The sequence below is a fragment of the Anguilla anguilla genome, chromosome 14, assembly GCF_013347855.1.
Source record: "Anguilla anguilla isolate fAngAng1 chromosome 14, fAngAng1.pri, whole genome shotgun sequence".
Taxonomy (NCBI): Eukaryota; Metazoa; Chordata; class Actinopteri; order Anguilliformes; family Anguillidae; genus Anguilla; species Anguilla anguilla.
Genome location: NC_049214.1, coordinates 23157135 through 23227883, shown reverse-complemented (window position 1 = coordinate 23227883; position 70749 = coordinate 23157135). Strand labels below are relative to the sequence as shown.

General features: G+C 49.0%; 4 protein-coding genes across 7 annotated transcripts in view; 3 read left to right on the top strand and 1 right to left on the bottom strand.

Moving 5' to 3' along the window:
- LOC118212591 (zinc finger and SCAN domain-containing protein 2) overlaps positions 1 to 3687 on the top strand; it is a 4384-nt gene extending 697 nt beyond the window's left edge. The window contains exon 2 of the mRNA XM_035390624.1: positions 510 to 3687. Within this exon, the coding sequence (XP_035246515.1) occupies positions 510 to 2248 (1739 nt within the window). The 3' untranslated portion in view covers positions 2249 to 3687. The remainder of the gene's footprint in view (positions 1 to 509) is intronic.
- A 10107-nt stretch (positions 3688 to 13794) lies between these two features.
- On the bottom strand, positions 13795 to 50102 carry prrc2b (proline-rich coiled-coil 2B). The gene is given in 32 exon segments (XM_035390419.1): positions 13795 to 14390; positions 16120 to 16289; positions 16291 to 16332; positions 17385 to 17472; positions 17940 to 18019; positions 18594 to 18758; positions 19237 to 19477; positions 20695 to 20822; positions 21183 to 21280; positions 21740 to 21932; positions 22436 to 22537; positions 22683 to 22964; positions 26136 to 26212; positions 26353 to 26497; positions 27253 to 27368; positions 27845 to 28032; positions 29236 to 31254; positions 31772 to 31991; positions 32364 to 32568; positions 33235 to 33401; positions 34219 to 34579; positions 35506 to 35671; positions 36213 to 36300; positions 37348 to 37511; positions 37890 to 38017; positions 38777 to 39093; positions 40935 to 41078; positions 41883 to 41946; positions 43292 to 43394; positions 44732 to 44909; positions 45552 to 45729; positions 49861 to 50102. Coding segments are annotated over 31 exon segments (6957 nt in total). The 5' UTR covers positions 45667 to 45729; positions 49861 to 50102; the 3' UTR covers positions 13795 to 13987.
- Positions 50103 to 59221: 9119 nt separating this feature from the next.
- Positions 59222 to 68007, top strand: rabepk (Rab9 effector protein with kelch motifs). Of its 2 annotated transcripts, none has more exons than XM_035389703.1 (8): positions 59222 to 59269; positions 61883 to 61941; positions 62193 to 62347; positions 63637 to 63792; positions 65481 to 65642; positions 66369 to 66518; positions 66908 to 67057; positions 67750 to 68007. In XM_035389703.1, exons 2-8 carry the CDS (start codon positions 61889 to 61891, stop codon positions 67965 to 67967), a joined length of 1044 nt encoding a protein of 347 aa, XP_035245594.1. In that variant the 5' UTR covers positions 59222 to 59269; positions 61883 to 61888; the 3' UTR covers positions 67968 to 68007. The 2 variants fall into 2 exon arrangements, with proteins under 2 accessions (XP_035245594.1, XP_035245593.1); XM_035389702.1 differs by lacking the exon at positions 59222 to 59269 and adding an exon at positions 59276 to 59415.
- Positions 68008 to 69987: 1980 nt separating this feature from the next.
- haus4 (HAUS augmin-like complex, subunit 4) overlaps positions 69988 to 70749 on the top strand; it is a 5738-nt gene continuing 4976 nt past the window's right edge. Inside the window, exons 1-2 of one of the 3 annotated variants that reach the window (XM_035390059.1) lie at positions 69988 to 70079; positions 70364 to 70442. In XM_035390059.1, coding sequence (XP_035245950.1) covers positions 70373 to 70442 — 70 coding nt within the window. In that variant the 5' untranslated portion in view covers positions 69988 to 70079; positions 70364 to 70372. The other 2 variants (XM_035390061.1, XM_035390060.1) reach the window with 2 other exon arrangements.

Here is a 70749-nt window from a genome sequence, read left to right as displayed (position 1 = left end):
AACACCAGGCTGTTTTAACATGGACAGTTAGAAAGACATGCGGTTAGTATGTGTCAGAACTGTCCCGTGCCGATTTGACGCACAAAATTCTGAGTTATTTCATTGGTTGTAATGAATAAGAATTCAGTCATGTCACTGATCAAGGAAGAATACCTTTCTGACTATTGTGATCTCACTTCCTCTAGAGTAATGTTATTTAACTTGTTATTGACTACTTTCACTTAAACAAACTTGCTAACCATTCGTTTTTTTTGTTGTTTTTTTTACTTTAACCTGTGAATTTAACGTATTATTCAATAATTCTGTATATTTATGTAGTCTTTAATATGCATGTAGACTGTGTCCCAGTGTTGGCCTTTTGTAGAAAAGTCTATTCAGAAACAAGTTAGATTTAAAATTATTTCAGAAACGTCAAGCTGTTGAATTATTGCAATTTTAGGAATAATTGATCAATCCTATTCAGTCGGTTCAAATGCCTGGTTTAAAGCAGCCTTCTTTTTCCTTACCAGAAGCTGAATTAAAGTCCAGCGCCCTCCACGTGCCTGAATCTCCAAGAGCGGATTTCCCTCACGAGTCCAGCACCAAACCTGCTGCCGTGTCGATTCAGAAACAGGTGATCCAGTCCACCCTAAACGATGGCAAACTGGGCCCGGTGGAGCGGCGCAGGTACAAGCCGAGGTCGCGCGATGGCGTTCTCTACAAGGCGGAGCCGCAGTCTGGCCGCAGTCCTCACGCGCAGCGCCTTCCTCGGTCGGAATGCGCGAAGAAAGCCGCGGGAGCGACCGCGTCGGTGCTCAAGTACGAATACGTGAAGAACGAGCTCGATTTGGAGAACAGCTGCGCGATGGACCTCTCCAGGGCGCAGTCCCCGCTTAACCTGGCCACCAGGCCAATCAAAACGGAGAGCGGAGAGCCAGACTGCGCCGGCACGGAACACTTCGCCGACCTGCTGCACTCGCCGCACCGCACGGACCCAGACGCGCCGGACAGCGACTGCGACGTCAGGGTGACGATCGTGTCGGACAGTCACATGACTGCGGAAGACGACGTCGAAGGTTTGGGACAGTCCGAACCGGAGGAGCACGAGGGAAGACAGAGCGAGGCCGAGTGCGATGCCATAAGTCCGGGGTTCTGTGAACCCGAGTTCGTTCCCAAGGACCTCTTCCTCCAGGGCTATCCCGGGATGGGTCCTGCCGGGGACGAAGACGGGCCCGGGAGCTCATCCGCCGACGGCAGGCGGCCGGGCGGTCTCCCCTACGCCACGGACGCCTCCGACCCCGCCCCGAACCTGGACCCGTCGGAGTTCGGCAGGACGCCCGAGGGCCTGTACCACTGCAGCCTGTGCGAGAAGACCTTCACCCGCCTGGGCTCGCTCAACATCCACCTGCGGAGCCACAGCGGGGAGAAGGCGCACTGCTGCGGCCACTGCGGCAAGCGCTTCGGCCGCGCCGACCTGCTCAAGTCGCACAAGCGCACGCACACGGGCGAGCGGCCCTACAGCTGCAACCTGTGCGGCAAGAGCTACGGCCACACGGGCCAGCTGCGCATCCACAAGCGCGTGCACACGGGCGAGCGGCCCTACAGCTGCCCGCACTGCAGCAAGCGCTTCAGCGAGCACAACCAGCTCAAGGTGCACCTGCGCACGCACACGGGCGAGCGCCCGTACAGCTGCGCCGTCTGCGGCAAGACTTTCAGCAACGCCGGCAACCTGCGGATCCACCAGCGGATCCACACGGGGGAGAAGCCCTACTGCTGCGGCCAGTGCGGCAAGCGGTTCAACGGGATGGGGGACCTGAAGACGCACTACCGGGTGCACACGGGCGAGAGGCCCTACCACTGCGACCTGTGCGAGAAGACCTTCAGCCAGGCGGGGCACCTGACCATCCACAAGCGGATGCACACGGGCGAGAAGCCCTACAGCTGCGCCGAGTGCGGCAAGAAGTTCAGCGTGGCCAGCAGCCTGAAGCTGCACCTGCGCACGCACACGGGCGAGAAGCTCTACGGCTGCTCCTTCTGCGGCAAGAGCTTCAGCCGGGCGGGGCACCTCAAGAGGCACGAGCAGGTGCACACCAAGGAGAAGCTGTACGCCTGCGCCCGGTGCGGGAAGAGCTACAGCGACCAGTCCACGCTCAAGAAGCACCTGAAGGTGCACGCGGGGGACGAGCCCTTCACGCAGAGCGAGGAGAGCACCAGCGGGACGGACGCCCCCGGCGGCGGCCAGCGGCACGCGCAGCCGGAGCAGCTGTAGCGACGGCGGCGCGGCGTCGGCGCGCGTTCCGTAGGGGGGGTTTCCTCAATAAAACGTGTCGAGCTCACACCGAAAGTGGTGCCGGACAGGGTGCAGTCCGAGTTTTGAATCGAGACCCCGTTTCGCTCCTGGTCGTTAGTGGGGAGGATCCCCCAATCGAACGCGGTGCGCGTTCTTCAGGTTTTTCATTCCGTGAACCGAATTTCATTTCCCGAATCGAAATGGAAGAGACTCCCAGCCCCGACGTGGTCCGCTTAACTCAAGAGGCTGACCTCCGTTAATTACGCCACCACTCACACAGCCATCCTGAATGTATTTCTGAACCACTCTGTGAAAGTCAGCAACTTGAACCCTTGAATACTGTACATGTACTGTAGATAGGAGATAGCCTTTAATAATCGTAATACTTGAGATCTGTAGCAGTACTGCAACGTCGTCATGAGATTTTAAGTGTAATTACGTGAATTTTACGACCGTGTCGACCTCGTGCGTAGCGAGGCCCGCTGTCTCAACACCCGACCTTTACTGTTCCACGCTAAATATGCAATGACTTCGCGGTTATGACGTCAGAGGGTCCGTGCAGATTATTCTGCAGCCTCGCGGGGCTCTCTCACCGATTCCCGCGCTCCACGCGTTCTGTTAACGTTCTGTGTAGAGGCCGCACGGTGCGCGAGGGAAGCGGCGCGGTGCTGTGGCGCGGTGCGTTGTCCGGTTCTGTATTTGCGCAGGATACGCTCTTTCCCTCGTCCTAGTGCAAACGAATGTGTCCGGCACGGCTTGCCTGGCCCTGAAAAAAAAAAAAGAAAACCCGGATCGGACTTTCAACCCAGGGGTTGCGGATGAAATGCGAATCGAGATTCAGCCACTTTGCCTCAAACGTATTCAGAAAATATATTTTAGTGAGCCGTTTAACGGGGTAAGAGAAAGTCTTATCGACGGTCCGCCATATTGTTCTGGTTCTGTAAGCGGGGGAGCCGAGACCGACCTGTCCAGTCGGGTGCCGGCAGTGCTGGGCTACGTCGCTTGTTCGTATTCCGCCCGTCGAACGGACGGTTTGGGGGGGTCCGGCATGTCCCCGTGCGTCCCCGCTGGAATAAGAGCGAGAGCACAGCTTCAGTGTCTTCGGTCCAGGTAGCATCTCAGTGTCGTTGAATGGGAGTGGTTTCATAGTCGTTGATTGTGTAGGGTTCCTAGCCCTTTAGCCCTTTATTGTGAACGTGAGAGGATTACAGTGCACATTACCAAAACCAGTGAACCTGAACACAGTGTGCTGAGACTGACGCGTCTCCGCATTATCACACACAACGGAAGGGATCTGCAGCTGTACATAAATGGAACGTGTTCTGTGCTACACTAGAGGTGCACATGTGAATGACTTTGCAAAACTGCAAAATATATTTGTACTCTTAAGCCAAATTAAAATAATATATAAACCTAAACGGGATGATGCTTGATGTGCAAGATGTCGTTGATTTTTTGTTTTTTTAAACCCCCCCCACCCCCCATACAATTTGGATTCCCCAGATCCCTGTTGGTTCACATCCCCCATAAATCTGGGAGGTTCACAGACTTTTGTTTTGTTTCTGACCCGTTACAACTCATAGGCCTACTTATAACTTTTCAGAAATACATTTTTTTTCATATTTCAGAGCTTTGCTGTTAAACTCTTAAGGTGTAAATCGGTAAAGCCTTTTTGAATAGGGAGGACAGTGTCCTGGAGAGACCTTAGAACAGGATCTGAGGAGAGGCCAACTGAGTAAAGAACTGTATGGTGAGCATACATGAAATTGGAGGACTGATCTTTGAGAACGTGTTACATTATTTACGTAAACAGAGAAGAGTGGGACCTAAGATTCAGCCTTGAGGTACACCCTTAGTTTTGTTTTTAGTTTTTTATTTACACACTGCACCCTATTGGAAAGATAGTTTAAGAACCAGACTATAACAGCAATAACAACATTTTTTAGCCTTTTTAGCCTTTCAAACAGGATAGAGTGGTCAACAGGATCAAAGTCTTTTGCAAAGTTAATGAAAACTGTGGCACAACGTTGTTGTCCAGAGCAGATGATATGTCATTGCGGACCTTCAATGTGACAGCGACACAACCATAACCTGTGTGGAAACCAGATTGCATGCAAGATAGCATTCCGTACACTTAAATCCATAAATTGCTTGTTTACAAGCTTCTCTAGAACTTTTGACATACACGGCAAGATGGAACCCGGTTGATAATTCAGCCGGGTCCAGCCAGGGACTAAAAATATTTTTGATCCTAACCTTCTTCAAACAGGCAGGTTTATTGACAATGTCACTATAAAAAATTTTGTAACTGACAAAGCAGTGGGGATCAAGCTGATTCTATAACCATTCCTCTGCGAATAAGTCATGCAAAAAAGCTTGCTAATTAAAGTGCCTTTGAAATTGGTAGCATTTTTCAGAGAAATACTGTAAAGCCAGCCGCCTGCACCACCTGAAAGGATTAGAAATTACATGATCTAAGGTGTAAATCGGAAATGAGAAAATTCCAGATACCTGTTTATCCTGGATGTTGTCTCAAAGCAGGAGAACACAATGAAGCGTTTATCATCCATTTTATTCTCCCATTTCCTTCAGGAAGTTCCACAGATGATAAGATCACATATTTGAAAAAGATATACCGCAGTAACAGGAGAGCGACTGCAGCCTGCCTCTTGAAGGGGAGACCTGACCCGACAGCGTACTAAAAAATATGTATTGCGCATAAAAATATTGTGTAAATGTTTCTGTTCTCATTTTGCATAATCTCATCCTGTGCTTTTCCCCTCTTCCTCAAATTTCTCCCTTCCTTCTGTCCGCTTTGCTCACTCTTTCTGGGTTGTTTTTCTCTTCTTTTTAGTCCTGCTGCTGACAGCACATCAGTGGCCAGCACCACGCTTTCATCCTCTTCATTCCTCTCCCAGCTGCCGCTCCTCCGTCCCTCTCTCCCTCCATCAGCTCCTTCGTCTTCCTCAGCTCCTCCTCCATGCGCTGCCTCTCCAGCGCCGCCGCCTCCACCCTCTTCCCGGCGAGCTCCATCTGCTGGCTGGCCAGCTCCATCTGCCTCCGGGCGGCCTCCCGCTGCTTCTTCAACTTCCTGATCTCGCCCTCCATCCGGCCCATCTCCCAGAACATCGCCTTCTCCGCCCGCTGCCTCTCCCGGTCCATCAGCTCCACCTCCCCCCAGATCTCCAGCTTCAGCCACTCTTTCTCCAGCGGCCCCGCCCCTGGCCCCGCCCCGTCTCTGCTCGCCAGCGTGGCAAACTCCTCCCACATGTTGGCCACCATCCTCTCCTTCTCCTGCAGGGCGTCCCGGACTCTCCTCCGCTGCCTCTCCACCTGCTCGCTCTTCCACAGGATGACCTCCTTCAGGTTCTCCCTCTCCTTCTCCCACACCTTGCTCTCCAGGGTGCGCCTGTCCTCCATGCCCGCCCGGGCCCGGTCCGCGTGCTCCCTCTCCTGCTCCTTCTGCCGCCTCTCCCCCCTCGCCTCCTCCCGCCGCCCCTCCCTCTCTCGCTCCAGGGCGCCCTCCACGTGCGTCCACCTCCCCTCCATCTGCTTCCCCGCCCACCTGGCCTCCCCCCTCAGGCTGCCCGCCACCTTCCCCCACAGCTCCCTGACCCCCGCCAGTGCCTCCTCTAGCTCCTGCGCCTCCCTCGCCGTCTCCGCCCTCTTCTCGCGAAGCCACGCCTCCGTCCTCTCTCTCTCCTTCTCCCACTGCTCCTTCTCCGCTTTCATCGCCGCCTCCATGTTCTTCACCTTCTCCACCTTCTCTTTCTGCCGTGGAAATGAGGGAGGGATTAAACGCACAGGAGAAACTCAGCTTTCTAAAACGCTTTACTTTATGGTATCGAACCCCCTTTCCTTCTGAGCGCTCTTGTTGTCAGTCCTAGGCTGCCACGCTTTAAGTTGTCAGTCCTAGGCTGCCCGTTCACGCAAATGCGAAAATTACAGAACGACTGGTCGAGTACAGGTGCCCGTGCTAGCAGGCTGGTGATGGTGAACGGTTTTTGTGGGCTTCCGACTGGCTCAGTTGGTAGAACAGGCCGCATCCTTATCGCAGACAGGCCCCGTAGATGTCCCAAACGCCAGCCCGCGCTGCACTGTTCGGGTGTCTCGAGGAAAAGTTTATTATAGCGCGCATGCTCGGGCGCAGGCAACAGGGCAGCGGTATCTGAGGCACAACCGCACTCTGATAGACGCACTCAAAGGAAGAGTTTACTTGACAGACATGGGAATAAATCCCTGGTCGCACTATACTTAAAGCAGTGCCACCGATCACCCACAGGTAAAACGCCGGACCCTTTGACAAGACTCGAGCGTCTCGCTACATGGAGCATTCTAAGCGAAGTCACTCCGACAGGTGACCTGTTCACTGGTTACATAGGCTACTGCTGGCCGCTAAAGACCTACAAAAGACCGACCGCCAGTAGAGGGAGAAGGATCATTACTTGTATACCAAATGGAAAAATCGGTTGTGCAATTTGAGAGCATAACGTAACCAATGATTAAAGGACAGATTTAAATATTTTCCCCTGATATTAACAGCAATTTTTGCAAAGCAAGAAACTGTGAAACGTACCCTGAAACGATAATTCTGGCGAAGGCGCTCCATTTCACCAGCTCGTGCAGTCGGCTCTGAGATAGCTACTTCCCGAGTTAGGCCTACTTCCTTGCGGTTGCAAGCTAAATAAGAGCGTCTGGTTAAATTCGTTGTGAGGTAACAATGTGAATTTTGTGACATCATGAGATTAGAATCGTTCGGCTTCCTTTAAAGTACTATGGTGGCTATGAACTAAGTGCAGCATAAATACAAAAAGGAAACTGAAAAACTTGCGGCACTGAAATGCAGGTTTATCATAGGCCAAACAAGCTAGCGGATCTTACTTGCAACCAACATCCGAAAACTACCCGCCCTGAGGCGCAGATGCAACATGTTAAAAAGATGTTCCTGCCCTTGCAATAAGATGATTGAATGATAATGATTAGGCTAAATAAATCTAATTTCACTACACGGTGCGTTGCTAACTATGTTCGGTCGACTAGGCTATACGTTTTGTCTCTAGTTAATTAGCAAATTTTAAAACCCTCCACAACTTTGTTTTTGAGATCAAATAAGTTGTATCAAATGATTTTCGGTTTTATCATCGACTGAACATTATACATTATACCACCATAGTACTTTAAAGGAAGCCGAACGATTCTAATCTCATGATGTCACAAAATTCACATTGTTACCTCACAACGAATTTAACATGACTAGTGCTCTGTTACCACAACTGAGATGAATTGTATCTCGAATTTACGGATCATGCATCGATGTTAGGAGTTCACTATTTAAATCAGGCATGCCAAATGGGCGAGCAAATGGGGGGGAAATGGGATAAACAGATATTTTAAAATAATACGAAGGAAAGGTTGCCTATAGCCTATTGGACATTTGGTGGACGAAAAGTGTGTCCCTTAAAAGCAGCGAAAGAAACAAAAGGAGTCATTTAGAACACACACGAAGGGCTGTGAATTGTTTATTTCCAAAGACAAACAACATTATGTTCATTACTACAGAACTAGATGTATAATGTACGCTGCACTCTAGAACCAATGCAGGACCACAGCAGAAGCTGTTTTGATTCTGAAGGGATCTAGAGCACGGTCCAATTACCAAAACTACAACAAAACCAAAAACTCACCCATATCAGTTGTCGTAGCAATTTATCTTTCTATTATTTACGGTTTATGACGGTTTATTCACCGGCCAATAAAAGCTAGTGAAGCTTGGGCCAAAACCGTCTGGTCTCGACGTGTGTAAAATCTGTGGTAAAATGTAAAAATACATTCAGCGCAGACTTTTCTTCCTTTTGTCTGATCGTAAGCGGTAGTGTACAGGTCTCGATCACCAGCTTGGCAGAAGTTACCACGCACAGGACATTTCGGAGGCTGCGTCGCTGTTGCGTCGCGTGCGCACGGGCGACCAGCCGAACTCGGACTGCGCGTCGTCTCCCTGGTACAGCCGTCCCAAGCGAGCCGAACGTCGCGAGCTCTGCTTGCCTCCCCAGGTGCGAGGCTTCGGGTTCATCTGCAGACAAACAGGGAAAATCACCTGATGCAGGAAAGCTTCACAACGTTACCTTAAAGGTCCAGAAACTGAAATCTGTCATTTTTTTGCTGGTATGTTGTTTTTTGTTGCAATACGTTTTTGCAGCAGAATTGATCCTGAAATATTTTTAAATTATATAGCCTAAAAATGTTTTTTTTTTTTTAAACACAGAAAAGCCTGTTCCAAAATTAGCTTGCCTTCCCCTTGGCTAAATCCCAGGTCATCAGTGGGCGAGATAGCTAAAGTTAACTGGATACAATGTTCGCCAATAAAACGCTAGGACCGATGAAATTATTTCCACTTCTAATATGTAATGATGCTGTTTCCACTTGTGTGGGCAAGCCAAATTGGAAATTCCTTGGATGCAGACAAACCACCTACCTGTGGTACACTACCACCATGTCTTTCTCTGCTCAACAAGTCACGATAATCTAAATGGTGTTTATCTACAATTTTATGGTTATAATTGTATTCTTTAAAACCATAGGACCACAATTTGAATCCAGTTTCCTGGACCTTTAAGTACTTCCAGAACTGCATTTTACAACTGGCCTGGCTAACCACCCCCCACCCCCACCCCTTTCACCTGCACGAAAACCGATGTGTTCATCTGAAGAGTATCCACACGTTCAGTCAGTCGGTTCAACCAATCCAGGTGGTCAGCAATAGACTGTTTCAGATCAGCGCTGTTCTGCCATTATATAAAAAAAAGAGTAAACATATTCACCTATGGGTTATCAATAAATATTCACCATACATCAAACACAAAACATCCCACCACCATCTATTTCTCAGGTAGCCTAGGCCTAGGCAGTGTATTCAGATTTTTAAAATATATAATGGTGACGTTGTGATTTTTAAAAATATAAATGTAAGGTGTATGGTGAGTTTAATGTGTGTTCTCTTAACCCTCCTGTTATGTTGCGGGTCAAATTGACCCTTTTTAAAGTTTGAAAATCTAGGAAAAATACTTAAAATTATTTTTTCAGTATGAAACTTCTTCTACTGGCCTTAATTAGTGTAATCGACATTTTAAATGAAAATGGTTCATTTCATGTATTTGCAAACCCCCCCTGTATGGGGATTGACCCGGGAACATTTTTGCTGTACCTAAAAAATGAACAGAACAGGAGGGTTAACAGACCTGGGCCAACAATTTATTTAAAATTTCTTTATTGCGATTAGAACATTCATGCACATCATACTAATCAAAATGTACAATCACAAAGAAATAATTGTATTCTGAATAGCCTGTTGGTAAAAAAATGTTTTTTCAGTAAAAATAATAAATATTCTGCAGGACTTGTACTGGTGTCTACGGAGTTAAAGTTGACGGTTAATCCTAATATGACCCAGGTCTGCTTCTAAGGTGCTGGCCTGTATACGCACCCACCCCGGCTATGTTGTCCTTGAGCTCGGTTGCAGACAGACGGATGTGCTCCAGCTTGTCGATTTGCTCCTTCAGCCGGTCCTCGAGCTCCTGCATCATCATTAGGCCTTCATCCGGCCTCTTATCCTCTCTCAACGACATTCTGAGCTCAGAGGGACCGCTTGGAAAGAGGCAAAATTATCTCGTTATATGCTTGAAAAAAACAACAGCATGTTCAGTACACACTTACAATGGGCAGATACACGATCTAGGCTAAGGTAAGGTTCGGCTATTTTGCTATAGCATATAGCTGGATCGGTCGAGCAATTAGCTAACTTTTTACCGGACCATAAAACTCAGTGGCACAGGGGAATCAAACTTTGCTGCCTTTGTCGCAAATCCAACTAGCAACAGGATCATGGCCAGCACTAACTGCAGGATAAGCCAACAGGTTGCCATATTCCACGTTTAGCACAAGGGACTTGTTAAAGTAAACTTAGAAAAATCTCAGCCAGAATTTCCTTCATCATGCATGGTAGCTTTTAGTCGTGATTAAACGTCGGCTACGTCTTGGTCTATGCAATCTGTGGAGATGTTTAAGCAACTCGCCATAAATGGAATAGCCGATAGGGGGGGGGGGGGGGGGGGGGGGTAGCCTACCAACAGCTTCTGAACATCTTTCAGACATCAACATCTGGATGACTTTAGCTACTAGCCGTTAAACTCCACACTCAGTTTTTGCGAAACTACGATTTCCATTGTAATGATCTCGAGTAGGCTATAGAGCTACAGCCAGATTGTGCGTAAACCCGTAGCTTTCTCTAGCGGTAGCGAAAACGTAGGACAATAGCTTCACGACGACAGGACTACGAAGTTTCCAAAAACTTAACTAAATCTATATTATAACACAATGCAACATTTGTATATAGCCTACAATTGAGTGCTGCTAATAACATGTAAAGGTCGCATTGCATCTTAAATATATCTACCCAGCTAAACCTGACTAAAATATTCTGCAGGATAATAGTCCAAATAAGAAAAAACCCTTTCGTGCTGGAACTTGCGCAGGGTCCGGCTCAAATTACTTGCTTATCTTGCTTTCTCGCTCTAAAACTCATTATGCTACTCTCTTATTTTCGGCAGTCGCTCGATCTGAAATAAAACGTTATTTTCTGAGGGGAAAAGACAGCCATTTGTATCACAGAACCGTGTACATACACGAGGAATAAAGTTGGCTACTTACTTTATGTTTCCTTCCAACGATAGATCTCCGTAGAAGACAAGCTGGCTAATAGGAAGGCTCTTTGTCTGTCAAAAATGCCTGGTATCCCACCTTAGCGTGACGTCATAAGGCTCATATTCGCTGTACGCCCACAGGAGGCACATAGTCTTCCACTTCGACCTATGCTCGAAGATTCGGACAATACATTTCTGACTTAGTGTCAGTGGTCTATGACCAAACCTGGGCATTTGATCCCGCACAAACCCACTAGAACTGTTTGCACAGCTTCTCCCATGAGCCTAAACAAGAACTCACCGCCTCTGGTCTTTCTCCAATTCTACCGGAAGACACACTCACTGTACCGGTCCTTGAAACTCAAGTCACTTTCAGCATCATTATACCCCCCCAATTGTAACCATGTAGTTTCAGTGTAGCCAGTTGTATACAAGTAAACAGTACACGTAGGATACATCACGTCTGGATGACTTTTCAGCACGACTCCACTGACTTTTAAAATGTTTTTTTTTATGACAGGTAGATAAGGCAAGCTTGTACAGTCGAGCCTGGCAACATTATAGAAGTTTATGCTTTTTAAAGTCACTTAATGGGATTTCAGGGTGAACATTAAGTGGAACATGACAGCACCTCCTATTAATGCTATACCTGCATTGAAAAATGAGATTACATAAACCTAGGTGCATTTATAGCAGCTACCCCCACAGGACTCATGAAATCATTTCGGAAACGGTGCCCTCTGAATTTATCCACCACTCCCCGATAAAGTAGTTGAAGTAAAATATCCATCGTCTGCCCTTTTGACCACCAGTCTACCAAAACTGTTCACAGCGGAGATGCTCTGCTTGGTGTTAGCAGAGCAGTAACGCTCCAAGATGGCGGTTCTCCTCACGATTCGAGGCAGTGACCTCCCTACACGCACTTCCCATCTTTAAACCTGGACCGAGAACCAAAATGGCCCTCGCAAACGTTTCCAGACTCATCCACACGCAAGCAAACTCTTCACCCGGTGAAGAAGTCATGGAAACGAACCTTTCAGTATTGTTTTATCCTTTTTATTTCTCATCTCCGTATCAAGTGATATTTAAATACAATATAAATCAAGTATATGTTTTTTTTTTTTTTGGCCTTCCACCACACAGGATATATTACATATAGGCATGAAATTGAAACAAGACAGTGGGGAGATCCTGTAGATCTTGACGGGAGGGGTTCTGTAACGTGACTATAACGGCGAATTTAAAACACCAAGGACCATGTGGGGGGAACATCTCAGAGCTTGAAGGGTGGGGGGTGGGGGACACCAAAAAAAAAAAAAAAAACCCCAGAGGAGACAGAACGGCTTTCTAACATTCCCCCACCACTGAATCTTTAAAAATGTCGCAATGTGTGGCCGCCTCTTCTCTCCCGAGATGTTGCAGCTGTCAGCACAACTGACTTTCAATGAAGCAAAGATAACAATGCCTCATATCCCGTTCTTAAAAACCATTTTATTGCCTTCAAAAGCTAAAAACAAAAAACAAACAAAAAAAAAACAAAGCAAAACAAAGAAAGGTACATTTGGACCCTGAATAAGATGATCAAATTGACTGCATTCATTACAAGTGTCGCCCCCTGTGGACATTTTGAGTTCTATTGATACCTGCATGCAGTTAAGCTCAGTACACTTTGCTCATCGACTTTCTATTGTACTCAAGCAGCAACAGGTCAGGTCAATAGGTCAAAAAAAATAAAAATAAAAACTCAAAACCTGAAGCACTGAAGCAAATATACTTTTGGATGCAGGGGAGGAGGGGGACATAAAATAGCTCAACATATACTTCAACATATCTGTAATATAATGAAATTCAGGTATAAGTTACTAGTTACAACCAAAAAGAAGGGGAAAAGTTTGTTTAAAAAAAAAAACTTTAGCCATTAGGCACACGTCTAACCCCACATAACCCCGACTCTCCACCCCCCACCCCCAAAAACAAACAGATAATGACGAATTTCCTCCCCCCCCAATTGAGTTTACAGCTCACGCAAAACCCCGTCTGCACGCGTGTACAGACCCGCAATACGACACTCTAGGGTCGCGACCTCATCTCTGGCCAATGAGAGCCCGCGGCTTATTATTACATCACATGCAAAACATACGGCTTCAGCCCCAGACAAGCTTTCCAGGTGAAGCTACAACATGATTTCTGACGTCAAACGGTTCCCGTTTGTGCAGTTACAGTCAAAAAAAAAAAGAGGGAGGGGGAAGAGCCGTTTTAAAAGTAACAACACTTTGTGGATATCCAAGCACACAGTTCAGTACAGTTCACAAAGCGAGTAGCATTCATTTCTACACCTGTGATACGAAAGTAAAGGTTTGACTAGAACTGCAACCACATCACCCCCCCCCCCCCACCTCCCACCCCACAAGTTTCTCAACTCCAAAGTTAACACAGAATGGATGTCCTCAAGTATATGGTTTGAAGGGTTTTTTTTATTGAATAAAAGGAGTCTTTTAATAAAGAAAGCGAATCAGCGCTCAGATTATAAAAAAAAGGTTAAAACTCCACAGGTACCAGCAAAAAACGGCAAAGGAAACCAAGGAAAAAAAACCTTATGGTGCGGAGTCGTTTAATACGTTTACTTGGGGGGGGGGGGGGGGGGGGGGGGGTGTCCTCCCACTGCTGGATTTGCTCAAAGTCTGCCATGTCAGAAGGTGAAGTTGGGGGGGGGGGGGCGGGAGGGGCTGGGGGGCAGAGCTGAAGGTTGTACTGCAGGGGTCATTTACATTTCTGGTCTTGAGCATTTGTTTTCACTGATGGGGAGGGGGGAGGAGGGCGCAACATAACACTTTTTTTTTTTTTTTTTAAACCATTATTCCTCTCTTGCGATGGATAATAAGTGTTAATAAATAAGGTGAAAATGAAGAAATTCTGCTTAGAAGTGTGTCCCAGAACTATGGTGTCTATATATTTATATATTTATATATATTCATACGCTGTGTTAACTAATAGTGTCCGGGCTGTTTTTCCTTTTCTTTTTTTAAAATTGTTTTTTTTTTATTTTTTTTTTTTGATTCTTCCAAATTTTGGGATTTGGATTTGTAGCCCCTCCCACTCCCCCTCTCGTTCCGAGGCTCCGGAAAAGCCGAAGCGGTGCGGATGGGAGGGGCCTCGTGTCAGGGAGGGCGGGGCAAGGCGAGGGGAGGGGCCTCGTGTCAGGGGGGGGGCGGGGCAAGGCGAGGGGAGGGGCTCGGTGGATGCAGCTGGGATTTTGAAGGCTAGGCTTTTCCCTCCTCCATCTTGACGGTGTGTGGCTTGATGGCACCGGTGCGGGCCGGTTGGATCTGCCCCGGGGGCGGGGGCTCGTGCGGCTGGCCTGGCACTCCCCCCGGCCCCGGCGCTCCTTTCCCTTCGCCCTGGCAAACGTCCCGCGGGGTCCTCGTCTTCCGATGAGGAGAGAAAGAGAGAGAGAGGGAGAGGGAAAAAAGCCAAAATTAACAAGACCGTCAAACCCCGCGTATACGATATAAAATGAACATAAAAATCGACACACGGAGACAGCAGTTACAGGATCTGTGCACACATCCCACAAACCCCCCGCAACCAGAGCAGCGAAATCAATCACAACACAATACTTTCAGAAAAATAAACTTCAGCCCATAACCCTGAAAAAGGACTAGTTAGCGCTCTTACATTAACTTGAAAAATGTAACCAAAAAAAAAAAGTAGTTGGAAGTGGAACAATAATTTTGTTCGAATTCAAAAGCGTGTGGTTTGAATTTCTACACACGGTCCTCATACAGACTTAGGGCCGCAGCAATGCAACTAATCAACACAATCGAACACAAACAAATAACTATAAAATCTCTGTATTCCGATACCGATTAATGGTGCTATTTTAAAAGTGTGATCATGTCCCCAAAGCGTCTGTTGGTGACAGTACTGGTAAGATGACTGCAATAGTGTGACTGTGGCAGATAAACGGGGGTCCCCCCCTTCTCTGGACATGATTACTTTTTTTAACGTTATATTTGCGTAGCGCGAATACTAGCGACATCAGATGTCCGTGTTGACCGTTAACGGCGCCGTTTTTCCTGTTTTCGGTTCCCGTCCACTCCCATTCATTCGGGTGACCTCGCCAAAATGAATCATTTTAAAACCCAAACCACGGAGAATAATAGGTCGACAAAAGAAAGTACAAACCTCAAAAGGTCTGAGGTTTTTCGAGGTGAACAGAGAAGCTAATTTCATATTGGCTACCGTGTAGAAATCCGGCAAACCGTAGTTTTTAAAAGGTGTTTTTATATGCGCGCCCATGTGAATGTGAATTGTCGCGCTCAAGGACACGTCGCTAAATTAAAACCTTTTTCTTTTATAAGGCAATAACGCATCAGATAGTCAAAAAACCTGTGACTGTATGACCCATTATTCTCCGTAGTTTGGGTTTTAAAACATTTAATTTCGGCGAGGTCACGAAAATGAATGGGAGTGAATGGCCCCCGAAAAACCAGGAGGAAGGGCACTGATGTTAACGGTCAGCAGGGACGTGCTGCTAGCATTCACGCTACACAAATACAAAGGCGTAGGCTTTTGCGTGATGTACCAAAGTGAAATATCCCATTCAACGCTTTATTTTTTGAAATCGAATTTTTTTCTGGACCACTGCCCATAGAACTTTACACGTGCCCAGATCGCATTTGCAAGACGCAAGGACAGGTATCAGCGTCCAAATCGGAACCGAACTCTGATTATTTCAGACTTCAAGGAGCAGATCAGGCACTGGTCACATGTGAGGAAATTTAATTCGGGTAACTTCAAAAGTGCTCGTCGAAGCAAAGCCAGTGGAAAAACAGATAAACAACCATTACAGGAACAAAGCTGTACACCACTGGAGACGGGGGTCATTTTACCAAAATTTGGAATCGTTTTTAAAACATTCATTTAATCTTTCATTTTATAAACATAAAACAGCTCTGGTGCTTTCCAAAAAAAAATAAAAATAAATAAATAAATGCTCTTGGGATCCGACCTGTCTTCACAAAAGTCTGAACTGGGTAAGAATTCTAACCTTACCTGGCTGTGGCCGGAAGATAAGAAGAGATTAAGGGGGAGGGGGGGTGGGAGAATGAAAGAGTAAAATGGAATTACCTATATTTACAGCGGGTGGCTCACCTTCGTGCCATCCTCAGGACCTGCGGGGGAGGGGTCGGGGGGGCGGGGGAGCAGGAGGGGGGGGCCTCGCGGCCGGGGCTGGGGTAGGGGGGGGAGCGGATGATCACGGTCTTGTTGACCTGCATGACGGGGCGCTGGATGGGGTTGGGGAAGGGGCCGGTGGTGGGGGGGGCGCATGTGCATCACCATGCTGCCCTGGGGAGGGGGGGGCACCTGGGGGAGGTGCAGGGGGGGGGAGAGAACGAGAGTGAGAAACGGGGCAGCAAGGGAGACACAAACAGACAAGGAGGGGGGAGGGAGAGAGTGAGAGGATGAGAAAGGACAAGGGAAGAGGGAGAGAGGGAAAGAGAGTGAGGTTGAGGGGGGAGGGAGAGTGAGAGGATGAGAAAGGAGAGGGGAGGAGGGGAAGGAAGAGAGAAAGAGAGAGAGAGATCAGCACATACAGGCACAACTCTCATATCTACAGCTTTCCCATGCGCATCCAAGGCTCATTCACATTTATTCAGACTAGAGTGTTTAACACTAATGTCTTTAACCTTTCACTTAAGCCGAGAACACAAATCATTTTTCATCTGATGTCAGGGCACTGTTCAGATCCTTGATTTATTAAAATCTTTTTGTATTGTACTCTGTACCTCTGAGTAAAACACACCCTGAATAACTTCAGTCAATAGCCTGCTGTATAAATAAGCAGTGCAACTCCTGCAAGTGTACAGGCCTGAAGTGTACAGGTCTGAAGTGTACAGGTCTGAAGTGTGCAGGTCTGAAGTGTACATGTCTGAAGTGTACATGTCTGAAGTGTACAGGTCTGAAGTGTACAGGTCTGAAGTGTACAGGTCTGAAGTGTACAGGTCTGAAGTGTGCAGGTCTGAAGTGTACAGGTCTGAAGTGTGCAGGTCTGAAGTGTACAGGTCTGAAGTGTACAGGCCTGAAGTGTACAGGTCTGAAGTGTACAGGCCTGAAGTGTACAGGTCTGAAGTGTACAGGTCTGAAGTGTACAGGTCTGAAGTGTACAGGTCTGAAGTGTACAGGTCTGAAGTGTACAGGTCTGAAGTGTACAGGCCGAAGTGTACAGGTCTGAAGTGTACATGTCTGAAGTGTACATGTCTGAAGTGTACATGTCTGAAGTGTACATGTCTGAAGTGTACAGGTCTGAAGTGTACAGGTCTGAAGTGTACAGGTCTGAAGTGTACAGGTCTGAAGTGTACATGTCCATGCAAGACAGGGGCCAGTGGTGTGCGGAGGGGCCCCCCCCCCTCCCGTACCTGCTGAGCGTAGTGTCCAGAGAGAGCGGCCACCGTGGTGGGGCACCCGGGGCCCGAGGGTTTCCCGCTGGGGCTGGCGGAGCCGGGCCTGGGGGGGGGGGGGGGGGGAGGGACCGTTACCGCTAACAACAACAGTTCACAGGCTGGTTACCCACACGCACCGTAACGGCACACGGCTCAGCTCTGCTTCTCAAGCACCGAAGCCTCGCAGAAGCACCCAAGCTAATTTCCTTTAACTCGCACGGCAAACTACTGAGCCACGTTTTATTAGAGTGGATATATTTAAATACGTTTAAAACATTTTGTTCTTGTGTGGCCACCTATCCTAGATAAGACTTCTTAAAAAAAAAAAAAACTTGTGCGGCAGGAGGAAACGAGGACTTTAAGTCCTGAATATGCATTCCACTGTGTGGTAGGCAGCAGGATTAGGTTCAACAAGGTGAAATTATTTAATGCATAGGCTGCTGATGGGAGATGTAGTTCAGGGCCGGGCTTAAACATAGCTCATGTAGCTGCCGCTGAACTACAACTTCCATCAGCCCTCTCGGTTCTTACCTGTAGGAGCCTCCTGACATGCCGGGCGAATGGTTGGGCTTGTCTGAAAACTGAAAGCCCTTCATCTCCATCTGAGAGGTCTAAGAGGGGAGGGCATAACGGAGAGGTCATCATCATCATCATCAACCCAGAACAAAACCAGCAAGCTGAAACTATCACCACATAACAGGCCAAAAACCAACTTCCCCTAAACCCCTGAATGAAAACATAAAACTGTATCCGTAGAACAAGAGTTGAAAAGGCAACAATCTGACGGACATCGGCTGGATGTTCATTTTGAATGAGGCAGTTTTGGTTTGGAGCGAAGTGTGTATAAATAGCCGAAATACTACTTGAAATACAGGCGCACACAAAACTCGTAGTCTCACATGACGATAACCTGGCTTAACACAAGCAGGCATACGCTAAGCAGCAACACCAAAATGGGGGGGGGGGGGGGGGGGGGGGGCTGATAATGACTCCAAAAACAGACTAAAGCCAGGCAATAATGCTGATTAGGCGAGGAGTGTAAGAGTAAGTAAGAGTAATGCTGATTGGGTGAGGAGTGTAAAAGTAAGAGTAAAAGTTGATTGGGTGAGGAGTGTAAAAGTAAGAGTAAAAGTTGATTGGGTGAGCAGTGTAAGAGTAATGCTGATCGGCTGAGGAGCGTCTTGCCTCTCTGTTGCCGGGCAGGACAGGGGGCTGGGATCCGGGCGGCATCATGCGTCTGGGCCCGCCCACAGACAGGTTCTGGCCCTGCTGCAGCTGGATGGACTGGGGCAGGATGAGGTGCTGCTGGGAACCGTAGCGCAGCTGGGAGCCGGGGAGGGGCATGGTCACCTGGGACGAGGGGCGGGGTTAGAACCTTTACAATTCAGTAACAAATCACACCAGAGATGGAGCAACCAACTGTTCCACTTAACACTCCTGTTACCCTAACAGAAATCACAACAGAGAGGAGGTCTGGGGATTTTAATTGAAGTGATTAAACGCCTATGAATCTGGCCAGTCGATTGCTGATGCCAATACATGAGTTCAATAAGCTCAAGCAGTGGTACAAGAGTCAAACGCAAGCTTATAAGTGGTTTTGAGGCTACATCAGTGGCATTTCCGAGCAGTGATGACGGGAAATGTAGTCCATATAGAGTCACAGCAGGCCAAAGCCTTGCTCCTCCCCCATCAGCAGATATGCAAAACGTCTGGCCGATCTGAACTTCCACCATCACACTGGGGCCCCTTTAACCGACCCGAGAGCAAACCACCGAAGCAGCCAATCGGCAGTCTCGAAGCGCCGCGGTCACATGACCACCAAATTCACCTGGATGAGCTGGGAGTCCATGAGCTGGGAGGTGCCCATGCCGGGCCCCTGGTTCATCTGGCCGTCGTACACCAGGGGCTGCCCGCCGTTGAGGGGCTGGTAGTGGGACCCCGACTGGGTCTTGACCATGTCCGAGGGCTGCATGCCCGGGAAGGCCGAGTAGGGCCCCTTCAGGGGCGCTCCCCCCGACAGCACCATGGCGCTGGGCTGGGACAGGTTGGGGTGCATGTAGACCTGGGACCTGCCGGGGGAAAACCGAAAATGAGAGCGCTTTCTGAGGGGGCGGGGTCAGAAAAACTGTCACTGCAGTAGCTGCAGGGGACTCGATTTGCCTGCTTACGAGTGCACTGAGCTTCTGCATTTTCCCCACAGTCGTTACACAAGCCAATAAGTAAACACTCGAGCACCGAACATAACGCATTGGGGACATAGTGTGCGGTCATGAGAACAGGCCATTCTGCCCATCCAGACTTGTCATTTTCCTGCCGTGGAGATACTGGAACATACTGAGCCTGGAACATGCACTACATGGCCAAAAAGTATGTGGACACCTGACATCCATCTCATCCAAAATTATGGGCAGTAATATGGAGCTGGTCCACCCTTTGCTGCTGTAATAACCTCCACTCTTCTGGGAAGGCTTTATACTAGATATTGGAGCGTTGACGCAGGGATTTACTTCCATTCAGCTAGAAGAGCATTAGTGAGGACGGGCACTGATTGGGCGATTAGGCCTGACTTTCCATTGATCGCAAAGGCGCTGGATGGGGTTGGGGGTCAAGGCTTTATGCAGGCTAGTCAAGATCTTCCACGCCTTTGTTGACAAAACCATTTCTATATAAACCTTGCTGTGTGCCCAGGGGCATTGTCAAGCTGAAACAGGAAAAGGCTTTCCCCAAATTGCTGGGGAAGCACAGAATGGACTATAATGTGATTGTATGCTGTAGGATCAAGATTGGCCTTCACTGAAACTAAGGGGCTTAGCCCAAAACATGAAAAACAGCCCCAGACCAAGGGGTGTCCAGATATTTTTGGTCCTATAGTGCACCAAGGGTGCTTCTACTGCAAGAGCTGCAAAGCTAAGCATGAACCCAGTGTGTGAAAAAGACTTCCTGATTTCAGTGATCTCTCATTAATTTACACCTGTGGCCTCCTTGTTCTGCTTTCAGAGCTCAACTTGAAATGTATTCTGCAATCCACTAAGTTAGAACTCTGAAAAAGGGTGCAAACCCCATATAAATACATTTTTAAAAACCCATATCAAATCTCCCTGTGTCCCCACATTCTCAGCCTGAAAAGAATAATTCTGAATTAAAATTTTAAATAAAATGCCAAGGGCTGGAATAAGGGTAGGTGAGGAGGCCCCAGTGGGACACCGCTAAGAGCACCATCAGAATCCAGCCAGACGGGTTTAGACGCAGACACAAACGCAGCACTCACGGGACGGAGCGTCCGTACCTGAACGGGGGCATGGAGCTGAACATCTCCTGGGACTGGGAGACCGGCAGCGCCCCCCGCAGGCCGAGCTGGGCCTGCGCCTGCAGGGACGTGTGCAGGGAGATGGGGATCTGCTGAGCGGCCGCCGCCTGGACACACAGACGGAGAGAGGGACGGACAGACGGGAAACGGTTAAACTGGTCTGCCTGTCAATGGGGGCAAGAGCGCCGCTGAGCAACCACGGCAACCCACGCACTTTTTAACAGGCTCGCCGTTTCCATGGCGCCGGTCGATGAAACGCAGCGCTCGAGAGCAACACGTACAGTGTGAATTTTTATTTATTTCTATTCTCTCCCCCCCCCGCCACATTTATTCATTTTCAAGCGCTTCCATGATTCCACATTCTGGGCTGAAGACTACTTGCAGGGGTAGATGGAACCTGGCCCTGGTTACCATGACGGCGCACAAGAAAGAGGAGCTCTCCTCCGATTGGACGCAGGAAGCCGTACCTGCTGATAGCTCTGTTGCTGGGTCATGTTGGGGGGCACCAGGCGGGGCTGGCTGGGGAACACATGGCCGTCCAGATACAGGGGGGGGATGTGGTTACCTGGAGACAGGGATGGGGGGGGGGGAGGCAGCGTCAAAATCTCCACAACATTCATTAGAGTTATTCCCACTGTGCAATCACGTACAGTAACAGAGTCCCCCGTGTCACAGGCATTTAGCGACTCACTGACACCGACGCCGACGCCACAACCAAAATGTCGGATTCGGCACCTTCGAGCTGGGTAGCCATGTTTGCGAGAAATATTTTGCGCTCCAGGTTTTTTTTTTGACTGGAGCACTTTAAACATACATAAATTAAACATGTCAAAATTACATACTGCTGTTTAGATTTCAACTGCCATTCACTATGGTGCACATAACACTGAAGACTTGTAACTGGCCACGAGCATGCGCTTTAATGCAGAACAAATGCCATTTATAGTGAACTCCAGTGTGGCTCCAGTGGAGCTGGCAGGGGCAGGTAGCAGGTGCGTGGAGCGAGGGGGGGGGGGGGGCTTGCCTTGCATGGAGACGGACGGAGCCACGGACGCCACGGGCATGGGGGGCATGGACACCCCCCCGAAGGAGCTGTAGCTGACCCCGCTGGAGGAGCCGACGCTGCAGGGGGGCTGGCCGCCCGACCCGGGGGCCCCCGGGGACCCCTGCTCCGGCAGAGACTGAGAGTTCTCCCACGCCTTCCGCGCGGACTCCATCTGCAGAGGGAGAGAGAGGGGGCGGGCGGGGTGCCCGGGAGCCGGTCACACGCGCACACGCGCACAGTGGCAGAAACCAGCAACCACACATCCAGGATCAGTCTGCAGAGTGTGAGAGTGCGTGCGTGTCTATACAGGCAGATTTCTGCACCATGAGTAGCAGGAATGATTAACTGGAATGAGAGCATCTTGCATAAGACCTGGAAGCAGTCTGACAGGATTTGAGTTTATTGGATGGCGTATGGCTTTCTGAAAGGAGACATTTCCATCAGAGATGGGTTTAAAAGGTGTGTGCGACTGCTTGAGAGAGTATGTGCGTGCGCACGCTTTTGAGAATGCATGTTTGAGTGAACAAGTTGTTCAGTGCACGCGTGTGCATGTGTGTGCACGAGTTTGTGCAAGTGTGTGCATGTTTTTGCGCACGTGTGTATGTGAGCATGTACTGAGTTTGAGCGTGCATGCATGTGCGTGCTTTTGAGGGTGTATGCGTGTGGAGGGGGTACCTTGAGAGTGAGGTCAGCGCTGGGGAAGGACATGGGGTTCAGGTTGATGCCGGGCTGCAGGTGGTCTCTCCGAAGCATGGGGATCCCCTGAGAGAGGGCGGCCTGGAGACAAATGACCACAATCATCACCTGAACCCACTCCACTTTGAACTACAACTACCATCATCACCTGCACCAACTCCGCTTTTAACTACAACTCCCATCACCACCCTAACCCACTCTGCCTTTAACTACAACTATCACTCACGTTCCCAGCCAGGGGGTCTTGCAGTTTGGTGATGGGGTTGGACACGGGCACAGGGGTGGAGCCAGGGGGCAGGTTGAAGTCGGAGTCCTTGGCGCTGACGCCGAATTCGATGGGCGGGACGGGGATGACGTTGTCCACGTGGATCTCCACGCCGTTGACGGGGGCGATGGGGCCCTCCAGCCGCTCCACGCCCTCCGAGCCCTTCCGGTGCTTCAGCGAGCGCTCGTTCCCGATTGGACCCGGCTTGTGCTCCTTGTTCTGCTCCGGCCCGGCGTCCGAATCCTGGGGTCACAGGGAGAGAGGAAGGGTGTGGCTTAGGCAGCCAAAAACCTCAAACAAGATAAGAAACTAATAATATGTAAAACACAGTAATATGTAAACTCTAGGACTTGGCATATTAACACAAAGCATTAGCATAATAGCATACATAATTAGCATAAATTATAAAATGATGGTACAATTTAAAAGTTTTCATGTCAATACACATCTATCCCTCAAAGATCTGTACTCAAGCTTTATCAGTGAAGACAAGACTGAAGGTCGCAACATTTTCACATGTGAAGTGTTTCACTGGAAAATGATTCGACAAGAACACCAGTCAACAAGAAATACTGAAAACCAGAAGGCCTTTCGTTTCTTAATTCTACACACACATTAAATGTAATAAGAGATGGAAATCTTTGCTCCTCCATTTCTCCTTTGCAGCTCCTGAATCGGCGAAAAGCAACACCATTTTTAAAGTAAAGTAGTAATAGGCCAAGTTGGTATGAACACTGCCCTGCGATACATTGGCGGCCTGTCCAGCGTGTAATCCTGCCTCTCGCCCAATGCACGCTGGGATATGCTCCAGCACCCCCCCGTGACCCTGGCCTGGATAAGCGGGTATAGATAATGGATGGACCCTGCCCAGGATAAGCGGGTATAGATAATGGATGGACCCTGCCCAGGATAAGCGGGTATAGATAATGGACGGACCCTGCCCCAAATAAGCGGGTATAGATAATGGATGGACCCTGCCCAGGATAAGCGGGTATAGATAATGGATGGACCCTGCTCAGGATAAGCGGGTATAGATAATAGATGGACCCTGCCCAGGATAAGCGGGTATAGATAATGGATGGACCCTGCCCAGGATAAGCGGGAATAGATAATGGATGGACCCTGCTCAGGATAAGCGGGAATAGATAATGGATGGACCCTGCTCAGGATAAGCGGGTATAGATAATGGATGGACCCTGCCCAGGATAAGCGGGTATAGATAATGGATGGACCCTGCCCAGGATAAGTGGGTATAGATAATGGATGGACCCTGCCCAGGATAAGTGGGTATAGATAATGGATGGACCCTGCCCCGGATAAGCAGGTATAGATAATGGATGGACCCTGCCCAGGATAAGCAGGTATAGATAATGGATGGACCCTGCCCAAGATAAGATAAGATAAGCGAGTATGGATAATGGATGGATGGTGTGAGCACTGTTGGATGCCTCCACAGGTGTGTCCAGTTCACATGGGATCAGAGACCCACCACCCTGGTTTGGGATGGATGCCGACCACTTGGCTCAGAGGGGAGGGGGGAATTATGAGAGTTCTGGGGTGAAGACATGGAAGCACTTCTATGGGACCAAGAGCTGCCCTTGACCCCCGACGGCCCCTTTGGGTTTACAGAGAGCAGGCTGGCAGGAACCATCCGCAGCTATGAAGCCACAGCCATCCCGAAAGCAATCACCCCCACCCCACCGAGCTCTATGGAAGAGGCGAGCCTGTGACCCCTCCCCCTAAATACTATTTTTCTGCTTCTATAAGCAATCTTGACCCTATTCACACATGGTAGCTCAAAGTCAGCTTTTTAAGGGACATGTAATCTAGTTGAAGGGGTGGTTGCTTTCATTTCTTCGAACCATTTCTCTGAATCCATTGTCTTTAGAAGTCTGTATGCAAGTTGTTGTTTCCATCAATTAATCCGGCTAAATGAGCTAACTGGTTGCATGCACCAACAGTGGTTCAGATTAGATCACAGTAAAACGTTTCACATAAGGACACGAGAACAGACGTCGGCTGTCATTCACGCGCTTATTGAGAAGTGTAGCTAAATTGTCAGATGGCACAAACAGAGGGGCTAATTAAGATGCACGAAAGACAGAGACGGATACAGCCCTAGTTGCACACCTTTGGCCAAGCGCATACCGCCCCCCAAAGACACCACTCTCCACCCTCCTCCACCAACCCGACCCATTCGACCCATCGAAGGGGTGCGTTTCCTGCACAGCTGCCAAGGAAGAACCCCCCCACCCCCCCCACCCCCATCCATTGCGCTCTCACAGGGAGATGGGAATCGTCGTTTCCGTGACAACCACAGCCAAATTAAGCGCCGCCCCGCAGGCACAGTCAGGGTTCCGCCACCAAACCGCCCCAGCACACCAAAAAAACAAAATAAAAAGCACGCCGTTCCAAGGAGCACGGGACCCTAACTTCTCGTTCTAGAAGGTGACTCAGGGAAAAGGGTTTTTTGGAAAGGGGGGGGGGGGGGGGTTTCTCACTGCACCTTTTCCATCTGCTTGGGAGGCAGGTCTTTGGGGCCGTCGGTATTTGGCCTGGCCTGGGCGGACCCGGCGATTTCCTGCGGCCCGAGGGCGCCGTAGGGGGAACTTCTCTGGGAGGAGCTAGCCGAGGAGCCCCGAGACTCAGCGCTCAGGTCAATGCCACTGTCGACCTGACTCCCCCTAAACACCTGGGAATAGACACACAACACACAGGCTCTATTCACAACTGCGCCGCGTCCGCTTGGGTTGTGCTGCATTAAATTTAGCTCTTTTAGTCAGGAGGGACTCAGATTTAAAAAGAAATAAGTAAAATGTAAAAGGTCCCTTTCTCCCCCTCAAATACCACCGCAGTTGATGCGCTTAATTTTGGAACTTTCAATTTGGAAATTTCTGCCTTGTTGTTTTATTTTTCTTCCTCTCTCTCCAGGTTGGGGCTTAGCCAGCATGCTGAGTCTCGGGGGGCGTGTCAGGGAAGGGGGGGGGGGGGGGGGAGGCCCCCCCTTGGCTGGCACCCTCACGCCAGGGCAACGCAGGTCCACAGAGAAGAGCTCACAGGGTGGGAGGGGCGGAGGAGTAAACAGGTGCACCCTGGGGCGAAGCTGGGGGAAGGGGGGGGGGGGCTAACGCTAGCCAATGAAGAGCCGGGTGCTATTTGGGGAAAACTGCTAGGGGGACGGCCTCCCTGTTCCCAGCCGAGCAGAAGGGGCGGGCGTTTGGGTTGCCTACGGAAACACTGCTGCTGGACAGACACGCCGTACAGACCTGCCATCACGGCCAAACCGGAACCCGCGACCAACCGCCTGTCCGTTCCTCAATCCTCATTCCTCCCGACCGCCCGCAGCCTCTCCCACGCTCACAGCGAACGGAGGCGGGGTGCAAAAAAACCCGCGCGTGCGCCTGGCCGACCTACCTCAGAGTTGGGCTCCGCCCCCGGGTACGACACCGGCTTCGTCCAGGAGTCTCCGCCGGACGACTGGACGGCGAGGGCTGCGGGGGGGGGGAAACGGCAAACCGGTTTTTAAGGACACGGCTACATCGGGATAGAGCAGCACATCCAATCTGGGACGGGCTAACCCCGCAGGCTACAGCTCCCCCCGGTGGCGGGAGGGCGAAGGCGCCGTTCTCACCCGAGCTGTTGGTCTCCCAGATCTCGGTGCCCAGGTTGCTGGCCGACATCACGTCCTCCGCCTGCTGCTCCAGAGAAAGGCCGCCCTGCTTCTTGGCGAAGCGCGGCGGCATTTTCGAGGTGATCGCCCGGTTCTTAACGGGTACCTGAAGCGTGTTTTTTTGGGAAATGGATATTCTCAGCAAATTTTCAGAAATTTCTTATTCCTTAAAATGATTTTGTGTGCTGAACACTTCGTTTTCTGTCTCAATTTGTAAACTTTGCGGACACAGAACTGTCCTGTAAGAGTTGAAAAAACAACCAATAAACAGACAGCCCAACAAAAATATTCCCAACCCAAAAATCCAGGCATTGGTTAGCAATCTATCTCTATAAATAATTCAGGAAGTAGTGGTAAACAGAAAATATAAGAATATTGTAACAATGTCCAGGACTTCATCCAGTTTTGACCCCTTTGCGAGCAGTATAGGTGGACATCACTGGCACCATATAGCAGTCAAAGCCATCTCAGGTCTAACTAAAAGCAGTCAAAGCCAGTTCAGGTCCAACTAAAGGCAGTCAAAGCCATTTCAGGTCTTAGTAAAAGCAGTCAAAGCTATTTCAGGTCCAACTAAAAGAAGTAAAAGCCATTTCAGGTCTAACTAAAAGCAGTCAAAGCCATTTCAGGTCTAACTAAAAGCAGTCAAAGCCATTTCAGGTCTAACTAAAAGCAGTCAAGAGCACAGAGTGGAATCCACCAATAGGAAACTTCCTCCCATGAAGCCCAGCCTGTGATAAAATCTGGGATGGTTTAGTGCTATGCGGAGGGAGAGACACTTACGCTCCCGGTATGATGATCTAGATCACGAGGCGCGTCTGCCCCCCAGCCCCCAGACTCCCCCCGCCCCCGTCTCCGACTCACTGGCGCCCCCTGCTCCTTCCTCCTGCGGTCTTCCTCCTGTTGGCGCCGCTGCTTTTTGGAGAGCACCTCCGGGAAGCCGTCCGGACCGGGCACAGCGGGCCCCACATCGCCCTCCACTGCGGGCACAAACAGAGGTAAGTCATCAAAAGAACGCCAATATCCCAGCAAATACCCCAGCAAGCTTCACCTTAAAACTGTGGTGCTCCCAACAAAACCCCCATTTTTAATGCGAGTTAATTAAAAAAAATATTAAATAAAAAAATTACAGAAAGAAAACCAGCTCAACTCCAAATAGAAATTTCTGTTGCACACAGAAAAAAGATTCATTACTAATCAGTAATTAATACTCATTCAGAATTATTACAAAATAGGCATAGAGAGCGTGCTGGACAATGAATTCAATTGCTTGATTTCAGTTACGTAATAGTCCCCATTCAGTTTGCCCATAGATCTGCTGACAGCGCCATCAATGCACAAACTCCAGAGGAAGAGGAGCGCGCTATTAAACGCACTCGCTCCCCGCGAGCGTTTCGGGCGCGTTCCGCGCGGCCCCTACGCTCCGGGGCGTTAAAGGCGGCCGTGTCTCACTCACGCGGGTAGCTGTTGGGGTCGTACTGGGACAGGGGCTCGTCCTTGTCCCCCTTCAGCTGCCCCGCTCTCAGCTCCTTCTCCGCCTTCTTGCCGGGGGCCTCGGCCGGGACGGTCTGGGGGCTGTCCTCGGACTGCTCCACGCTGTAGACCGAGCCGGAACTCAGCCCCGAACCCGCGTCCTCCTGGCTCCTGAGGGGCCAAAATGAGCGAAACCAAAAAAAGAGCAACAATGTAATGATCGAGCGCGTTATTTCAACACAGACGGAAGGCACCACGGTCTTGTCCAAAGCCGCTACGCTTTCAGACGTATTCAGCGACCATAAACACCTCAGAACACAAACGCAATTTTCCCTGGATGGTTAAGTTAACCGCAAACTTCGTTTCAATTTTTTATGTCGTTACTGCGATCAATTTTCAACGACGCCAAGGCATCTTTCTTCTTTCCGCTTAGCTGGGATATTTCACTTTGGTATAACGAGTCATTTTGAGGAGCTCAGTCCAGTGCATTTGCATAGAGTGAATACTAGCAACATCAGCTGTCCCCGTTAACCGTTAACGGCATCGCCGTTCCTCCCGGGGTTGCCCACCTCCCGATTCACTCCCATCAGTTTTCGGGGCCTCGCCAAAAAATTACGGTTTGAAGCACAAACCGTGGAGGACAGTATTTGCGCTATGCAAATGCAACAGGGAAAGCTCCACAAAAAATCCTTGTGTTAGACCAAAAGTGAAATGTCCCTTTAACAGACCGGGCTTCTCCCAGGGAGACGGCGTGTCATGAGTTTAATTTTAGCCCGAATTTTAAATAGTCTGCCGCCGTACAACGTATGTGTTGTGTGGTAAGCAGTCCGTCCCACAGATCCTCAGACGTCTGATTAGTCACACAGAGACATTTCACAAGATCCAGCACAAAGTCAGTGGCAGCAGATGAACTGCTTTGACTCATGCTACGAATTTAACTGGTTTAAAAATAAGTACTAAAGTTGGTCTTTCTAGGAAAGCAGTGTTCTGAATGGGCCTTGATATTGGACTAAGAAAGAATTATTTTGGAATGAGCCAACAAATGTACAGTAGGAAGGTCCCGTTTAACCCAAAATAAGAATGAACGTTATGAATATTAATTGAATATCAACTGAATGAATACTAATTTCAATCATTCATTCACGTAGTTACGCGCACTGCTCTAACCTAACTCTTCTAAATCAGGCCCTTATTTTTCAGCTATAGGCTTAAATTTCTTCTATAAGAGGGATAACATTATCTCCCCCAGAGGGGATCTCCAGCAGGTTTATCCTGGTTTCCCATGGGGTGCCCGTTCATATACACAGTAAATCTGTCCCAGGTTTGGGTGCTGCAGCAATAGCTCCCGTATCTACACCGCGCCCGAAGGTTCACCTCTTGCTGTTGGGAGACATCCCGTTCTGCCATCCGTCGCCCCTTCCAGGCTTGGTCGAGCCGTCGACAGGTCGGGACAGCTTGCTCCCCTCCAGGACGCCGGGGTCCCCCTTGCGGTTCTGCCTGTCCACCAGAGGGCGCTGGCTGGAGAAGCTCCTCTTGGAGAGCTCCCTCTTCTCCCCGCCGCCCAGCTCGCCGTGGCCGGAGTCCGAGGGGGCGTCGGGCTGGGAGGCGCCGCCGCGCCTGTCCTGCCGCTCGTTGAAGTCGCTGTTGTCCGAGCCGGTCTCCCAGTCCTCCGCCTGGTCCTGGTGGCTCCGCCCCCTGGGGTGGTGCCCGGGCACGGCCTCCTCGCCGGCCTTGGGGCGCGCGGGCCAGTGGCCGGCGAAGTCGCCGTTGACGTACTCCTCGCCGTTCCACGGCCCGCCGGGCTCCCTCTCCTGCCGCAGGCGGCGGAATCGCGGGGGCTTGTCCTGGCGGGGGGGCCGGCGCCGCCTCAGCGGCCGGTTGTCGGGGTTGTCGCCGTCCAGGTAGTAGTCGCCGGCTTCCCCGCCTCGGTCGTCCACGCCGTTTTCGGCGAAGGAGCCCGGGTACTTCTGGCCGTACTTCAGGGGGTCCCGGTCCAGGGGCCTCCTCTGGAAGGCTTCCGTCCCGAGCCCGTAACCGTTCTCCTGCGCGGGGCCGCCCCCGAACTGCCCGCCCCTGCCCCTCCAGCTGGACATCTCGCGGGACCCGAAACCCCGGGTGTACCCGCTGTTGGTCAGGCGCGGGGGCAACGAGCGCCCGAACCCTCTGGCGGCTTTGGACTTGTCTCGGGACTCCCCGCCGCTGCCCTGGTCGTCCGTGTACACCTTGTTGGACCTCCACGAGTCCCGGTTGTCCACCTTCCTGGGGCCCCCGGGCTCGGGGTACCCCGCGGCCTCCCCGTTCTCCGAGCCCTTCTGGCGCCGCCGCTTGGGCAGCTCCTCGTACTCGGAGGTCTCGCTCAGCGTCTCGCTCACGTTGCGCCGCCGCGGCTTCCCTCTCTGCGCCGCGTCCTCCGGCTTCCCGAACTCCCGCAGCCCGCGGCCCCTGCCGCCCCTCTGGGCCCCGACGCTGTTGCCGTAGCCTCCCCGGGGGTTCTCGCCGCCGCAGCCGCCGCGTCCCCCGCGGCCGCCCCCGCGCGAGTTGAACTCGCGGAAGCCCCGCCCCCGGCCCCGCCCTGTCCCTCTGGCTCCGCCGAACGCCTGCTCCTCGTCGATGAAGATCCAGTTGTTTCGGCGCGGGGCGGGCGGCTCCCTGCTCTCCGGCGGGTCCCTGACCTCCAGCAGGTCCTCGGTAGGGGTGACGGTCTTCTCCACCTTCGTTGCGACCGGGGCGTGCTTCTCCTCGGGCGGAGCGACGGCCAGGGCGACCGAGTGGCGGGTGCTCAAGGGCTGACCAGCATCCTTCTTCAGGTCGTACACGTTCGTGAGGACCTCCTTCTCCAGCCGGTACGGGACGGGCTTCTCCTCGGGCTCGGCCTTGGGCTTCTCGTTCTCCTTGTCCTCCACCTTCAGGGCCTTCAGCACCGGCTTCTTGATGGGCCCGGTCCTCCTGATCAGGGTCCTCCCGCTCGGCTCGGGCGGCTGGCTGCCGACGCTGCTGCCGGAGCCAGGATCCGACCACTGCGACTGGAGCCCTCCGCCTCCCTCCTTCTTGAGGGGGGCTTCGGCCCTCCAGCAGTCCGACTCGAAGCCCTTCTCCTTGGAGGAGCAGTCGAACGGCTCATCCCGCGAGTCGCCGCCGTCCTTGTGGTACCGGCCGTGGGCGAACTCCTTGGGCTCGCCGGGGGGATAGTCGCACTCGGCGGTCTGGGACCAGCCCGAGCCGACGGGCGGCGGGGACTCGTCCTGGAGCACGTTCCTCCCGGGCTCCCCGAAGGCCAGGTCCGGCCTCCTGGTCTGCCGGTAGCCCTGGTGGGGGGGCTCCTCAGCCGGGATGTCTCCGAACTCCTTTGCCCTGTCCTCGTAGGACTCTTGCTGGGAACACGCCCGCTCACTCCTGTACAAAACAAAAGGAATACACCTGTCAACAGTTCACAGATAACTACAACTATTATGACAGCTGTTGACCATTTTTTGACTATTATCCTACACAAATAAGACGTGAAAGCAAGAGCTCTGAAAACTGCACCTGGTACCATAGACGTTTTTACATGACAGACATTTAGCAGACACTCTTATTGAGATTGACTTACACTATTACATGGCATTTTACATTGTACCCATTTATACAGCTAGATACATACTGAAGCAATGCAGGTTAAGTACCTTGCTCAGGGGTACAACGGCAGTGCCCTACCCAGGAATTGAACCTATGACCTTTCGGTTACAAGCCCAGTTCCTTAACCACTGTGCTACGCTAGGAACTGATGTCGCGGAAGTGTATCTGACACTCAATAAAGCTGTTCGTCAGGCAATTCAATTCTGGTGAAATTGCGACGCGTTCACCGATGCGCAAACAGGTAAGCGAGTCGCGCAGGCAGCCACGGTCTCCCGCCATCGCGGCGGCCCCTCACCTGTCGTCCGAGCGGCTCGCGTCCTTGCCCTCGTGCTGTCGCTGGTAGGGCGGGGTGAAGCTGCGGGTGGGGGCGGGCGGGTAGGCGTCCTGGCTCCACATGGGGTACGGCTCGGTGGAAGGAGCCCGGCGCTCCTGGAGCATGCTGGGATGGCAGCCCTCGTCGGAGGCGGACCCCGGGCTGTTCAGGTGGTCCTGCTGCATCGTGGGCTTCATCATTCCTGGGCGGAAAAGTGGGCGGAGAGAAGTAAAAAAGGAGGATTCTGGAAAATTGGCTTTTTTCCCCATTTATTCCCCAGACTATCACTGCACTGCAGTAACAGCATACAAGTAAAAGCGCAAGGAAGTTCCCAAAGGTAAATTCTGACCAACTGAAAATTTGTTTGCTCATTTTGAGAGGCCGGAAACCTTTGCCACAACATAACACCAAGCTATTTCATTTGCAGCATTTGAGATCATCTGAAGAAGTCAAGACATTTGTTAGCCAAGACCTGCCCCATTTGCAATCCACGTCCAACGTGGAAGTCATTTTGCCCAGAGACCTCAGAGACGACATTTATAAACTGCAGGTCAATGGCACAGGCAGCACCCACCTGAGGAATGGACGGGGTTGGGGTAGTAGTCCACGGGGGAGCGCCCCTGCGTCATGCGGGGGTCCATGTAAGGGGGCATCATCATCCAGCGGGGGTCGAAACCCAGCACGTGAGGGGGGTAGTACCCACGCTGGGCGTGGGCGGCACTGGACTGTGCAGGGTTCCCTGCTGGCTGCTGCCAGTGGGGCACCTTGTACACCTGGTCCTGGAGGGCAAGAGTTCACAGATCAGCCAATCAGATCAGTCCATATAGACTAGCAGAACATTCCCCCGCCCCCCACGGAGCCATGGCAAAGTACAATGCCAAAAGGGTGCACAGTAACTTGCTCATCAATAGTCCAAGAGGAGAAAAAGCACCAATTATCTTACTGAGTGAACTAGGAAAACTGAAGAAATTAATATTCTATACAATTCTATGCAAGGATAAAAACAGTTAAGATCAGAACATACAAAAGCCAGTTACATAAAGCCAGACGCAATACTCCCAATGAACCCATGCTAAAACCAACCGACCCAGCATACACAAGCCAACAGACAAACATCGTTCCGGCTTTAAAATGGCTGAAAATTATTCAGATCTACCCCAAAATTTTGCATGATAATTAAGAACCAGCGGACTAAAGAGTTTTCACTGCACTACAAAGACCGTCCAAACCTTTACTGCTAATCTGGAAAACATCTGTTCCTTTTAACACTGTAGCGCCCCGTCCGCTCATGCCCTCTAATCCCAGGGGATTATGGGATAAGGAAGTTAGAGTTGGCTTCAGGGAGATGTCGTGGGGCAGGGTGGAGGTTGTCCACCCTAGGGTCATGGGGCAGGGTGGAGGTTGTCCACCCTAGGGTCATGGGGCAGGGTGGAGGTTGTCCTCACCTGCTGGTGCTGCTTCTGGAAGCGAGGGGGCAGAGATTTCTGGTACTTCGCGTAGTCGGGAACGGGGGACGCAGGCCCGGGACCCTCGTCCTCGCTGCGGTAGTTGGCGGGCTCGTCCTCTCTGTAGTCCTGGGCAGCGTACTGCTCTGGGGGAACCTCCGCTGGCTCTGCAGGGGGGTCGGAGAGTCTGATTATCCCCCAAAAGATCCCCCTTCCCGCACCCCAATCTCCAAACATCCTTCTAATGTCACACTACACAGGCTATTCGTACAGCAAGCACCAGACGTGTCTAAAACAAATTTCCTTCGGGACAAGTCTCTTATCTTAGTTTATCTTGTTCCCTACAATGTAATAGATAGTGGAATGCAAATCATAACTCTTCATAACAAATTCACACCACAAAAGTTTGAACTATTATTAGAACTCCGCCTGATTACTCTCAGTACTGTCGTTTTGATATATCTTATAAAGTTTATTCTTTTTTTTTCTCAAATACTTAGCATTACTCATCCACTGCAGAGCCTGCTTTTTCCAACTTACATTTTCATACTTTCGGAATGAATTTACATGCGCATCAAGAATAACCCTTTGGAACCTATGAAAAATTCTGGACTTAGAGGACACCCTCTCAAATTGCCAAAACCAACCACGGAATGTCCATTTGACCCAAGTGGCTCCACTACCCCTGTGCTGCAAGTTCTGTCAGTGTTATTACAAAGCACGACATCCAGAATTCATTTCCCTCTCGTAGGCTGATTGACATACAGTGCCAAAAAAATTGTCATTTACAACATTTAAAAATTCTTCCTTTTTCCTTGTCCCGTCATCAATTCCCAATTAACAGCAGGGTATCTGAAGTCTGTGTCAACTGTGTCACAGCCCCCACTACACATAACCTCAAGTTCTAAAAAAAGTTGGCATGAACGGCCGTTCCGATGACGCAAACCAGGTCAGCAGAGAGAAAAAGAACCGCTGGGCGCTCACCTTTGGTAGCGTACTGCCAGCTCTCCTGGGGGAGTTTCGGGGAGTCCTTCCCCGGCGGGGAGGGCGGCGGCTCCTTGCCGTCGGGCTCCCGCGGGGCCCCCTCGGCCCGGGGCGGGGGCCTCTCGCTCTTGCCGAACTTCTCGTCCAGCTTCTTGAGCTTCGCGGCGCAGGCGGCCAGGCGCTCCTCCCGGGCGCGCCGCTCCTGCTCCTCCCGCCGCCGCCGCGCCCGCTCCACCGCCTCGGAGAGCTCCGGGGAGACGAACTTCCCGCGCGCAGCCGGCCGCGGCTGCTGCTGCTGCTGCTCGTCCTTCTCCTCCACCGACTCGCCGCGGTGGAGACCGCCGCTCACGCCCGCTTTCTGCTGGGGAGGGGGGGGGGGAGCGGACAACAACAAGCCGGCGCTCTTATCCACGAGGGAATCACGCCGCTCGCGATCTTCACGCTAACAATCCGTTTACTAAATCAAATCAATTTTATATGTGTAGACCAGACCTGGGTCAAATACGCATTTGTTTTGGACTCAAATTCTTTTTTTTTTTTACGCTTTACTGATCTTGTCTGGTGTGTTGGAACCAAGGAAATACTCTCAAAAAGTGCAAAACCCTGCCTTCTGGTCATATTGGCAGGTTCAGTTACACCAGGCAAGATCAACAGAGCGCAGAAAAAGTATTTGGCGAAAAAGTATTTGAAAACAAAAGAAACACTTTTTTGACCCAGGTCTGGTACAGACAGAGAACGGTCACAGACGCTTTACTGAGCAACACAAGGAAAAACTGGGCAAAAACCAGGCCGGAACCCTCAAAAAGGAAGTGAGGTATATAAAGTTTGAGCTGAAGATTTGCTGAAGCAATTCCGTTTAATACCTTGGATCAAGACTACAACCCACAAGGATCTCACTCGGGAATCGAACCCACAACCTTGGAGCTGCCAGTCCAGTTCTTTAACCATTTACAGCACACAGCTACCCGTGAACATGCCGGGGGATGGGACCAAAGCTAGATCCCCATCCCCAACGCAGTGTGGGCAATTCAGAGACTGGCTTAAAGCACAGTGCACCCCCCCTCCCCACCCCCCAACTCCCCAAAATGTGCTTCTGCCTCAGCGATTAATGAAGAACAATGCTCCTCAGCTTCAGGGCAGTTCTTCCCAGCACATTACGTTATTTGGAGATTGAAACACGGCTGGGTAAGAACGACAGGCTAAGTGTTTAGGCGCTGGCGCTACACTGGCAGCGGTGTCCCGTAGGTAAGCTCAGTTGCGCCCCGGTGCGTTTTCGGTGGGTCTTACCAGGGCGGGGGCGTGCTCAGCAGGGGTGAACCTGCCGCTGGTCTTCCTGGGGGGCTGCTGGTCCGGGTAGCGGTGGTGTCCTTCGTCCTCGAGGCCGTCCTGGATGTACACTCCCTCTCCCGAACTGAGGGAGGACTGGCGTTCCCTCCCGTGCTCCCAATCCACCCTGTCCATAAAACACAGGCGTGGTCAATCACCAGCTACTCATCACCACCAACCAACCGCATCCATCACCAGCTACTCATCACCACCAACCAACCGCATCAATCACCAGCTACTCATCACCACTAACCAACAGCAATCACCAGCTACTCATCACCACCAACCAACAGCATCAATCACCAGCTACTCATCACCACTAACCACCCGCATCAATCACCAGCTACTCATCACCACTAACCAACCGCATCCATCACCAGCTACTCATCACCACCAACCAACAGCATCCATCACCAACGACACACCACCACCAACCAACAGCATCCATCACCAGCTACTCATCACCACCAACCAACCGCATCAATCACCAGCTACTCATCACCACCAACCAACAGCATCCATCACCAGCTACTCATCACCACCAACCACCCGCATCAATCACCAGCTACTCATCACGGACTGATAACGTCAGTTACCAGCTGCACGTCACGGACAGTCACGCAGAGGAGGTAAGACTCTGAGGGGTGGTGCAGAGGGGCCAGACCTACCACTTCTTGTTCTTCTCGTTGCACGCGTGCTCCTCCTCGTCGTCGCTGAACTTCAGTTTCTCGCTGTAGTCCACCTCCTCGTGGAGCCCTGCGACAGAAGCAGACACGTTTCAGAGGCCCGGAGCTCTCTCACGGGGAGCAGAGCAGCCCCACTGCGACAGCAGCGCTTGCCGTAAGCACAGCCAATCCCACGAGGAGCGAGGAACGCCACTTTCCTTTTCTTTTTTTTCCCTTCCCCCTAGCACAGAAACTCCTCCATCTGCTCAAGTTTGTACTGGCTGTATCCTCAAACGGCCCCACAGCGGCTCAAGGACGGCCATTTTGGCTCTAAACTGGCAATCCTTTCAATTATTGCAGCCAACACAATGCAGACTGGCAATCAATTTTACAAAACTGCATTTAAATGAGTAAATTAGCAAAATCGTGGATAATAAATAACAAGGAGGAGGAACAAGATTCAAGGTTAAGGACATTTAATGTGCTATTTGTGAACCCAAACGCACTGTAACCAAGGAGACCAGGGCAGGCCAATAGCACAGATGAGATGAATTACACAAGAAATACATAAACATGAGGCGTACCAACCCCAGGCATGCATGTCAGAGGCAATTTAACACCAAGACAGACAGACGCAGTTTTAATAAACCAAAACCCAAGTTGAGTTTAACACACGGACTGGTGCGGATTCAATAAACTGAAACCTGAGTTTAACACACAGAAGACTGTTGCAGTTTTAGCTGAGCTTAAAACCACAACAATCTTCTGTGTGTTGAACTCAGGTTTCAGTTTAACACGCAGAAGACTGGCACAGTTTTAATAAACTGAAACTTGAGTTGAGTTTAATGCACAGAGGGCCACTGTGGTTTTAAACAGACACCGTAGTCGAGTCTCAGTTGTAAACGGACTCCACAGTCGAGTCGCGGTTGTGAACGCACACCACGGTCGCGTCGCGGTTGTGAACGCACACCACGGTCGAGTCGCGGTTGTGAACGCACACCACGGTCGCGTCGCGGTTGTGAACGCACACCACGGTCGCGTCGCGGTTGTGAACGCACACCACGGTCGCGTCGCGGTTGTGAACGCACACCACGGTCGCGTCGCGGTTGTGAGCGGACTCCGGGCTCGAGCGGCTCACCTGCCCAGCCGTCCTCGCAGTCGTTGTCCAGGTCGTCCAGGTCCTTCAGGTCCTCGGGGTTGATGATGGCGGGACGAGGGGCGCGGTCGCCGGGGCGACGGATGGGCCGCGACGAGGGCCGAGCGGGGCCGCGGGTGAAGCGGTTCTCCCGCCTGACCTCTCCGCTACACGGGCAGGGGAGGGAAGGAGCGAGGGAGAGAGACAGAGAGGGGGGGGAAGAGAGCAGAGCGAGAGAGAGAGGGAGAGAGAGAGCAGAATGAGAGAGAGAGGGGCAGAGAGAGAGCAGAGCAAGAGAGGAGGAGAGAGCAGAGAGAGAGAGAGAGGGGGGAGAGAGAGAGGGAGAGCAAAAGAGCGAGAGAGATTAAAACAGGTTGGGAACCCACCTGTAAACTCTTCTTTTTAATGCTCTGCATGTAAAACAACATTTTTTTTTAAAAAGCGTATTAAGAACTGTCAACTGGCTTTTCCGTGAGTTTCCCCAACGCGACCGCGTGAGGCACTTCCTGTGAGGGAAAGGAGGCGCGTGGGGGGGCGTGGCTTACTTGACGGTTTCGGGGCCGGGGAACGGCGGTCTGAACGTGGGCCGCGCTTCGAATCGCACCGGGGCCACCACGGCCGCGGGCCCGTGGTCCTGGGACGAGGGCGAGTCCCGATTCTCTTTGGGACACATCTGCAAAGACAGCGGGGTTAGAGTGCAGCGGGAGCTCCCCCATCAGCTATGGGACCTCCCCCATCAGCTACGGGACCCCCCCCATCAGCTACGGGGCCTCCCCCATCAGCTACGGGACCCCCCCCCCCCATCAGCTACGGGACCCCCCCCATCAGCTACGGGACCCATGTTCACACGTCAACCTATGGGTCACCTTAAACTCACACTCACACACACACACACACAAGCCTGAAGGCAAAACATTCCATTTAACTGCAATCTAAAAGCTAATTAACATGTACCGCCTCAAAGAAAAAACCATTTAAAAAGCCACTGCCTGTCATCTCATCTGAAAACGCTGAACATAAAACACTAAAAGACAGAACTTACAGTGCAGGTCACGCCAACGACAAACAGCACGATCATGCCAATTACTACAAACGCTTCACTTTCAGGAGGCATGAATGCAGGAATCCACTATATGCCTGAGGGCAAACCGTAAGGAGCCTTTAACAGACTGCTGCTGCTTTTTAATCTTATCACTACGCTGCTGGAACCCCCAAAGCCCCCCGTGGGGTACTTATGAAGGCAGGGTGCCCCCCTGGGGTACTTACAAAAGCAGTGGGCTCCCCTGGGGCACTTACAAAAGCAGGGTGCCCCCACTGGGGTACATACAAAAGCAGGGTGCTTAAAGTAGGGAACCCCCACTGCAGGACTTACAAAAGCGGGGTACCCCCGTTGGGGACTTAGGAAAGCAGAACCCCCCCCCCCGGTACTTACGAAGGCGGGCAGCATGTCGTGGTAGACGGTGGTGGGGTGGTGCTGCTGGTACTGCAGGACTGAGGGGGCGCTCCGCCTGAGGGACAGGGCGGGGCGGAGGGCGGGGTCCTTGGGCTCGGCGGCGGCGGAGGCGGCGGGGGGAGGGGGAGGGGGGGCGGCGACGGCGGCGGCTGCGGGGGCCGCGGCGGGGGGCGGGGGAGGGGGCGCCGACGCCTCAGCCGGCCCGCCGCTCCTGGCCTCGGGTTCGGAGGAGAGCGGCGCGGGCGCCGAGGGGGGGTGCAGGTTCCTCCCTCCTCCCTCCCGCCAGCTCGTCACGTCTGCGGGGGGGGGGGAGAACGGGCATCGTCATTACGGGCCTCGAACCCACACACATGCGGCTCTAACCGCCAAACACACGCTCTGCAACGGGAACATCCGCCTCTCGCACGTTCACACAGAAGCTACGCGCGCGGGCGGGTGGGGTGGGGGGGCCGTGTGGCACAGCCCCACACAACCCCACACGCTCAACCCCACCGCCACGACGCCCCACCGTACCACAATCCCGTCCCTCTAACCCTCTCCGCTTCACCCCCCCCCTTTAAATAAACACAAAAATGCATCAGGAGGGCCCGTCTCCTGTTCACCTATTCAGAAACAAGACCAAGGTTAAAACCTAGTATACGGCTGGACCTAAAACACGTGATCTGGCCGACCAATGGTGTGACTTCTTAACTCGGGACGACCAATGGTGTAACTTCATCACTCACTCAGTCAGTCAGTCACAGACATTCGCGTTTGCAGGGCTGGCTCCGCGGTTGCGGTCCAGCCAAAAAAAGGGCCAGATTCTGTTCGTTAAGCCCTTATTATCCTTACAGGACACAAAGCTGTTCCACGCAGGCTCCCGCGGTCTCCGATAGCAACGACGCCGGCTGCGAGCGCGTCTCGTCGGGGAGCTTCGCGTCCCAGGAGGGGGGCCGTTCAGTTCCGCGCCGAGAACGCAGAGCCGGGTCCCCCTTACATAACGATCGCCATCGGGTACGAGGCGAGTGAAACCATGGCGACGGGGCTCGAGGGGAATGTCTGTGCAGGTTCTCCGCGCGCGATGTAAAGCTCAGCCTCTACTACGCTCGACATCTTACGTGGTTACCCAATCGAACAGCTTGCCTGACCCTGGTCCTGGAGATCTACAGTCCTGTAGGTCTTCACTGCAACCCTAACAAGGTGCACCTCACTCTACAGCTAGAAATCTACTGTCCTGTAGGTTTTCACTCCAACCCTAACAAAGTGTACCACGATCTACAGCTAGAGATCTACTGTCCTGTAGGTTTTCACTCCAACCCTAACAAAGTGCACCTCACTCTACAGCTAGAGATCTACTGTCCTGTAGGTCTTCACTCCAACCCTAACAAAGTGCACCTCGATCTACAGACCTCACTGAGCTGTTAATTACAATTAGGAGTGCTAAATTAAATTAGGGTTGAAGTGGTAACCTATGGGAGGGTATATCCCCAGGACCAGGGTCGGGCTGCCCTGGCAAAGAGTATAGGTCACTCACACCAGACACATTAAAACACTGATTCCCTCGGGTCAGGGGTGCCAAACTGAACCCCAAGGGGGTCAAACTGAACCCCAGGGGGGCCAAACTGAACCCCAGGGGGGCCAAACTGAACCCCAGGGGGGCCAAACTGAACCCCAGGGGGGCCAAACTGAACCCCAGGGGGGCCAAACTGAACCCCAAGGGGGCCAAACTGAACCCCAAGGGGGCCAAACTGAACCCCAAGCGGGTCGCGGTGTCTGCAGGTTTTCCCGTTTTCCTTTCAATCAGCTGCCAGTTAAGGCCTTGAGAACAAGGCGCGTGGATTCCTCAGACGACCAATGACTTAGCATGTGCTGAGGACACCCAGAAAACCAGCAGACAACGCGGCCCTCCAAGACCACAGCTTTACACTGGAGCCTTAGGTGTACATTAATGACATTAAGGACATTCGTTTTGACAAACTAACACGCTAACATCGACCCCAAGCCCGAGCGCGTTCTGGGGAAGCGCGGCCTCCTGGGAGGCGGCCCCCGAACAGGAAGTGCCTTACTCTGGGGGCAGAGGCTTGGTCTGGGCCCATACGACAGATCTGCAGTGTCTCTCAGCTCTCAGCGTAGCTCAGCTCTATAGCTCAGTACTTACTCTGGGGGCGGAGGCTTGGTCCGGGCCCATACGACAGATCGAAGGCGCTTCTTTCCTTGACGGCCTTGTCCTGTTCCCCAGCTGCCTTCAGCGTCGGAAATTCCTCGTGAGAGAAGGGCTGCAGTCGGCTTGAGGCCCTTGAACCTGGAGCAGAGGGGGCGGGGGGGTGGCAGGAGGTCACGGGTTCAATTCCTAAACGGGGCATTACCCTCGAGCAAAGGTACTTAACCTGAACCGCTTCGGAAAGTATCCGACTGTACAAATGGATACAGTGTAACAGTGTAAATTTGTCCATCTGTTAAATGCCCAAAACGTAAATTAACCTGAAGCGATTCGGGTTAAGCATCTTGCTCAAGGGCGCAACAGCAGTGTCCTGCTCGAGTCCTAAAGTGGAAGCGCATCCTTGAGCAGGGTACTTAACCTGAAAAAAAAAAAAAAAAAAAAAAGAGAATCCGAAGCATAAAAAGGATGAGACTGCGGGGGTGTCAGTCAGCATCGTCATAGCAACAGCAAGCGAGGCGAGAGCTTCTGACCGAACCGGCTGCGGATGCAAAGGTTTACGGACCCCTGCGTCTCGCGACGTTCATCATTACGGTTGTGAAAGATTTACGTCCGTTTACCCGAAAAGACGACCCACAGGCTTCAGAGAACCCGTGACATTTACCCGCACAGACCAACAATTACAGAGCCAAGCGTTACTTTTGATCCATCTCTTCCCCGCCCCGACTACATTTTTCCATGCTGTGAAATTTTAAAACCGAAACGCAGGAACAAATTAAAAAAAAAAAAAAAAAAAACATTAGATTATAAAAGAAAGGACAGAACGGTCTGACATTAAGTCCACCCACAGCGTTTGGGTTGCGGTCTCATTACAATCGAGTGCAGATGGTGTGGGGGGGGGGGGGGGGGGGGGGGGGGAGGAGCTACGTTTGACGGACAGACACTCACCATCTTGTTCTACTGCCTTTCCGTTTAGTTGTGCCCATTGCTTTGGTCCACCAGTGTTTGTGTTCTGTGGGGGAAGCCACACCAGAAAAGGAACGTTAGTAACGAGCAAGACGACACTGATGATGATGATGATGATGATGATGTCACCACGCAACACGTCCCTGAGGAAGGAAGGCTTTGGCTGAAACGCCGGGCGTTTTATTGCGCGGTTCAGTTCATAATGAATAAAGAACGGAGAGAAAAGCACTTTTGCCCTCGAGGGCCCTCGCCTTATTTTATACGGATGTTTCTGGATTTGCACCCACTTTGTTTGGTAATCTGTTTTAAAATTGTTCATTCGTCCTCAGAGGACCACCTCCAGCTTTTTTATCACCACAAAACACAGAAATGTGCTACAAAATAGGGGAAGGGGTGAAGAGGAAACAGATTTTTGTTTGAAAAAACCACCACTCAATTGTCTTTTGCCTTGTGTTGCTATTGGCAACGGCTCCAGAGTGGACCACTGCGCTTCGCCGAAAGTGGCTATGTTTCTCTGCCACCACCTACCCTGCTGTTCGAGAAACGGAACCAACAGCAGGACTGGTATGGCCTTCGTATCCCGCAGCAACAGTAGGCCTGGTACGGGCTTCGTATCCCACGGCAACAGCAGGTCTGGTATGGGCTTCGTAACCCTCGGCAACAGCAGGCCTGGTTCGGGCTTCGCACCCACAGCAACTGCAGGCCTGGTAACGGCCTTCGTTACCCACAGCAACAGCAGGCCTGGTAACGGCCTTCGTAACCCACGGCAACAGCAGGCCTGGTAACGGCCTTCATTACCCACAGCAACAGCGGGCCTGGTAACGGCCTTCGTAACCCACGGCAACAGCAGGCTTGGTACGGCCTTCGTAACCCACGGCAACAGGAGGCCTGGTATGGCCTTCGTAACCCACGGCAATAGCAGGCCTGATGCGGGTTTCATAACCCTCGGCAACAGCAGGCAGGGTACAGGATTCATAACCCACAGCAACAGTAGGCCTGGTACAGGCTTCGCAACCCATGGCAACGGTAGGCCTGTTACGGGACTCGTAACCTGCGGCAACAGCAGGTCGCATTTGAGTATCCCGGGGCAACACAAACGGACCCCCCTTGGGTTCTCCACTTTCCCCTCTCACGGCTCATCGCTGAGCTCAGTGAAAGCTTGAGCAGCCGAGACAGACCAACCTAGTGACATCACAACCTAGACTGTTCCAATACTAGTGCTAATAGCTGCAAAAAAAAAAAAAAGCCAAATTTGATCTATTTTTCCAGCAAATACAAGTGAATTTCTCATTTGAAAGGGGTGCATCTTATCGGAGGTCAAACGCGAGCGAAGCAGAGCGGCGTTAGCGGGAGCCTAGCGTCCCCGCTAAAAGCGCGACCGGCGGACCCACCTCCTGGCTCGCTAGCAGAGTCGGCTTCTGAAGATTGGAGACAGATTTCTGAGAAGGCAGCGGAGGCAGCGACTCCAGCGGCTGTGTGGTTGATGCAGTAGAACTGTGGGGCGAGAAGGGGGGGGGGGGGGGGGGCGGTGAGAGGGGGGGAAAGAGTGAAACCCAGGGCCGTGATCACAGCCGTGCGCTAAGCCCGACAGGCTACGGTACGGAGGCTAATAAATCACACGCTCCCTTTGAAGCTAATGCACATTTAAAATACTATTAAATAAAAAAATTCTGATTTTTTTTGCAACCCACAGCATATCCAGGAAACCATACCCCACCCCCACCCCCATTACTGCACACAGTTTAAATAAAAAAAACATCTTATAACCAGCATCACAAAGCATTTGTGCAAGATGCGGCCCTTTCTCCTGTCCATGGGCTACCCAGCTTCAAAATCCCGCTGCCTGTCCTGTGGCCCCAGGAACCGCCGATGCGTAGGAGAACGACAAAGCGCTCGTTTACGAACGCGTTCGCCTCCTCTCCTTACACGGACGCGATGGGCGTGTCCGAGACCCGCGCCAGGGACTGCACATCCTCGTTTGAAGAACGTTTTTACAAAATCATAACCGATTTACACAAACCAGATATTCAACAAGATCTGCAGATATTCCACAGAAATTAAAGCACGGGTAGCCGCATACTTACAAAACCCACCCGATAAATTTAAATCGGGAAAAAAAAAAGAAAATACTTCCAGCAGATCTCGTTTCTGCCTATTCCCTGTGCCTCCAGAAACAGCCGGAAGATCTACCAAGCATTTTTATTTATTAATTTATTTTTGTTACTGATATTTATATATATATTTTTTTGTTACAGATAACATTCCTGCCAGACAGAGTGTGTGAATAAATGGAATCGGGTTTGGTTTGTCCACGGAGACTATGCTGCACTAATAAACAGGTGTGAAGCGCAGGGCAGTGTTGACTGCTGAAGCGCAGTCCTCACACAGCACATTTTACAGGCTGTTCCCTGCACCAAACACCCCATCCTCCAGCGTGTCCTCGCCGCCGCCGCTGCTGCTGCTGCCGCCGCCCACACAGGAACACATACACACACACAGGTACATACACACTCGCACATACAGACACACACGGGTACACACACAGACTCGCACATATACACACACACACACACACACACAGGTACAGCACAGGCTGGCTGCAACACTTGGGGTTCACACACATGCATGTATACAGACAGAAACTCACGTGCACACAGGCTCACAAATAAGCATATATGCGCGCCACACACACACACGCCCATTTCACTAGACTCTCTCCTCACACACTGAAAATTAAACATTCAGAGGTAACCTTAGAGTCCACCCACACAAAGCACCGCAGACCGACCGACCGACCGACCCCCCCCCCCCCCACTCCCCCTCACCCTCACCTCTTTTGATCTGGTTGTTCCTGCTTGTTTGCCCATCCTGTTCCGTCTTTGGGCACGATAATCACATTGGGGTCGTTTCCTTTGTTTTCGGACTTCAGGCTCGGGAGGTGCGCGGGGGGGGGCATCCGCCGGGCTGTGGCAACTTTGCCGAGACTCTGCAGGCCATGTCGAGGAACAACTGTGGAAGGGGGGGGGGGGGCGAGTTTAACCAGGCACGGTCCCGTGTCACGCAACAGCCAAACCATAGGCCCAAACAAGCCATTCAGCTATACCACAACCCTCACGCCTCCAATAACACAGGAGGGGGAGGGACCAACATCACGGCGAACGAACCCCGTGTCCACAGAAAACGAACCCCGTGTCCACAGCGAACGAACCCCGTGTCCACAGAAAACGAACCCCGTGTCCACAGAAAACGAACCCCGTGTCCACAGAAAACGAACCCCGTGTCCACAGAAAACGAACCCCGTGTCCACAGAAAACGAACCCCGTGTCCACAGAAAACGAACCCCGTGTCCACAGAAAACGAACCCCGTGTCCACAGAAAACGAACCCCGTGTCCACAGAAAACGAACCCCGTGTCCACAGAAAACGAACCCCGTGTCCACAGAAAACGAACCCCGTGTCCACAGAAAACGAACCCCGTGTCCACAGAAAACGAACCCCGTGTCCACAGAAAACGAACCCCGTGTCCACAGAAAACGAACCCCGTGTCCACAGAAAACGAACCCCGTGTCCACAGAAAATGACCCCCGTGTTCACAGCGAATGAACCCCATATCCACAGTAATTGCAGTGCAAAGCTTTGTGAGGCGCCTTACCTGTAGTTTTCTGAGTTTCTATTGACTTTCCCTTGTACTTATCAAACAAGCTGAGCGAGGAATACTTGCTTTTCCCATCCTTGGACTTGGAAATTTGCCCTAAACGATCGGACATTGCGATGAAATGTCATCGAGTATGGAAGTTTTTCTTTGCTCCTCTTCCTATGGGCCTTTGTTTCTGTGGAAGACAGAGAGAGAGCTTTTTAAAAAAAAACAAAACGGGACAAAAAGGGTTAGCAAACAAAACAACAAAGCTTAATGTGCTTAATACTCTATAGAGTTTGCATAATAAAAACCACCTGGCATTAATATCCAACGACATTAAAGGAGTATTCACACGACAATTGCCTCTGAGTAGAACAAGACATCTTACCCAACAATAAGCATTCAAATTTTCACAAAACAGCTTAAATTTAATGAGTTTGAACCAATGGAGAGCTGTGCCCAGTGCAACAGAAAAGCATGCCGACAGAAAACAAAAGAAAAAGAAAGATTTGAGACCTCTAGGATAAAAAATAAAAAAAATAACCCTGTATACAACCGCCACAACCTTACGAGTTTCCCTAAAGCTGAGCAGTTTCCCCTGACTGACCCTCCTGGGCCCCAGGATAATATCTCCAAAAATAAAAAAAAGCGAACGCGGGGTCACTGGGTTTCTGCAGACTTCAGCGAGGGCCTTTAAAAATATCGCGTTCCACCGAAAGTAAACCTCGCGGAGAAAGCTGCCGATTCAGAGAGAAAACCGAAAAACGTCCATTTAATTACGCAGCCGTGAGGAGCTGCATTTAGCTACCTGTGCTGACGGCTTTTCTTGAGCCAAACCGCCACCGCCGCCCCCCCCCCCCCCCCCCCCCCCCCGCCGCCCCCCCCCCACCCACCCCACCCCCCACATATCTATCAGATTTCCGTGCCTTCATAAAACGTTTCAGATTAAGGCTCAGAGAAAACGCGCCACTGCTAGCGCATCAGTAAGAGCGATGAGGTAAAGTTACCAGGTAAATTCTGAGATGGACCAAAGTCTCAATCACCCCGAGGTTTAATCATCTGGGGGGGGGGGGGGGTACAGGGCTGGAAGCTGGAACTTTAACGGCTTTGACAGCCCCAATAAGAGGGCCGGCCGGCTGCGCCCGTCGGCCCGCCCCGCCCCGAGGGCCGCTCCTGGCAGGGTCGGGCAGGCCTGCCGCGGTGGGCGGCGGTCCAGGGGGTCCACCAGCCGACCCCAGAACCCGCCAGAAGACGACAGCAGAGGGATGCCCCTCTTTGGGCTGCTCGCAGGAAGTACGTCACGTACCTTCCGTAGCTAATGAGTAAACAACCGTCTTTTTCTGGCAACCTAAGCAGTTTACTCATTAACGCAGTTTAAAATAGGCACTTTCGGCTGGGTGGGGGGGGGGGCCTCAACACAGAAAATATGCTTCTGGACAAAATCTGAGATATGGCCTTGTTTAACGGAATATTAGTATTAGAGGCTAGGCTTAACGCATGCATTGCCCTCTGGTGGGATGATCCCCAAAGACATTCTTTGACACGTGCAAGCGTATGTTTAATTTGGAAAAGCCAAAAGTGAGCACTCATTTTAGTGTGTAGAAGACAAACCTAATAAAATGACCTGTTCTCCCATCTACACACTACTGACCTAGTCCTCATGATGGGTTTTTAAATACCCTTAAAAGAATGGCATAAATGCAGCCAAGTGAATTCACTATATGTATGTGTGTGTGTTCATGTGTGTATGTATGTATGCGTGTGTTAATGCGGGCATAAACACTACTATTGAATAACATTTATTGTCCACCCCTACCCAAGCCAAAGAAAATCATGGGGTCTAATTCTAGACTTAAACCCTTATTCACCATTTCTGTGGCAAAAACCAGTTTAATTATATGGCCAGACCACGGTGGGGAGACCGGAGATTCTAAAAGATAGCACGTAAATGTACTTATGTCAATCAAGAGATGAAATACCATGAAATTAAAATTTGCGGAAGCATTCACACAAAAAAACAAAACTTTCTAGGTTTGCATAACACTGGAACAAACCGAGAGGGGGTCTTATCCAAAATGGAGATCTCATATGTTCAACGGAACATACTGGTCAATATATTACAACATGGAGACGTCCACATCTCTAATACTAGACGTTAAATGTACAACATGTTCCGTCGATGTTTTAAGACATGCTTGTAGCAGTAACGATTACTATTTGCATCAATTCATATAAAAATGCATCTGAAAAATAAATTTCGAGTTTAAAATGTCAACGTTCGCCGGCCTACTCCACAGCAGCTCACCTTGGTTGCCCTGGTCAACCAAACATACAAGAATCAGACCATTTTTGTGGACATTTTTCAGCCATTTTACCCCCACAACAGCTGCGCCTTTGTACACTTGAAGTACATCAATAGGAAAGACTGTTGATTAACTAGCCACGCAAGATCAAATTCAGGAACTGGCTTGTGATTTTTACTAATTTACGTTAGCAAGCTACTAGCAATATCTACAGGGCTTAAACACCCCCACTCCCCCCTAGCTAACATTAGTGATCAGGGAACAGATGCTTATCCCCGTGATAAAGCCCCCGTTCGGGCCGGGGTGATATACGGGACAGTGAGTTTCCCCTCGGGAATAAAACGGGCTAATCGCCTGAACACTGACACCGTTCCTCTGGGATAAGGGTGTTAGCCAGCTAGCTAATATAGCTAGAGGAGCTCCGGTCCTGAAATGCTCCCCGTTGCGCTTGCGACCGGATACCTAGACTTTCACGTCCATTTTGTCATTCCCAAAGGCAGGATCCAACCAGCTCGCTGGCGACGGAGTTCAGCAAAACACCGACTGTTCTGTGTACGAACACGAAGAGCCCTTTAAAAAAACACTGTGCAGGCACTAGCAAACCAGTCAGAAAACACCGTTAACAGACAGAGCAATGACGGATATAGCGTTAGCTACCTTGGGTAACCAATGCTAGCTAATGTTACGCTATTTCAATTTACGGATGCACAGTGTCCTTTATCATATCCATATTTATCTAGACAGCTAAATTAATAACGTAATCAACACCACCAATACAAGTTAGTTAGCCACTTGGTTGGCTCACATTCTCACACTGCAAGACTTAGACAATTTCATACAATTTTGTCTTCCGGCTGGTTAACAATCTCGACCTTGTAAAACATATTTCAGTAACTAAACTATGTCGGTTTATCTACGTGGGTCAATGTGAGCTAGTTCACGTTAAAATCAAAGACTAACCGAGGCGAAATTCAGATCAAAATGGCACAGATTAGTTAGGTAACTGGTCAGAAAGCAAAGCATAGAAAACCGATGGTGTTTCTCTCCTAAGGGAAACGCGCGTCCCAATTTATCACAATTCTTTCAGTTTTCGGATGTTGGACAACAAATGAGTTAGTTAACGTAAGGTTACCTAAGATTGTTAGCCAACGTTATGTAAATGTGCTCATAATGGCAGATCTGACTAGAAACTATTTACCAGGCTAACGTTAGCCGTACACCAAGGCCCTCATAAAAACGAAATCATCAGGCGTTAGGTTCGCGATCAGCCCGCTTGCCTTACCAATATTCCCAAGTACTTCCAGCTCGATTTGGACTGCGCTACAACATCGGGAAAAATAAACACACATTCAACTGGATAACCATAAACGCAGAACGTAAAGCTAACGTTAGCCTCACCAAGACAGGAAAAGTCCGCAGATATTCGCCGTGTTTCAGGATGAAATATAGCTGCTCGGCTAGCACGACCCGAAACGCACATCCAGCTTAGCCTAGCGTACTATAGCCATTTCACAGCAAAACAGTTGCGATTTCGCAACCGTACGGGCAGCTAATCAGCTAGCACTTCAGCTATCACTAAAGATTTATCTCGATTAACACAGGATAAGGTTAAGGGAATTAAGACAACTTACAAAAAAAGACTTTAGGACGAACACCGTTGTTGCCTGAAGCCCGGAAACCTTATTTCACAAAACAAAACTGCAGATAGGAAGCTAGCAAAACCGACTACATTAGATTAATAAAGTTTGGAGCCGAACCCCCAGAGTGCAAACATGCACCGTTAAGATCACAATACTAAATAAATACTTGCCTATGAAAAAACGGTAGAAATTGCGCAATTATGGCCCAAACCTGCCGTTTTTCCCTAAAAAGCGAGAAGCGCGGAAGAGAGGAGACGGCTAGCTGTGCTGATTAAAAATGGCTGCTGCCAAGAACAAAGCAACAATGAAACTGGCGAGACGAGGCTCCATTAAACCCCGAAAAGCCGTCCACATCAACACCGTTACCGAGCCACAACTCACCGGTCTCACGGAAAAATGTTGGATCAGATCGAATACAACGAAGCTTTCCCAGTACACAGGATCACTATAAAGGATGGATGGAGATTGTTCTCCTGTTTCTTTCCGTGTTTATTCTCTCTAGGCTCCCTGCAATACTTTGACTGCTTGTGTTTTTAAAGGACCTAACCGGCCTTGGGAATCCCTGCTCTGGGCTGTGGTGTCGCTGTCTCCTGCTACACCGCTGCGTATGAAAGTAACAGCGCCCCCAAATACTGCATGTTTACGGCTCCGGAGCTCACTTCCGTGTGACAAAATAAATAAATAAATAAATTACAAAAAATACGCTGGAGGAAAAATACGCATTTCACTGTGAAATATTATATGTGTATGCTTTTGCACGTATAGGCTAGTATGTCTTTTTAAATAGTAGACAAATAAACATTTTCTTTATTTATTTATTTTTTATTTTTTTACTTTTTTAGGAAAATTCTCTCTTGGACAAGAGATATTGATTACACTGAAAATACAGCTAGGCATTGTAAAGAATAATTATATTTTTCCCCCAGGAAAAGATGACTGTGTACCAACTCGCGCAGCAAGGAAAACATGTACATATCCTAGAAAAAAGTTAAAATATTTACATTTTAACATATACAAGTGTGTCTTGGATGAGAAAAACATGTGAAAATAGTTTCAAAAATATTATTTATTTGTATGTCTTCATTGAACAACAGGTTTCAGCATGGTAGAATACAGTGAGCACGATGGTTCATTGGACAGTGATACATTTTTTGTTATTTTGGTTCTGTACTCTAGCACTTTGAGTTTGAAAGGATACAATGATAATGAGGTTGAAGTGCAGACTGTCAGCTTTAATTTGAGGGTATTTTCATACATATCGGATGAACCGTTTAGAAATTATAGAACCTTTTGTACATGGTCTTCCCATTTTAAGGTACTACAAGTATTTTTTGAATTGGCTTCACAGATGTGTTTCGTTAGGCAGGTGTATTCATTTGTGTCATTAGTGAATGCAAAAGAGAGCTGTTGATGTCTAGTCTTGATTCTAGACTTTGCAATTACCTTTGGAGATTGTTGTTGGGGTGTGACAACATGAGGAAGACAGCAGTGTCGATGCAAATTAAGCTGGCCGTCATAAGGCTCAGAAATGAAAATCAATCAATCAGGAAATCAGGAACATTGCAACAACCCTGGGCATGCCCAAGTCAACAGTTTAGTTCATCACTAGAGTACAGAACCAAAATAACAAAAAATGTGTCACTGCCCAATTAATTATGGCACTCACTGTATATGGTTCTTGATATTATAATCCCCTACAGAGGACAAAAATGAATTGTTGGAAAAGTACAATGTCTCCGTAACCATCATATAAAAAAACATACATACGTCATCCAGCGCAGAAGATGGTCATTTATTTGTGTGTCATATAATTTTAGCAGCATATAAATTATCAGCAAATTGTGAGAGATTATCAAGGTCGCGTTCTCTGCTGATGTTTAAAACATTTTTTTAAAGGCTTGTGAAACATCTGGAGGGCCACTGTGTCTGCAGGTATTTGTGGTTTCCTTTCAAGTCAGCCAATTAAAAAAATTAAAAATTAAAAAGCCTTCAGGACAAAGTGTGTAAATTCTTCAGCCAATCAATGACTTGAATGATCCTCTGGTGGCGAAACACCAAAAAGGGCTGCCCTTCGGCGTCAAATTCTGTCAGGCCTAGGGCAAAAAAAAGAGCGGGAAACTGACAGCATGTATTCTGTGTATATTGGTCTCTCGTATATTGGTGCACAAAAAGTTATTTCTATTTCGGTACATGCGACATGTTCAAAGACAACTGACCCCAAAATTTAAACCGACCCAAAATCAGGAAGGGACAAGATGCTTCTCGGTAGTAGGTCTATGGTTGTCTGGTATGATTGTCCCACACAGGTGACTAACTAGCTGACTAACTCTGGACACATGAAATTCCTGTTATAATGTGAAGCAAGGACACATTGCTTTTCACTTAAAATGTTGACTCTCCTTAATTATGAGGCTGTATGTGACACACGGGCTATTCATCCCGGTCAGCGAAGAATATTCATTAAAACTACATTACAATTAGCAAAAACAAACGTGATTTCCAGTTGATCTCGCCATCCGGTTTAGCGGGCATCCAAATTACTTGCGCTGAACCGTTTCAGGGCCGCAAGCCCACCCCTTAATTTTTTTTAATTAGCTTTGAATTAGCCCACTAGCCCTGCTTTTATTGGCCGTCAGAATATTAAACCGCCCCTCTCCCACGGAACATAAGCCCTCAAATCATGTTCAAGTCTTTCTCCACCAGTGCTATTGGTAATGTACAATTTTAGCTGGTGCAGAGGGCTAACGATCTCACAGTAGGTGTGTCCCCCCGTGCTGATTGATTGGCACGAGCAAGTGAAGAGGACACAGTGCATTTTTGCTCAGTGACAACAGTACTGCAATCATGTGGTTCGATTTTTTTTGTTTTGACCTGCTTTGCCCATAATTCCCGTGCTTTGCTAGAAATACAGCTCATCATTACATTAAAGTAAGAGAGCACATTGATTTTTTTTCAAAGCCTGTCCGCTGTAAAGCAAAACAACAACAATTCGAAGAGTATTCGTGGAGCAGTCAGCCCTGACAATCTCATTAGTGATACAGCAGGCTCCTTAAAGACCTCAGGCAATCAATCAAATTGTTTCCCATGGTTTTTTTTTTTTTTTAAATGATCATGACAACACAACAGATGAGGATACCACTCCAGGAGTCTGATTCAGTGGTTTCAAAGATAAGTTTGTGAACAATTAGGCGAAATACAGCTTCAAATCTCCGTCTCTGGGTCACCAAGTGGTCTGTCCTGCTGGCTTCAGTTTAGTGATGCGGTCCACGGCCTGGTGTTCAGTTCTGACCACGCCAATGCTGAGCCAGTCTGAGGCTGTGTGTGTAAGACTGTGTGTAATTCACTGCAAAATTGCTGGAGAGGCAGGGTTTTTGTCAGTTGGGTTGATCCTGTCTCGTGACTTAGGAGTGACTCCTTAGCTAAACCCTATTTCACGAAGCAAGATTACTGAGTTAGCTGCATAAAGGCGCTGAGTAAAACCCGCAACCCTCCCAAATATGGAAGATGGACTGAAGTAAAAAGAGCTGTCCTGGGTTTTACTCAGCAAAGTTATCCAGCCACTCACCCACTCACCCCCCCCAGGCTTTCAGAAACTCCCCTGATTTTTTGGGCACCCAGAGCCAGCTGATTGGTGGACCGATGAGTGAAAATAAAGAGGTAACCAGCAGCAGTGGCAGAGCTTGGGAGATGATGTCACAGTAGGGCAGGGCGGAGGTGCAGTATAGTGGTGAGGGAAGTGGACTTACGACTACAGGGGTGTAGGTTTAATTCTGTGCTGCTATTGTTATCCTTGAGCAAAGCAATTCACCAAATTGGCTTCAGTAAAAATATCCAGCTGTATAAATGGATAGAATGCAAAAGGCTGTACTCCGTGTAAGGCAAAAAAAAAAGAGTTAAAAAGTAAAATTTATGTATTCATTTGCAGTGGTTGGGTGGAGTCTGCACCTATTTTTATACGGTCTATGGTCTGCACCCATATTGAAAAGGGTCACACCATCAGGAATTATGGCTTCACCATGCTCTTCTGTTCAACTAGAAAAAAACAAACAAGATGGCTGACACAAACCATGCATGGTGAGGATTCTGACATTCATCATGACATTTGTGGCAAAAATGACACGTTTGGTCAAATTTGAAAAACTATGCCTGCTTTTAAAAATTCGAACAGGAAAACAATTTTGCTGAGGGCGCCTTCATTTCACGAGCGCGAAAGTCCATAACCGAAAGAGCGTTGAGAAATAGAGTGCTCGCTGAACCTGTCCATGGCAAGCATAAATCACAGGTCATGTGATGTCAAAACCCCAGGGATGTAAGTAATGGCACTCTTTCACAACAGTCAGAGGTGCAAACAGAAGAATTATGGGTAATTGAGTTGGAATGGCCCCACTGGTATCACCAGAGGTGGAAAGTCCAGGGGGTCAGAAAGTAAAAGTGCTACCATGTGTTTCTTCCACCCATGAACTCAGCCCAGCTGATTTCAGTAATTAGTTATACCTCCTGGGTGAAGAGTTGTGCTCATTAGTAAATTCAGATGATCATGTGGAACAAAATACTGAGGAGGACTTTTACTTTCTGAATCTGGAAGTTCCACCCCCGGCGTTCACTTACAGGCGAGCCAGTCTTGTTTTCTGCAGGGCACAGTGATCATTATTATTGTTCTTGTCGTTCTTGTTGTCATTGTTAATAGCGGTAGTAGCATTAACAGCAAAACAATAACTGCAACAACAACAACAACAACAACAATAATAATAATAATAATAATAATAACAGGAACATAATTTGTAATGCACCCTTCATAAAATGCTTGCCACCCAAAATGCACGCAATAAATAAAAGCAATAAAACAGAAAAACAAGAAGGAAGAGGTGACCATGGCCGCTTAGGAGAAGAAAGGCCCAGGAGGGATCGAGTCACGTGCCGTTTTTGGAAGCGTGTGCGTGTCCGTGCCAGGGACAGGGTCAGCCCAGGCAAAGACCCCCCCCAGGGGCTGTTTCCAGTGGAAAATACAAATGGTTTGCTGCAGGCTTCTGAGAGAGCGACGCCTATGCCAATGCCACACATGAGCCCTGTGGCCCCCATAGCCGTTTCTAACCTCTCTCACCTCAACTGACACATCTTATGAACATACATTATCTATACGTTTAAAACATTCGTTTGACCAGTAGAGTCCGAAGGCAGGACTGTTTATGTGGATAAGTATGCATAAGTAAGACGATAAACCAGCCATGTAACATACCTGAAGTAAGTTTGTAAAACACCTAAAGGTCTTGACATATTCATAAAAAGATCTCAGGTGAAAAGTCCATCTTAAACCAACCTAAACTGGTCAAGCTGGTTAAAGCTGCGTTTTTGACTCACCAGTTCACCTGCTGACGAGCCCATATAGTCAGCTAGTCCACCAGCATTGACCATTTGGCTTAACCAGCTTTGTCCAGCTTTGTCCAGCTTTGTCCAGCTTTGACCAGTTTGTCCAGCTTTGACCAGTTTGTCCAGATAGAGACCAGCTTTGACCAGCCACAGACCAGCTACGGCCAGCTAGGAGTATCAAAATTACAGTTTAAACCATCTTCAACCAGCTTAGTATCCCAACTGGTCTCAGCTGGAATTTTCAGTAGGGATAACAGGTCACACTTAGGAAAGACTACATAAATACCTCATGATATTTATGTGACAACTGACCTGTAATGATTACTACTAATGGATGATAAACCAAGAGAGACATAAGCGCAAATTTCTTCAGACCTGAGATAAACCCCTATAATATACGTGGAAATATAAATCACTTTTTTCTCATCATTAAGTATAATTTTTACACCATTGTCATAGTTTCAATGCATGAGCCATACCTTGCCTCTATATAATGGCTATATGTTGCTTCGAAAAGATGACTTAATTTCTTCTAAAGCAAGATATCAATTTTGATTATGATAATGCATATAATGCATTAAATCCGTACTTACCAAACCACCCCCAAGATAAGTCACAAAAGGTTTTTTGAAATTCCAGACATTAGCTGTGAACTAAAGGTGATCATGAACTTGCTACAAAGGCACTTCCCAGGGTCTGGAATAGTCTTCCAGACAAACTCAGGACCTCAGAGTGTCTCATATTTTAAATTCTTTGTTTCTGTTTTTCCAACGGATTTTCTTCTTAAAATCTTTTTTTTTTTTGGTTTTTTTAAGGTTTATAGAAAAATATAATTAGATTTCAAACCAATTTAGATTAAAATCAGTGTTTTACAATGGCCCATTGTCACTGAAAAATCAGGATTAATTAACATTAAGTAAAAATAATACTAGCCAAGAGCAAAACATTTTTTAATCAATGCTGCCCCCTGCTGTTTGAATTATAAAAAAAATTCCTCATATTCAGTTTTTTCTCACGAAGATACATGTTTAAAAACAGTGACTGTATGTGTTTCTGACGCACAATATTCACATACAGCACAGAACTGGCATGCGAAGGCAACACATGGTGAATGGTAAATGGTAAATGGACTGCATTTATATAGCGCTTTTATCCAAACAACACATGAAGTTGTAGTTCACATTACTTAATACTGTTTGGTGTTTAATGAGTTCATTTAATTAGTCCTCACTTTTACAGGAACAGATGTGGCCTACAGTCTCTTGTGTCCAATATTTAAAATGAGTAAATACTCAAATGTATCAATAATTAAAAGTATTCACATGTTACATTACATTACATTACAGGCATTTGGCAGACGCTCTTATTCAGAGCAACGTACAGCAAAGTGTATAACCAAAACCAGGAACAAGTGTGTTGAAAACCCTAGAGGGAAGTAAAGTTCCAAGTGCAGGGAATGACCGCGTAGTTTAACTTGGACCCTGTAGGTTAATCTGATTAACACAAACAAAAACAGCAACAACGCAGTCTATGCAAACAATACAAGCAATAGTTGAGAAGACACGAGTGCAATAATTAAGTCAACTAAGAAACAGCTACCTAGCTACAACCCTAAGCTTACAGTCAGTTAGAGACTACAGGGAGGTAGGGAGGGATGGGGAGAGGTGCAGCCTGAAAAGGTGAGTCTTCAGTTGTCGCTTGAAGGTGGTCAGGGTCTCAGCTGTTCTGACCTCCACGGGGAGGTCATTCCACCATTGCACGGCCAGAACAGACAGGAGCTGTGATCGGGAAGCGCAAGTGCGAAAAGGGGGAGGTGCCAGGCATCCTGAGGTAGCAAAATGGAGGGGTCTGGCTGGCATGTAGGGTTTGCATGCCAGCCAGGGATAGCACCATCGCTTGAACCAGGAGCTGGGTTGCGTAGGTGGTGAGGAAGGGACGGATTCTCCGGATGTTGTACAGGAAGAACCTGCATGTTCGACTCACCGCCGCAATGTTCTGGGAGAGGGACAGTCTGTTGTCCATCACCACTCCGAGGTTTTTGGCAGTGGGTGATGATGACACCACGGTGTCCCGTAAGGAAATAGAAAGGTCAAGGAGGTTAGAGGATGGAGCAGGGATGAAGATCATCTTTGTCTTACCTGGGTTCAGCTTAAGATGGTGGTTATCCACCCAGCTCTGGATGTCCCTCAGGCAAGCAGAGGTGCGAGCGGAGACCTGTGTGTCAGAGGGGGGGAAGGAGAGAAAGAGTTGGGTGTCATCGGCATAACAATGATAAGACAAACCATAGGCAGAGATTACAGGACCAAGAGATTGGGTGTACAGGGAGAACAGGAGGGGACCAAGGACTGAGCCCTGGGGAACTCCTGTGGCAAGGGGGCGAGGTGCCGATACTGCACCAGCCCAGGCGACTTGGAAGGAGCGACCGGAGAGGTAGGACTCGATCCAGTCTAGTGCTGTGCCACAGATCCCCATAGCTGCCAGGGAGGACAGGAGGATGGGGTGGTCGACTGTGTCGAAGGCAGCAGAAAGGTCTAGGAGTGAGGGGAGAGAAAGTGGAGAAACAAGGGGAGGGAACAGAGAGGGGGGAGTGGGGGAGGGTGGCGGTGGATGTGAAGGAGCTGCGGATGTCTGCAATGTTCTCATCAAAGAAAGCCGCGAAGTCATCTGCAGCGAGGGAGAACTGAGGTGGGGGAGGAGGAGTGCTGAGGAGAGAAGAGAAAATGGAGAACAGTTGATGAGGGTTAGAGGCAGATTTATGAATTTTTGATAGTAATTAATTTTAGCAGAGGTTACAGCAGTAGAAAATGCAGCTAGCAGAGACTGGTAGGCAGACCTGTCTGATTGAGCCATGGATTTCCTCCACTTCCTCTCCGCTGCAAGTAGGCTGGCCCGGTTGGTTCGGAGGGGGTCAGACATCTACGGACTGGGAGGGGACGAGCGTGCCGGCCTGGAGACTAGAGGACAGAGAGAGTCAAGTGCTGAGGAGAGCGAGGAAGACAGAGCGGAGGATGCAGAGTCAGTGGGAAGGTTGGAGAAGGATTAAAGAGGGGGGAGTGAGGCAGTGACACTAGAAGCGAGAGAGGAGGGAGAGAAGGAGCGGAGGTTACGGACACAGGTGAACTCAAAGAACAATCAAACCAGAGGGAAGGGAAAACGAGGCAGGTGGAGACGATGATTAAATAACGAGACAATAAAATAAATTGAAAGCAATAATACAATTAACCAACAGGGGAACAAGCAGGACACAAAACAGAAGTGCTGCCATCTGGCGGCCCAACAGGGAAAAACAGACGGAAACACAGAACCATGACATTTACTAATACGATTGCATTTCATGCTGGAAAATAACCCGTTAAACCAGAGAAATTGCTGAGTTGTCTTAATCTTTATTGCAACAGAAACTGACGCTGTAACGAAACGTTAACTACGTCAGGTGGATATAACAGCTGTTTTAGAATGTCATTGCGTCACCCGGACCATTTTTGCAGCCCGGATAAAAATTGGCGTGACACAGCCACAACAGCAAAAATAAAACTATTACTATTATCATTATGATATTTCCTCCAGAGGGGCAGCTCAGCCAAAGAGGGCAAATGGGCTGTTGCTCGGGCAACTTTAGCCCGGCCTTGTGCACGTCCTTGGTGTATGCGTACTTCACCATTATGTCGTTTTGGTAACGTCTAGCCCAGTGTCCTCCAACCCTGGTCCTGGAGAGCTACAGGGTCTGCTGGTTTTTGTTCTCACCTTAAAATCAGCACCCATTTGAAACCCAAGACACCAGGTTGTTTTAGGCCCCTGCTCATCCCTCCTGTGTTATCCTGAAAGAGATGAAGAGAGGGGACCTGTTACCTAACCCTAACCAGGGAGATGGAATGGGGGAGGGGAAAAATTAGATGCTTAGATAGGTGGAAATTAGGGAAGAAGGGAGGAAATGATTTATAAACAACTATCAATTAAGGCCAGAACCCACAGTACAAAATAAATAAAAAATATTTGTTTCTCCTGAAATTTTTCTTAATTATGGCATCGATGTTACGATATGTTTAATATTTGTTTAATTATAGCTACGTTTATTTCTGACCATTGAACTTGATCAATAGACGGATCATCATTCATCATAAATTTCAAAATATTCCTGTCAAGATTTAATTGATGAGACCAACTTAATTTCCCCAAACCGCAATGTATCTCCAATTGTAAACATGCAAGAAGTTGGCAAAATGTACAGTTTGTGCTAAAACGGTCTCTGGTTCAGTTTATAAAAAAGCGTGCGAGCTTTTCTAGTTAAATATGTCTATGGCATATACTGTATGAACGGTTCCTATGTACCCTCTATGGTCTGAGCGTGGCCCATCTCGTGAACCAATAGTGTTCCTCGACGCTCTCGTTTGATTGGTGTATTGAAAAAGCTCAAAGTTGAAAGGTAAGTCAGTAGTGTGGCTAGCTGCTTGTTTCAGGACTTAATCAATAGTTTCGTTCTAACAAAATGCAGTACGGCTAGTTACTTACAGCTAACGTTATCGCATGTATTAGGAATGTTTTGAAGAGCAAGAAATCCAAGTTTTCCAGGTGACACTGATCATTCTAATGCGTATCTTGGCAACGTAAATGGCTTGTTGTCTTTGCGTTGTTTTGAAAACCAATGCTAAGTAATGCAGATCTAACGTAAATGTTGTCAGTTTGATCTCTGTTTATCTTGATGAGTCACATAACAGTCTAATAACAAACGTCAGTTAGCTAGCATATAAGAAATATATAGCTTTATCTTGCTTACTGTTTTATTACGCTATCTACTGGTGTTAGTGAAAATGAGCTAACTATCGATAACGTTCAATCACTCTAACCCTGTACATTTATTGTCATGGCAACGATCAAAATGAATCAAACTCACAAGAAAATTAACAGTATGAGCGCCTATTATCGACCGGGTTCGCGCGAGAGACAGGAAAATGCAAAATGATTTGCAACCGTGTATTAAAGAATTGGCGAAATTTCGGTACCGCCTGTGCCGAGTTATATATAAAAATTGTCCTTGCTATGCTCCTGTGGCTTTTCCCCCCAGTACTTTCCAAATTAGTTTCTTTGTCGGCAAATATGTCGCACAGTTAGAGCTTTAACAGCTAAGGGACGTGTGTCGACCACCTGTCGGGATTAGTGCCGCGGTCCTTCTTTTCTATAATTTGCTGCAAGTGAATACACTCTTAGCCATAATGTAACGTTAAGCATGCATTAACTCAGTATTTCAGCTTCCAAAAAATAGTTCAAATGATCCCATCTACTCGTCCGTTTTTTTCTGTAACACAACATCTTCACCAGTACCTTGTGGTAACACGTGAGGCTGACTACATGTATACACTACATTTCTAAAAGTATGTGGACACCCCTTCTAATTTGTGGTTTTGACTATTTCAGCCACACACCCATTTCTAACAGGTGCATAAAATCAAGCATACAGCACACAGCCATGAAATGTTCATTGACAAACATTGGAAGTAGAATGGGTTGTACTGAAGAGTTCTGTGACATTCAACATGGCACTGTCGTAGGATGCTACCTCCAACAAGACAGTTCATCATATTTCTGCCCTGCTAGAGCTGCCCCAGTCAACTGTAAGTGCTGTTATTGTGAAGTGGAAACGTCTAGGATCAACAACAACTCCGCAGCGAAGTGGTAGGCCACACAAGCTCACAGAACGGGACCACCAAGTGCTGAACCATGTAGTGCGTAAAAATCACCTGTCCTCGGTTACACTCACTTCCAAAGTACTACCTCAAGAAACAACGTCAGAACAAGAACTGTCTGTCAAGAGCGTCATCTAATCGGTTTCCACACAAGCCTATCACCATGCGCAATGCCAAGCACCGGTTGGAGTGGTGTAAAACGCACCGCCATTGAACTCTTGAGCAGTGGAGATGCATTCTCTGGAGTGATGAATCACGCTTCACTATCTGGCAGTCTGACAGACAAATCTGGGTTTGGGGGAATGCATAGTGCCAACTGTAAAGTTTGGTGGAGGAGGAATAATGATCTGGGGCTGTTCTTCATGGTTTGGGCTAGGCCCCTTAGTTCCAGTGAATGGAAATCTTAATGCTACAGCATACAACAATATACTGCAGAATTGTGCACTTCCAACTTTGTGGCAACAGTTTGGGGAAGGGCCTTTCCTGTTTCAGCATGACAGTGCCCCCATGCACAATGCAAGGTCCATAAAGAAGTGGTTTGCTGAGTTTGGAAGGGAAACAATTGACTGGCCTCCACAGACTGTTGACCTCTACCCCATCAAACACCTTTGGGATGAATTGGAAAGCCAGCTGCGAGCCTGGCCTTATACCCAACACCAGAGCCCAACCTCACTGCTTCTGTGGCTGAATGGAAGTGAATCCCAGCAGCCACATTCCATAATTTACTGGAAAGCCTTCCCAGAATGGAGGCCAATATAGCGGCAAAGGGGGATCCAACTACATATTAATGCACATGGTTTTGGAATGGGAATTAATATGGAGTTCAGCAATTACATATGGGTGTGATATTCAGGTGTCCGCATACTTTTGGAAATGTAGTGTAACATTACAAAGCATTTAGCCAACAATACTCAGTCCTTTGCTTCTTATCATCCTCCTTAATGAAATGGGTTGAACAATGACTAGACTTGACATTGTGATTGTGAACAAAACATTGTGATTAAGGAATTCCGAGTGTTTTCCTGGTCTAAAAGTTAATATTGTAAAAGAGGTCATATTAATATAATAAAATGTGTATGCATGAAGTCAAATTCTTTTCATTTAGATAGTTTATCACGTGTATTTTCACAGACATGCTAAGACTTGCATTTTAATTGGCAACGGCATTCAATCCACTAGAATAAATATGAAATAAATATTAGCTTTTGAGGTGGTCCCCATGCCTGGTTGATGATAGGTGCTCGAACGCTACCCACTCTCACACACACAACACGATTTAGCAAAACAAGGTACATCAACATTATCCAATTGTCACAGAAGCAGTACTTGATGTGTTTCTTTTTTTTTACTAACAGTTAACAATGGAATTTCTTCCTATCCTTGAACCAGAAGACAAGCCTCGAGATTCAATTTGGTAAAGTTAATAATGCACTTCATATTTGTGTTGATTTTTAATATATGTTAGATAAAGTTTGTTTCATTCGCTGTTTCAGTGACATCTCCACAGTGCCACATCAGTCCCGATTCTTGATCTTTAATTAACGCACTGTCTGCGCTTAAGATGAGAAAGAGCTCACGGCACGTAATGTTAAGCTACGCCACAATAATATTCGCTAAGTTTGCTGCCGAAAATTCTGACGAAATTTCCTAATGTTACTTACACAGGTACGCGGTGGTGCCCCGAGGAGGGGGTCCTGGGGTCAGCGTGGGTCACACCTGCACGTACGTTTCGGGCAAGGACGCGGGCAAGGGCAAGATCCTTATCGTCGGAGGAGCCAACCCTAACGGCAGCTTCTCAGAGTCTCACGTCCTGAATCTCGGTAAACACATCTCAACAGTATTCGCCCGATACCTTCTGCTGGCAGTTTTCTTCTGAAGAAAGCTCCAAGACCGCAGGAAAATCAATTCAAATTTATTTCTATGGTGCCTTTAGCAAACTTTTGTAATGATACGCTTTACGATGGACACTGGCCTGAGCCCGCACAAAAGCAAGCCTAGGGCAAGGGCGGCAAGGAAAAACTCCCTGGGTGGAGGTTCCATTCGAGAAGCTAAGTTTTGTTTTTGTCCAAATCCTCAGGATTAGCAGAAAGACAGAAATATTCTGAAGCACAGAATATTGATGATGATGTCACCCCTGTTTCACAGATTTTATTGAGCCATGGTATTCACTCTTGCCCTTGGGAGAGCTGCAGGGTGGCTGGATTTTTTTCCCTCATTTTAAGATAAAAAAATTAATTGAGACACTGGAAACCAAGTGAGGTCTCGTTTGGAGAGAGCACACGCACCTGGGTTGTGTTAGCTAATCAGCCCAGGTGCTTAAAGGTGTGCTGCTCTCCACAGTTCGGGGCCGAGACCAGGAGCTCACACCGAGAGTGCGTTTCTTTATTTGAGTTGCGTTCATTTCAGTTTTGTTTCTTTAAATAAGACGGGGAACAGTGAACCCCCACTGAAAAGTGGGAGGATCTGGTCTGCTGAAAAGCAGGCCAGCTACAGAGCTGGGAACTGAAATAGATTTTTGTTTTACTTTCTTTTGTCTTTGTTATTTTAGCTTGTTGTTTTAGTTTATTGTTTTTGCCTGGAACTTGTGAGGGGGAAGGGTGAAGATGGCGTTTATTTTGTGTTTGTGCGGGTGCTCGCTCTCTCTGTCTCTCTCCATGCGACAACCAACGGTGTTCCCCGGCACTGCCGCATCTCCCTCCCAGGGGTGTCACACTGGCCTGTGACAATTATATGTATAAAAAAAGCATTTTATTTGATTTAATTGTAGTGCTGCATATTTGCAAACACGTGCGCCTCCTGGAGTTGTACCAAGAGCTAGAGTGAATACCACTGCTTTGACCCACCAGGGGCTCAAGTTCCCACTTGCTGTCGTCCAAGGCGAAATATTCTAGTGCCATGCACCTTAGGATCGTTCAGGGTGAGGGCGTGACCCGGGACAGCGCCGTGTCGGTGGGTGTCCCGTCCGGTCACGTTGGCGTTGGAAGCCCCCGTCACCGGGCGCCGCCTCCCATCGCTAGGACAGAGAGGAGAAGGAAGGCGACGGGGGGGGGGACGAGCTGACCGTGTCGTTAGCCCTGTGGAACCCGTGGCTCTTTCCCCCCCTGCGCAGACCGCCATGAGTGGGACGTCCCGGAGTGGGGGGGCCTGCTGGCGCGGTACGAGCACTGCAGCTTCGTGCCGGAGAGCGCCCCCTGCAGCCTGTGGGTGTTTGCCGGGGCCCATCAGAGCGGCAACCGCAACTGCGTACAGACCCTACAGACGGAAGGTAACTGCGTACAGACCCTACAGACGGAAGGTAACTGCGTACAGACCCTACAGACGGAAGGTAACTGCGTACAGACCCTACAGACGGAAGGTAAATGCGTACAGACCCTACAGACGGAAGGTAACTGCGCACAGACCCTACAGACGGAAGGTAACTGCGTACAGACCCTACAGACGGAAGGTAACTGCGCACAGACCTTACAGACGGAAGGTAACTGCGTACAGACCCTACAGACGGAAGGTAACTGCGTACAGACCCTACAGACGGAAGGTAACTGCGTACAGACCCTACAGACGGAAGGTAACTGCGTACAGACCCTACAGACGGAAGGTAACTGAGTACAGACCCTACAGACGGAAGGTAACTGCGTACAGACCCTACAGACGGAAGGTAACTGCGTACAGACCCTACAGACGGAAGGTAACTGCGTACAGACCCTACAGACGGAAGGTAACTGCGTACAGACCCTACAGACGGAAGGTAACTGCGTACAGACCCTACAGACGGAAGGTAACTGCGTACAGACCTTACAGACGGAAGGTAACTGCGTACAGACCCTACAGACGGAAGGTAACTGCGTACAGACCCTACAGACGGAAGGTAACTGCGTACAGAACCTACAGACGGAAGGTAACTGCGTACAGACCCTACAGACGGAAAGTAACTGCGTACAGACCCTACAGACGGAAGGTAACTGCGTACAGACCCTACAGACGGAAGGTAACTGCGTACAGACCCTACAGACGGAAGGTAACTGCGCACAGACCCTACAGACGAAAGGTAACTGCGCACAGACCCTACAGACGGAAGGTAACTGCGTACAGACCCTACAGACGGAAGGTAACTGCGTACAGAACCTACAGACGGAAGGTAACTGCGTACAGACCCTACAGACGGAAAGTAACTGCGTACAGACCCTACAGACGGAAGGTAACTGCGTACAGACCCTACAGACGGAAGGTAACTGCGTACAGACCCTACAGACGGAAGGTAACTGCGCACAGACCCTACAGACGGAAGGTAACTGCGCACAGACCCTACAGACGGAAAGTAACTGCGTACAGACCCTACAGACGGAAGGTAACTGCGTACAGACCCTACAGACGGAAGGTGAAGGGCACTGTGTGTTTAGGGGTGTGGGTGTATGTGTATGTGTGTGTGAGTATGTGTGTGTGTCTTTGTTAATTTGTGTGTGTGCGCGTGTGTCTTTGTTCATTTGTGCTCATTTGGGTATGCGTGTGTGTCTTCGCTGATTTATGTGTGTTTGTGTGTGTGCGGGCGCATGTGTGTGTACGTGCTTGTGTGTCTTTGTTCATTTGTGTGTGTGTGTATGTACATGTGCGCGTGCGTGTGTGTCTTTGTTCATTTGTGTGTGTGTGTGTACATGTGCGCGTGCGTGTGTGTCTTTGTTCATTTGTGTGTGTGTGTGTACATGTGCGCGTGCGTGTGTGTCTTTGTTCATTTGTGTGTGTGTGTGTGTATGTGTGCGCGTGCGTGTGTGTCTTTTTTCATTTGTGTGTGTGTGTGTGTATGTGTGCGCGTGCTTGTGTGTCTTTGTTCATTTGTGTGTGTGTGTGTGTACATGTGCGCGTGCGTGTGTGTCTTTGTTCATTTGTGTGTGTGTGTGTATGTGCGCGCACACACAGGAGTGAACGTGTCCCGATAGCTTGCTCTTGCCGCGTCTGCAGGCGGCGGGTCATGGAGGAGCGTGCAGGTGACGGGGTGCCCCCCCTCGGCCAGGACGTACCACACCAGCTCCGCCTGCGTGGGGGACAGGCTGTTCGTCTTCTCTGGGGGAGACGCAGGGGCCGCGCCCGTCTCCGACCTCCAGCTCCACGTCTTCGACTCGGGTCAGTCCCGCTTCAGACGCGCCCTCTGGTTGGGCGGTTCCCAAACGCGGTCTGGGGCCCACGTGTCATTGGCTGAGATCAACTCCAACTTACACAAAATTCAGCTGCCCGTGTGTTGACCAGGACCAGAAGGAGAGCACACATTACACCAGTTTAGAATTGACTTTAAGATTATTTTATTGGTCTACAAATCACTAAATGGTCTCGCTCCCGACTACATGTCTGACATGGTTTTAAGATATGTACCCACTAGATCCCTCAGGTCCTCTGGTAGTTGTCTCTTGATTGTTCCAAGGGTCCGGTCTAAGATCCACGGCGAGGCCGCTTTTAGCCACTATGCCCTCAGCCTGTGGAACGGCTTGCAGGAGGACCTGAGGGTGGCAGAGAGTGTAGATATCTTTAAAAGAAAGCTTAAAACACACCTTTTTAGCCTGGCTTTTATCTAGTGTGTGTTGATTTCGACTTGCATTTTTACTGTTATTTATTATTTTATTATTAGTTTTATTATACTATATTTTATTTATTCATTTTCATGTTTTTTATTTAAACTTCTGTTCTCTTTAACTTACTCTTATTTCCACTTTTTATGTTCAGCACTTGGAGTTACATCTGATGTATGACTTGTGCTATATAAATAAAGTTTGATTGATTGATTGATTGATTGATTGGTGCTAAGGCCTTGTGGACTGACCCCCCCCCCCCCCCCCCCCGCCACCTCGTTTGCAGTGTCCCTGACCTGGCACCAGCCCGAGACGCAGGGCAGGCCTCCTTCCCCGAGGCACGGCCACATGGTGGCAGCGGTGGGCTCCAGGCTCTACGTCCACGGAGGACTCGCGGGGGAGAAGTTCCACAGCGACATGCACTGCCTGGACACCGGTGAGCGGAACTCGCCGTGACCGCGTAGTAATGCTTCGCCACGTGTCATCGCCCCACGTGTGACGACGCTCCTGGCAACTCGGGGAACAAAACAGGCTTTTCAGGGCTCTACGCAAACATCTTTTCCAAGGAGCGCAAGTGCTCTACAGTTGAGGAGCACGCTAACGCATTCCAGTTAGTAGAAGTTCTCCTGAATTATTTTTCCAGTTAGCACACATCAGTTTTCAGGAGCAAACGACCCTACAATGGGAGCACCGTAGAGCCCTGCGTTAGTCTTGAAGCACGGACTGCGCGTAGTGTAAGGAAATAAGAGCGCCTGGAAGGACTCAGACCGTGTTTGCTTGTCTTTGTGCTCCTGGGCTGACGGCGTTCTCGCGGCCTCGCCGCAGCGACGATGAAGTGGGAGCGGGTTCGAGCCAAGGGCGACGCCCCGCCGGGCGTGGCCTCCCACGCGGCGGCGACCCTCGGGAAGAGCGTCTACGTCTTCGGGGGGCTGACTGCCGACGGGGCCACCAACTCCACGTACAGGTTCCACACCGGTGGGTCACTACCTCACATTGCAGGCATTTAGCAGACTCAGTTGACTGGGGCAGACTCAGAGCGGCTTACATTGTACCAATTATACAGCCGGATATGTATGCTGGAGCAATGCGGGTTAAGCAGGCTAAGCTCAAGGGTACGACGGCAGTGTCCTACAGGGGACCTTTGGGTTACAAGACCAACTCCTTCGCCATTATACTGCACTGGCGCCCGGGTCGGACGGAGCCGGTGTGGCTCCCTGGGTCAGATCACTGCGGTTGTCTGTCAGTTTGATATGTCACTGCAGTCTTAGCGATATTCATATCGTTTGCTCCATTTTTTATGACCGATTATTATTATTTTTTATTGTTACGGGCCATCTTTGTCATTTTACGTCACGTTTTTCAGAGTTGGTGCAGTATCAGAAAAACGTGTGAGATAACAAGGACTATGTGTACGATATAAACACAGCACGCCTTTCATAGTTTTAACGCTTTTCAATCTATTGCATTGTTATGCATGCATTGCAGTTAGCCCTACCATTGAAAGAGTACAGCTCAGAATGGCAGTTGCATTAGTGGTACAGCTCAGTGTACCGCACTGGGAGACAATGTTGTGAAGAAGCCTTATTTTCGCTCAAACAAATCTTTTTGCATCAGCATCTTTTACGATGGTCCTAAATTTCCTCCCTGTGCCTCTACCTTTCGAGCAGACAGACAGCGCTGGACCCTGCTGAAGTTCGAAGGAGACCTGCCCGCGAACAGACTGGACCATTCCATGTGTGTGGTGCCCTGGAGAGTCAGGACGGAGGGGCGCGGAGTGGGGGACCAGGTCTCCGAACCCGAGACTGTCCACCTGTGCTTCGTCTTCGGGGGAATGGACACCCACGGGGTGATCCACAGTGACTGTGTTGCAACTGTGTTGCCGTGAGGCGTCAGTTATTTCAAAATAAAATTAAGTATTTATTTAATTATTGACCAATTTATTTATATATTTCCATATTTATTTATTTCATTTTGGCACGTTTAGTCCTCCACAATTGAAATTCTCTCAAAATAAAATCTAGATTTTTGTTTTCATTTTTTTTTCATTTTGGGTTAAAAGTATAATATCTTATTGGCTTATTTTAAAATACATTTAGAATAAATAACAACTGACAAAGATAAACACACATTGAATGAACGTAAATTAAAAATATATCGATACAAATATACTTTTATAAACCTTTGTATGACCAAAACATATATTTCAGTAAATTATGTGGTTATACAAACTGGCCAAATGTAAAAGCAGACCCCTTGGATAAAATACTAAAAAATAAATAATAATTTCAGTGGTGAAAACTCAACATTTTTACTCAACACTTTGCACAGCACCCATTGTTTTCACGATTTGTTTGTTGAACAGAAACAGAAACTATAAGATTCCTTGTTTCCTTGGCCTCTGCATTTGACACTGTTGACCATTGCATCCTCCAGCCTTCCCTTCCTGCAATACCATGCCTGAGGCTCTCTACGGGACTTCCCCAGTGGCTCTGTCCTAGGTCCCCTCCTCTTCTCCCTCCAAATGCCTAATCCAGCCTAATCCAGCGATTCCCAAACCCAGTCCTGGGGACTCTCCTGTGTATGCTGGTTTTCGTTCCAACCACAACCACAATCCCATAATTTTAACAAACTGTTTCTTAATTAGGTGCTTTACCCGTTTAAAGAGATTGTTTACCCTCTTAAGCCATATTTGGTCTGAAATAGCTTTGCATTCCACAAACAATAAAATTCCAATGTTGTTGTTGTGCTACATTGTGCTTATTGTGTGACACTGCAAACACATAAAAAGAGGTCACTGAAAGACAGAAGTAAATCAATATGCTTCTAATTAGGTTGTTGAATACATGCTTAATTTCCTTCATAATTATTTCCTTGAACTTATTAACACAATGCAGGTTTGTCTCATTGCCGTTTACTTTGTCTTTGAATTCTTCATTGTCCTCCAGATGGTTAGTTTTAATTGTCCGGTGTCCACACTTTCACCAGTTAGGAACCTTATGATTCACCTCAGTCTTTAATGTGAAGTTTTACCACTTTTTATGCAATTATTTTGCAATACAGCACAATAAGTACAGTATGAACATGGGAATTTTATTATTTGTGGCACGAATAATGTAGCTATTTCTGACATAATGTAGTTTAAGAGGGTAAATGATTCCTCTAAATGTGAAAGTACCCAGGGATTGCGACCGGTTGGAGCGAAAACCAGCTCACACGGGGGCCCCATGACTAAGTTTCGGAACCCCCGCCCTAATGGGTCATGTGATAGCTATATACTCATTGCTTGTCACATCATTTGTAGGCCGATGCATCTCAGCTCTTTCTTCCCTTCTCACCATCTGACCCACAAGTCTTCACACACACCTCAGCCTTACTGACTGAGATCTTCAGCCGGATGGGAAATGACCACCTAAAGCTCTACCCGGCACAGACTTAGATACTACACATCCCTGCCATGTCTTCTCCCCGGGAATGTCAAACAATTAATAGACAAATAAATTCCCCAAGACAAGAAAGACAACCCTCTAATTATAAGAATGCCCAATTTCTGCATCAGTGGCAGGGATAATGAAACATTTTATCATTCCAAAGAGCTAGATGTTACCACAGACATCATGACAAGGTATCAAGATACAGAATTGTGGTATAAGAACTATATAGCTCTTCTTTTCTGTGAGTAGTAGACATAGGTTCGAGAATAGATGCCTCGCTTTGGTTTCGTTTTATCATCTAGTGGACGACCTGATTGCAGTGTTATTCTTCAGGGGACAATAACACAAATTCGACTCGTCAAGCAAAAGATTCTCATACATCCCCCACAAATATATAAACAATTTGCATTTGGAGTGTTTTAAAACATTCCATGAAAACATAAACACGTAAAAACCCAAAGTTAGTCAAAATATGCAGTATATTACAGCCAAATACCCCTTTCACTCCGGCAATGGTTTCACCCAGGAGCAGCAGTTAAGTCTGGAAAGGCGCGCGTTAGGAATAGGTAGGAACTATTTGTATTAAATTCTTGATACTTTCTCCGATTGGTTTGAAAATAGTTTCGGAATTGTCCGATTTCGAATAGCACTGTTTTCTTGAATGTACGTGTCAAACGGTTTAAGTATTGCCATGTAGCTCTCGCCACTAGCAGGCAAGTTATCTTGAGTTCGATTTAGAGCGAAAGGATTTATTTGTCATCAATTTATTCTGATCTTTTAAACCTCCTACTCAGTAGCTTGTTTACTAGGGAAGGCAACGTTGTAAAACTTTACTTTACCTTCTAAACAGTAGTGCGCGATGTCGTTGGGTCCTGATTCGGTGACCTCTGTCCATCCCCTGGGACACGGAGACGACATGCACCAACAAGGTAACTGGACTGGGTGGCTGGTTAGCGCACTAGCTGTTCGTTCAAAACGGTCAGAATATAACATATAGCTAAATGTCTGGTGCCAAGTAGTAGCTAATTAATGAAGTGCATGCGATTTATCTGTGCATATATCAAGTAACATTAATTCACGATGTGTCGTTATCAACACTTGTCAGTGTAGTTGAATTAATGTTATTGTCAACATCTCCATTATACGTGCTTTCTTTAAGCACGGCGAAAATTACACGTTCGCTTTGTGTCCCGAGATGCATTCACCTGGGTACTTGGTGACGCACACAGGTATTTG

What these genes read in the sequence shown, in the direction of transcription:
- rabepk (XM_035389703.1), top strand. Translation starts at nt 61,889, where the DNA reads ATGGAATTTCTTCCTATCCTTGAACCAGAAGACAAGCCTCGAGATTCA. An exon ending in GCTCCACGTCTTCGACTCGG is followed by an intron (nt 65,643 to 66,368) that starts GTCAGTCCCGCT and finishes CCTCGTTTGCAG; the next exon opens with TGTCCCTGACCTGGCACCAG. An exon ending in CACGTACAGGTTCCACACCG is followed by an intron (nt 67,058 to 67,749) that starts GTGGGTCACTAC and finishes CCTTTCGAGCAG; the next exon opens with ACAGACAGCGCTGGACCCTG.